At 47.5% G+C, this 71,426-nt stretch overlaps 1 protein-coding gene and 1 long non-coding RNA gene across 2 annotated transcripts; both read right to left on the minus strand.

The window, feature by feature from the left end:
* Positions 1–8,037: 8,037 nt before the first annotated feature.
* Positions 8,038–18,042, minus strand: DUSP5 (dual specificity phosphatase 5). Its single transcript, XM_048311766.1, has 4 exons — positions 17,480–18,042; positions 13,140–13,282; positions 11,529–11,748; positions 8,038–9,699 (listed from the first exon to the last, which is right to left on the minus strand). The coding sequence occupies exons 1-4, from the start codon at positions 17,871–17,873 to the stop codon at positions 9,299–9,301; spliced, it is 1,158 nt and encodes a 385-aa protein (XP_048167723.1). The 5' UTR covers positions 17,874–18,042; the 3' UTR covers positions 8,038–9,298.
* Positions 18,043–20,193: 2,151 nt separating this feature from the next.
* LOC125329596 lies at positions 20,194–24,679 on the minus strand. The gene is made up of 3 exons (XR_007205217.1): positions 24,236–24,679; positions 23,284–23,537; positions 20,194–20,448 (listed from the first exon to the last, which is right to left on the minus strand). It is a non-coding gene; the product is annotated as an uncharacterized LOC125329596 (long non-coding RNA).
* Positions 24,680–71,426: the final 46,747 nt, after the last annotated feature.

Raw genomic sequence — 71,426 nt, forward strand, 5'->3', positions numbered from 1 at the left:
GGGCCGCCCCCGCGGCCGTGCGGGGAGCGCCGCCGGCAGGTGGCGTGGGCCAGCCCGGCTCCGGCCGCGGGCGACCAGGGTCACAACCTGCCCGAGGGGGAAACCAGCGATGCTTTCCTTTGCTGCGATGCAACAAAAAGCTTCGTTGCATTTGGAAATTTTGTGAAAGAAAGCATTGCTCTCTGTTTTTTCTATTTTAAATTCCGGAGAAGGGAAGGGACATGCAGTGGGATGCTTATGGAGTCAGCTGTGTCGGAGGGCACCCATACATGCAGTAACAGACCTGTTTTGGATGAAGGAGAAGCAAATCAGGGACCCTGGATCCTACAGATCTGTTGCACCCAGTAGCTGCCCTAGCAGTGAGGGTGGCAGCCCACAGCATCTCTTGGCTTCAGTAGGGGCTTCCCTGAAGAGAGCCTGGGTTGGCACCAGCTCACGGGCATCAGGGCAAGTGGATGGCTTCTTTCAGGGGCTGGATGACATTCCTGAGGCCAGCACCTGCCCATCCACCAACAGGGCTCAGGGACAGCCCATGGAGGACAGGATCAACTGGTTCTCATCAAAATAAATCATAAACAAAGATAGAAATCTGAAGATCTGTTAAATCCCAAGCTCCAGGTGAAAGATCGCCAGCTGAGACAGCAGTGCAAGACTAGGAAATCAGGAGGTGAATTAAAAGCAATTTTACTTCCAAAGAATCTCCTCATGCTCAAGTGAGCAGTAAATGCAATCCTGTCAGTAAGAGAGCCACAGACATAAATACATATCCCCCATGTGCAGGACTGGCTGCTTGCTCTGAAGGTGTGTCTACAGGAAGACTGATTCTTGCTGTTACACGAGAGGGGGTGAGGGACCAAGGGGAAGCAGTGGTGACTGTCTTGGCCCTGGAGGTGTTGCTGGTTTGATGACATCATTGACTAAAGGGATATTTTGCAACCTGTTCCCAGCAGTGGCAGGACACAGACTGACTGAGGGCTGTGGAGACTCCTTGGAGAAACTGGGGGATGGATGCAGAGAAGTCTCTGAATGTCTGCACTCAGCACATGTGATGAGCCAGACTGTGGGGTAGGGGCAGAAACAGCCTGTGTAGGTCTGTGACCCAGACTGCCTCATTTTGGGGCAGCTTTTTCAGTCTTTATGGCCAGTACAAACAAATTACATTTGACAGAGGTACCAGACTGGATATCTGACTTCCACAGAGCATCCTGAAATTCTGGAAAAAACCCTTTCCCCTTGCCTCTGCTCCTCATTAGCACCCTGGCAGGAGGTGGCTGCAGTAAATTTGTAATTAGATTAGAACAAAAATAGTTATTTAGGCTGACCACATCCATTCAACTAAGTAATACATATCTAAACTGAAGAATCACATCAGAATCACTCTGCCTGGGCTTTATTCCCTCTTTAAGCCATCCATCCGCAGCTTCGGGATCCACAAACAAATGTGATTTTTTAACCAGAGCACCAAAACCAGCCTCAGGAGAAGGCAGACTCCTTTCTCCAAGGCATTTTCACACTAAGGTAGGCGAGTTGCTGACCTTATGGCATCTGACTGACTAACAAGTTGCAGCAACTTCACCTGACACCGGGTGGCCTCCCCTAAATGTGAAATTTCCCCCTATGCTTTGAAGATCAAAGGAAAGCAAAGATAACTTCCAGTTTTGTCATGGAAACTAAAACCACTGCCCCAGGAACTATCTTGGTCCTCACTCCCCATTAGCGCTCAGCATTTCTCAGGCTCTTCCCAGCCGGAGCCCAGGGGCAGAAGGACATTCTCCTATCACACCCAAGCTGGCAGGCTTCACCCGTGCAACTTGTCATGGTTCGGTCCAGGTAACAGGCATCTTTATTATCTTTTCCAGCCCTCCAAGGAAGTGTCTTGCTGTTTATTCTACACTATCTCTCTTAGCCCTGGCCTGCTGCCTCTTCTTGTACCCCCAGCTGCCTCACAGAGGGAGGATGGAGAAGGAAATGAGAAGAGAAACCAAGACGGGAACACTGTCTGAAGCCTCTTGGCAGCCTCCCCTGCTGTCTGCAGACATTCCTTATGTGTCCCAACAACCTTTCCCCAGGATCCCACAAGCCACAGCGCTGAGTATGGCAGTAGCTGGTGATGCAGAAGTCTTCTGCTTCTCCCTTCTTCATGGCTGAAGCCTATCCCCATCAGATGTCACAGACAAGTCCAGAAAACTCTTTTCAGCCGGGTTTAGTAATCAGAAGTGCCAGGAGCCACTTTAACACTTAGTAGCGCAGGAAACAACTTACCCTCCCCTTCTCTCCACTGGTGGCCCCAATCAATTCTCTCGAGCATATCCGCCTGCGTCTGTCATGCTGACTGCCAGAAAACCAGCTGCTCTTCACAGCTGGATTCAGTAAACTGAACCATGTCAATACTTTAGCACTCAGTAGCACACAGATTTCTTGCCACCCACCCAGGGCTCCCATCGCCTGGCAGAGTGGCTGCGCTGGCTGTCTGAAAGTGCTCCACAATTGGTTTTGTTTTTAACTAAGTAATACATTATAGCCTGGGGGAAAAAAGAAAAAAAAAAGCCAACAAACCAAAACCCCACAACAAAGTCTCTCTTCTAATAAGGAACACATGGACTCACAAGCACAGTACAACAAATACATCATGCTAACAAGATTTTGTGCTTAGGATAGTCTTTGTCATGGGTCTAATGTGCATTGCAAACATATGATAAAAGCTTTATGCCTTTCTCAGAGTGAGATTGATATCATTATCCCTGATGCAAGACAGGATGCAGAGACATATAGATAAGCCTGTGAGAAACGTTTAGAGAGAAATTCAGGTTCACTCTAGCACCAAAATGCTTCTTGCGTGAGCAAAGCCACATCAGCAAAGCTCTGTTTTAACAACAGAGCGGAAATATCCTCTGGAGAAGTGAGCTGTCCTGTGGAAAACACAGTTTTGCTGCTGCAGTCCTTTTCTATATACTCAAGGGACCCATCCGGTCAGTTTGGTCAGTCCAGGTCTCGCTCACTTCCTTTATGCTTTTGACAAATGTGCCTGTGCCAGCAGGAGCAGCTGCATCACTCGCCCTGGAAATCCACAGGCAGAGCCCACAATTGATCCCAGACTGCCTGACCCCGGGGCTCTCTGTTAGCCACAGTAATTACTGGGGGCAATGTGGGCATTGCTAGGGAGACCTCAGGCTGAAAGCATATCTAGGAGATGAACACAGTTTCTGCTCCATCCCTGTTAGGAATCTGCTTCACCCTGGCCAGCCGCTCAGGGCCCAGCCGGATGGAAGTTAATGGTCATGCTGGAATTCGTGTCAATTGATTTTCCAGTTAACTTGACTTAATGTGATTGGAGGCATTAGAGCAGAGAGGATATACCCGCTGTTCCAGTTGGGTCCTGTAGACTTCAAATGCCATTTCAATGCAGAAGCAAGTTTTAGTTCCAATTAGAACAAATAGCTCCTTAAAATAAAGATTTAATGGAAAGATGCATCTAGACCCTGATCTGAGTCCCATTGTGTTCGGGGCCCTTCTCCCCACCAAGGCGATACGCCTTGGTTCAGGGCCTGGAGGCAGCTCACAATGTATGGGCAATTTAATAATGAGAGATGACTCACCCACTGTCTGCTTTACAAAGGAATCTCAGAAATGGAGTATCACAGTGACAGAAATAAACTACTATTCACACACAGACAACCCCCCACCCAAAAAAAAAAAGAAAAAAAAAAGCCCATCAAAACTACATTGTCATTTCACTTGGGAGACATAAACCTGGTCCAATTAACACTTACTCAAGTGAGTAACTTTACTAACATGATTAGTTCAGAAAACCAAATCTGGACAAACGGTTATGCCAAGGGGGTTTGAAGTTTGAATTGAGGCCTTTATCAGTTTGCCTTTCATTTCCAAGCCTCTGACAGTCCCAGCAGATCAGAAACCTTTACGTGGTGCCTGTTCTGAAGTCCTAGTCATGACTGCAGCGAGCGTGGGCTGAGGCAGGATTTGTACTAAAGGTCTTTCCCACTTCTCCTCATGCATGCCATGTCTTATGGGTCCCATGGATCCCATGCAAGCTTGTGTCCTAGAAATGCTTTCCAGCCATGATCTCCCCAGCACAGGTCATATTCTGGGATATGAGAACAATCCCTGACAGAAATATGGGAGTCCTCAGGCAATGCTGTCCCTGAGGCTCCTTAAGGTTCTTTCTCTCTTTTTATCTACCATGGTCACTCCTGATCTTGAGTTACTGCCTTTATGGGTTTGTTTGGTGTCCTGCTAGGATTCCCAGAAGCTACAAATAACAGCCAGTGACTTCAATGGGGTAAGCTAGTACATGAAAGGGATATCTAGGGGCCATAAATCCTCTTCAATAGCTAGACGAGGCTGGAAGAAGCGCTGAGCATTTCAGCTGTTACTGCAGAAGCCATTTGTCTCAGTAACCTTTATAGTCCCTGCAAGTGTTCATAGGCAGGACACATAGAAGTGTATCACCACTGCTGATGGAAAACATGAACAGATTTGGTAAGCCTTACTTAGATGTCAGAGTACTTTGAATTTTGAAGCTGAAATAAAAAGATTGAAATGACCCCAAAGTTTCCAATGAAATGGTAAAATAAAGTAGGACTTTACAACTGAAACCCTGGTGCCAGAGCTCCATTTGATTTTCTCTGATGACTCAACCTATTTCACAAGCTATTTTCATATTCCTTATTTAGCAAACTTACTCATGTCTCAGTAAAAGCCTACGATGTGATAAAGCCAAGAAACCGTAATGTGTGGTACTGGTAACACCTCCCACGTAAAAAAAAATCCTACTTCCATATTTATGTGGCTCTGCAAATTGGTTCCTGCCTTTTTCTCCCCAGAGAGTGAGCTGGCAGTGTGTCTACTCTCCAATTAACGTGAAGCTGTGAAAAGTGGAGATGGAGGGTCAAATTCACCATACCTGGGGCCTCACACTTTTTTTTTTTTTCCATGCTGTAGGCACATTTGGACCTTTTACTTCCCTGCAAGGCAGGTGTTGTTTTTAGCATACAAATGACAATGCCTGCAGAATACCTTCTTCATTCATGCTTTGTCACCTAAAAATAGATGCTCCCACCAGAAGGCAAGAAGCTAAGAAGAGCTGCCTATCTTGCGTTGCTCAAGGGACTGGGGATGGGCACCTCAGTACCAAGTCCCCATGGAGCAGGTCAATTTTACCTGGATTTTAGTGGTAAGGATGCAATTTCTACCTTTTGGAAAGCTCTTTAGGCAGGAAGCAGAAGAAGCTGGAGAAAGCCTATGCTTTGTAACCAGAATAGACTGCAAATAACACCAGCAAATGTATGGACTAAGAAGACACTTAGGGACACTTAAGGACAGCACCCACTCATGCAACTCCACCCTAGATTTCTTCATAATCTGATTTGCAATGATTTGCAATGGTGTAGAGATATGTATTTTTTGTGGCAGTGTCTTGAGTGCTTGTTTCTCTTGGAGACACAAAGGAAATGCAGCATGTGTAAAGCAGAGCCAGAGGCTGAGCAACTGCACTCATGCTTGCAACATGACTGCTCCTTGCAAGCCTAAAAACGAGGGACCAAAAGCTGCATGGCACAAGCCCTGTTCAGTTCCACCCCAGGATCTGAAACAGGTCCTGAGTGGCACCAAGCTGTCCAGGATGCAAGGGTGCACCATCAGGAGTGTGAATGGAGAGATGTCACATCCCAGCACAGCTCTGAACTTGCAAAATCCCCTTTTCACTGACATTTCCTCTCATCTTCTTTGGTGGATCATAATGGATAAGTGCTAATCGAAGCTTTGTCTCGAAGTACACCATTCCTGCCATCTTTCCCTCACTTGCCTTTTCTGAAGTCTGAAAGCATCCTGATAACAGCCTTCCCCTTGCTGTTATAGGTACAAGGATCTCTACTTTCCATCAGAATTTTGTTTTTGATGTCCCTATTCCTCTCTGAAGCTTAGCTGGTAGATGGACACAGGCCCATCAAACCAGCTAGTTCAGCTCCCACCACTACCAGCCTCCACCCTTCAGCTTTGACATTCCCCACACACCTACCTGATCTGAACTTCCATCCTTAGCAATGAGCCACTCAAACCCAAGCCCATTTGGGCTATAAAAGCCCCCTAAATATTCCATCCTACCATATCTGGTGAATTTCCTCAATGCACAAAACACTGTTGGAACTGTTTCTTTCCCTAAGGATGGAGGCACCTATTGTGTGCTGCTGTCTGGGAGCAGAGGACCAGGGGCTCTACCCTGCACATGTGTGTTCAAACACGTTGCCTTTTCCCAGGTAGGTGCCATCCCGATTTGACACACTCACCTTCATATATTAGTGCTCAGATCCTCAGCTCCTTCTTTCCCATGGGAGCAGCATGGCCAGGAAGGGAGGAGGGCACATACTCTCAGCCCAAAGCCCTGCAGTCAGATGGCTGTGATGTCCCCTCAAAGAGGTGGGGTCTGCCAAACTGGCCAAGGGACTGAGCTGGGGACAGAGGTCTCACACTAGCACTGATGTAGCAGAGCAGGCACCAGCATGAGAACACAACCCTTTGGGAGTCAGTATTTGCATCCCACTCTGACTTGGATTCTGGGACTCCTTCTGCTGGAAGGGGAGGTGGATTGAGACCAGACAAGAAGAGGGGACCCCTGCCCTGGGCAGGAGCATAAACCTTGGTCTCCTGTGTCCAGGCATGACAACAAGTCCTCTTCAGGCTCCCCCAGGGCTGTGGCCTTCTACCCTTGCTGAATCCCAGCCCAGCATCTCCCCCTACTAGCTCCCATATCCACCAACACACCGTGCTTAAAGCCCAGGATAAGAGCTCCCTTCCAAACACAAAGCAGCTGCCTTCCCTCTCTGCTAAATACCTGGCTCCTCCACCTGACCTGTGATCTTTTCCAGCTGCCTTGGTCAAATCTGTCAAGGTCAGCAGTCCTTCTGTTAATCCCTTCAGCCCACTTGCCTTGTGCTCTACAGGTTCCCATGTTCCATCACTGGCTCTGCAGAGGGTTTCAGTTTTCCCATCCATAAGAAACAAAGCTGGTTGTCCACCCAGAAGGGTTTAGTGCAGTTTTAATGAGAACTGTTGGCTGCTCTGTTTCTGTCCAGGTTGTAGGTGTCAGTATTCAGGACACAGCCACTCTCACTAAGCACAGCAGCCTTTCTGCTTGGGTGCTTGTGTGGGCTGAGAGGCAGAAAGCATTTTCCACATTTTCAAGAGTTCCCCAAGGGGTCTAGTCAGGTCTTTCAGGAAATTAATTGATCTGCTCTTACTAGATCATCTGCCTTACCTCCCTGGCTGCTGGTTCCCATGTTCAGGTTTCCCAGAACCCAGGCAGGGCTGCTGACACATCCCTCTGACACTGGGGGAGAAATCCAATGCACATCCCCAATAAGACCTTCTCATCTATCAGATTTGCTTTCCTGGGGGTAAGAAGTTACAAATGGATGCATATGTGCACACATGCTGTGTAACCCAGATATTTACCATAAATTTTTCAACTCGATAGTTTGGAATTGCACATTATAAATGTGCTGTGGTGATGAGCCAGAAAAAGCCTAGAAACTTCAAGATGAAAAGGGGAATGAAAGGTATCAGACATGCTGGTACTTCTGATCTAATTTTTTTCATTTAAAGAAGTGAAAAGATGAGTGTTACCCACACGATCTGGTTCCTGGCACCCAGAGGTGCCACATGTCACCCACAAGCGTCACTCCAAGGACCAAGGCATGTAACATCCCTTGTCATGGGTTGGAAGGAAGTGGGGGCCATGCCTAGTTCAGATTTTCATCTTCAGCAAGATGGTAAATCTTATATAAAACATGCATGAATCAAAACAGAAGTGCCTGCCTGGCTGCTGGGAAGTGACGCCACCGTGACTCATGTCATTCTGTTTTAAACAATCCTCCCCCTCACCTTCTCCCCTCTGTAGTGATACACCTTGGTGGCTTTTCAGCACAGAGCACAGTGATGCTTTCTCATCTCTTCTACCTTCTTTTTTCTCAGGTGACCTCTCCTGCCACTGAGATCTCCCAAAGTACTTTCGCGGCTCACTCCAAGTACAACAAATAGCTTTATTTTCCTGGCATTTTTTTCCTTTATTATTTTTTACACTCCATAAAAACCATTGCAAGTTTTCTTTCACGTTCACGAGATCTCCTGGAAATTATTGCCATTTCCCATACATATTACATATTTAAAAATAATAAAAAGGCCAACAGACAGAGACACTCATCCTGAACTCTCTGTGGACACAGAAGCCAATGTGAGCAAGACAGAAACCATTTTTTCTGGACCAAGGCTGACTAGAGGTGACCACACACTCTAAGCAAGTCACATAACACTGAAAAAGACCACTTGACCACACATGATACACAATGGGAACAATTGGGAAGGGATGGAGGAAAAGTTGTCTTGGAGCTGAAAGCTTGTCAGGTTTTTTTGGTGTGAAGTCCAGCAGTTACAGTGTTTTACAGCGTTATCTGATGGGAAGTGGATTCGATGAGGATTTTGGAGACATTCAAGTATTCTAGGGCTGTTCTTAAATAACAGATGGGAGGATAATAGCTCAGCAGGGTAGCTGATAGATGTTAAGTCCCTGCTTTACTTAAAAGCCCATCCAGTACAAAGGCAAATACAGAAGTACAGGAAATGCCACACCTGAATGGACCCACTGGTGGGGTTGGTATCCAGTTACACTGTGGACAATACCTGACACTTCAGAGGCTGGAGCAGGAGAGGGGATTTTCACCTGGTTGTGCAACAGTGTCCTGGGAAAGGCATTCCCTCTCCCCACTCCAGCCCTTTGCTCCCTGAAACATGACACAGGAGAGGGGAGGAGGAAAGCCAGAGAAAGATTTGAACAAATATTCACTCCCACCATCTCTGTGGTTGCAAAGGTAGTGCTTTTCGTTATGCTTTCTTCCCTGCTGTTGCTGTTTATTGCTTGAAACTTTAAATAAGGGTCTTTTCAAAAATAAGATGGGAAGGAGATGGGAACTGAGAACACACTAAATGGATTTCTCATGGTTCTCCAGGAATCTGGAAATACAGTAGTGGGTGCACGTTGTGTGGTTAAAACCCTAAAAAAGCACTTTGTATTTTTTTTAAAAAAAGGACAATAAAAGTTCAGAAAACCTGCCATGCTTAGACCACTTGCATCTTACAGTCACAGCGTATGGGAAGTATGATCCATGACAACCACTCCATCTCAGAGTAAGTGGATGAGGTTTCTCTATTGCACATTCATGAAATGTTCTTGTTGGGGATCACAGTTTGGATCAGGACCACACCAGCTCTGGGCCCCCCACGGTGTTCAGCAGGACGAAGATGCTGTCATTGGGCTGAGCTTCAGCTGGTGGACAGGAGAGTGGATGGGCACAGAACTCAACACTGAGGTAGGAAAGGCAAAGCATGAGCCCTCAAAGTTTTTGCCCAAAGTCAGTTCCTCTGCAAAGAAAGATGCAGCTTCTCTTTTGCATGAGGCGACAGGGGGGCTGGGGGTGGAAGACAAGATCTCTGACTCGTATTGTAGCAACTGGCCCATGAAACCAAAGTTTGGTGAGATCAGGCTGCGGCGCTGCTTGATGTAATCGAAGGCTTCATCCAGGCGCAGCTTCTTTGTCTTCATGAGATAGGCCATGCAGATGGTAGGGGAGCGTGAGATGCCCGCCTCACAGTGCACCAGGATCTTGCCGCCTGTTCGCCTGACGTAATCTGAGGGAAAAGCCATTACAGACATCAGTTATTTTTTGGGATGGAGAGGACACTGTGGCACACCCAGAGCTGGGGCAGGACACAGCCAGTCTACCAGCAAGGAGAGGCTTGCTCTTCTGCTGGGTGCTAAGGGTGACATGGAGATCAAAAGACAAAGAGGACAAAACCCAGCCTGTGATGGACCTGAGCTGAAGATGACACTTGGTTTCAGAATCTGTGGATCCTGATTTGGTTCTTTTTGCATTTTTTAAGAAAGTCCTTTCCTTTCTCTTTCTCTGTGCCTACTTCTCTTTTGGAACAACTGACCTTGCAGAACATTGTGATACAGGCAATGCTTGTGTTTGCTGTACCTACATTTCTCTACCTGTGGCTCAAAACGTTGTCTCAAGCTCAGCCTGGCCAGCCCTCCCACTACCTGGTCACTCAAAAACTGCAGGGGCTCTCATCATCTTTGCTAGAAAAAGAGGATTTTCCTTCAAAATCCTAACTCCCTGCTTGGCGAGTTGGCAGCAAACAGCAGTACCAGGAGGTGAGCCCTTGGTGGGTACCCTTGGGTGGAGAGGCTGAGCCCAGTCTGTGGGGCCTCACCACAAAGCACACAAGCACTGGTAGGCAGTTGCTAATTACAGCCTGGTTAAAGGATGCTTGGACTTAAGTCAGGATATAAAAGGCTTATGCAAAGCACCCATTTTACACAACAGGAGCCACTGTGGTTACTCACACAACACAATGATTGTTATTAGATTAAAGAGAATGTGCTTAAAATAAGCCCTTTCCACACAAAAACGCTGTTCAAAAAATAGACCTTTCTCTGCTCTATTGCCTTGAGCAACATGTTCATGCTCCAATTTATGGATAACTGTGAGTGAAACACACAGAGCTGAGGAAGTTATCATTTGCCTGCCTTCAATTGTCTGCCAGGGGACTGGTGCCACCACGACCAGTTATATTTAGCTACTGCACAAAGTTAAGGAAGACATGGGTTTGAGTCATCCCCAGCATCTACACCACATGCCCAATTTTAAAAGAAAGTGAAAATTAAAGTCATCCTCAAAATCTGGGAAATTTCCAAGTGACTCGACATCTATCAGAAAGGGTTGAGGATAGGACAGAAATGTGCCATAAATTATTTCCCTGAAAGGTGTGAGATGTCCCTTACTGGGAAGGAGAAGGACTTAGAGTGCACCCTCAAGTCAGGTTTTTGTAATTCTGCCTGCACTGTTGAAGGACTCAAACTCAGCTGAGCAATGAGTCTAGTGAGTCTGTAACCTTGTTTTATTCTTTCTCTCTTGAATATTCCTGGAGAGCAACAGCACCGATTTCAACATGATCTCCACCCAGGTGCAGGCTTCTCCACCCCACCAAACCATCTTGTGCTTCTCAGGGAGGATCCTCTCTCTTGTGCTCCCTGGCACAGCTCTTGTTCACGCACCCACTCAGCCAAATGCAGGAAGATTTGAAAGGGAATGGGACAAGTTTTCTAAAGGCCTCCTAATTTTTTTGCACTGGAGTGTTTGATAAAGGCTGAGATACCAGTATGATCAAAAGGAGGAATGGAAAGAGCTCTGAGATAAGGGGGGACAGTGGATTTCTAAGACCCCACCTTTGGGATATCTCAGCACAGTAAGGCAATAAGATGACTGCTTCACCTGGTTGTTACTCAGTCTGGCATGCAGGTCCAAGGAACTGGGGTTTTTTCCTTCACAAAATTCAGTAGACTTTGATGTGTATTTTATTTTAAAATTAATTAAATGAATTTTTAATTGATTTTACATTTTAAATTAGTTTAAAATACATGAAGATCTGAAAACTTGTTCATTTGTACCTACCAATGAAGTCTATGGCTTCCTGGAAGTGAGAGCTGATGTCTGCTGTGTGACTGTCCTCCACTGGGATCCACTTGTAGCAATACTGGTCTTTGAAGGACTCTGAGCTTTTCCTGGAGACATTTAGCAGGGCTGTGATGTGTAGGTTGGCGAGAAATTCGCACTTGGAAGCATGATAGGCACTACCAAGGTAGAGAAAAGGCAAGATTTCGACTGGACCACCCTGGAAGAGAAGGAGCAGAAACATGTAATTCTTTTTTCAAAAGTCCTGCGACCTAAGAGCAATCTGTGTGGGTGCCTGCTCCCTCCCTCTCTGGCTTTTTTGGACCCCAGTGCTGCTGGCCAATGAATCAGTGCCATGGCAAAGCCCACACAGGAAAAATGTTTTAATTTTCTTGTCCACATCTGCAAGGTACAAAGTCAGACCCAACCCAGTCATGTGGAGGATGTTTGTGGCTTTCTGTAAAGTGCTGCTCCTTGCAGTGCACCCAAAGTACTTTCATATGTGGTGCCCATTCCCACTGAGGCTTTACCGAAATAGGGGCAAAGCAGGGAGCCATGTCCAGCAGGGAGGAAGATGAGGACAGAGGAAGAGGCTGCTTTAGCTCAGCCAGGGCTTAGCCCCTCTGGTCACATCTCCAGAAGTGAAACAAAACAAAAAAACTGGATCTAGGCTCCCCATCCCCCTTCACCCCACCCCTCTCTGGAGCATAGCACCTGCTGCGTCACCCACCCTGAGACGTCGTCTCAGTTCCTCCTTCCTCAGCACAAGCAAAGGCTGGATGACGAGATGGCAAAAGGAAAGCCACCATCTGATGCGGCTTTCTGAGCTGGCAGGTAACTTTCCATGATGCACAGGAGCTGCTGCCACCCCCCAGCTGCAAGAAACTACCTTTCCACTCCCCCTGAACTGCCCACATGGTGGGTTCCCATGCATCAGGGACAGCTGGCAGCCAGCCAAGGCAGTGGGAGGACACCTGGTGTGGGAGGTACTCCCAGGAGAGCAGAGGCATCACAGGGGACTCCCCTGAGCAACAGGAAAGGAACGCCCTGGCGGAAGCATCCTGACTGCAGGGTGACATCTCGGAGCACACATAATCATGACAACTTCCCCTGTGGAAACCCCACTTCCCCTGCCCAATGGTGGCTCTTGAGCCATTGCCCCTTCTCAGAGGCACTGGCCCCCTTGCCAGCCTCAAATTCCTCCTGGGATGTCAGAGGAGACATGGACAAACTCCTTTGTCTGCTGGAAAAATTACACTCTTGGCAGCCTCTCCCCTGCCCATTTTCAGTCTCCTGTGGAGGTTTGAGCTGCTGATGGCTCATGCTGCCTGCGTGTGTGATAAGAGAGTTCATAAATACAGTTTTGGGGCTAGATATGGTGTTTTGCCTCCTTCTGTTGCCTAATTTTGAAGCCAGGCAGAGATGATGCTGACCAGCAGCACACAAGGGCAACTTATTCAGCACACAGGCTGTCAGCCTGGACTGTGACAACTTATTGACAGCCCACGGCAGCACCAGGGCCACTGACACATTGCCAGCCTCCAACAGAGCCTGGTGGCAGCAGGGAGAAGTCCCAACGGGAGGGTCACCCGCCGCAGCCATGACACACACCTGGTCGTAAGCGGGTTTGTGGTTGGCACTCTGCTTCTCACAGTGGCTGGCAAGGTTTCTCTCTGACTCCGTCCTCTCTGGGGAAATGAGTTTTCCATCCACGCAGCACTCAGGATATTGGGAGTTAAAGGTTTCATATCCCCCTAGGGAAACAACAGCAAAAAGAAAGATATATTTGCCCTCCCAAGGACTTGTTTAATTCAAGTGAAGGACGAATGAAGCTTCAGCACTTGCAATGCAGTGGGATAGCAGTGCACAGCAATGAGCTCCAGGGGAGAGTTAGTGAAGGATAGTGCTCCTCTGGGAAAATGGGTTTGCTTAAAAGGCTTTGGGCACCCAAGGAAAACCTCGGATACCACTGACAATTATTAACTTGCCAAAAGCCAGTGAAACCATACTAAAGCTGTTAGTGAATGTAATTCTGTTGAGTCTAGCAACCATTAACTCTGGTGCGGCGGGGACTAAACTCCCTCCCTCTGGGTTTTATACATGAGCACTAATGCCAATGTTTGAGGAAAGATTTCTGTACTCAAAAGTCATCTTTTCTAAACCTGTCATTATATATACACTGTGAAAACACACAAAATATTTTATTTGCATTTTTAAATGGACATAAACACAAGAGCGGGATGCTTGCATCTGTCTCATTAATCACCACCATGCACGGGACAGGGAAGTAATGAAGATGGTCCCACTGAAACCAATCTATTAAATAACAGCTATAAAACTTAATGAAATCCTGTGACAGCATTTGACAACTGAATAGCCCCACATGAGCTATTCTGCACAGTTAAGTACTGCATTCGTTTCATTCAGTGCGCTGCTAATGAAAAGGAATTAATCCTTTTATTACATTGTTACTCAAAGTTTGTCGTCAGCTAAATTGTTGCCTGTTTCCAGGCTGGGAATAATTCTGCATGGAAGCACATAATCTCCAAAATGAACCTGAATCAGTCAGGTAGCAGAAGCAGCCTGAAAACGTCAGTGGTGTGCCACTTGTCTGCCACCTGTGCTTTTTCAGAGCAGAAAGGAATGGCTCATGAACAGCTACATTCAATAATCCTTCAGAGTGTGGCCCTCAAGTAAACAAGTCTTGGAAAGCAAAGCCTCCCATTGTGATTTGTTCACCTGCAACTGTTTCACCCTGATAAGCTGTTTCGGTGTGGGTGCCCGGGTGCAAGGAAGGATTTTGAAATAAGGGAAGTACTGAAGACCAGAGCAGCTGCAGGACCCCCACCAGCCTCGCTGCCAGGGCTGCCTGGTACAGCCACCTCTGACATTTCAGCCCCTCAATGCTGGTGTCTCATCTGTTTGCAATGTTTGAGCAGATGTGTGCTCAAATTCATGACGTGCTACTGGCGCCTACTCATTCCTGCCATGAAGTCCTCATGTTGCAAGTGGCCAGCATGATCCAAAGCCCACTGAATGTGATGAAAGTCTGTTTTCCATGACAGAAGGCAGGAGAGTGACTTTACAGGCAACGGGCACTCAGCACCTGCACCTTTCCTCCTGCCCCCAGCCACATTCTGCCAGCTCATTCCAGAGCTCACAGCATGAGGCAGTGGTCAAAGCAGTCAAGTGACCATGGAGACCATGGTGGTGGTGGGAGGTGCTTGATAAAATGATATCCACAACAACTGGGTTGAAAAAATGATATCCCTAACAACTCACAGTGTGAGAAAACAACAAACACAAGAAGCTCTACAGAGTTCCCTGATCTCCAACTGCCCTTCATGGGGTGAACTTTTAAATCCTCTTGTTTTGCATAGCTGACCTTACTTTCCCTCAACACCCCAGCCATTGCCATCGCATAGGAAAAATATGTCCAGTTTATATAAACAGCCATTATCCCCATTTACACCCCCTGTTGTTGTTTTTACTCTTGAATGAACACAGAAATCTGCCTGAGACAAATCTGCGTGTGTGTTTGAACAGACACGCATGTCTCGCGTCTCCTGGGGCAGCTAACACATGCAGCTGGTGAATGGTTAATTACAAGCCTTGGGGATCAGGATATTTGCAGACCATTCTTACAGTGAGTCATCTGCTCATCCCGTCCTCCAGCAATCTCCCCTCTTCCCCCTCCCCACTCAACCTACCTTCCCTGAGGTCATTTCTGCAAATACTCGGTTGCTCATCACAGAGAGCTGAGCTGCACTTCCGTTTTAATCAATAAGTAATAGAATCGTTATCAGCACCAAGGGAGGATCTGTTATTTTATCTTTCTTTTTCCCTGAGACACAACCACTCTCACCGTGCTGGTGCTGAGCTCACCCAGAGTGAAACTGCACCTACACAGACAAAAGATGTGACCCTGCAAGCCAGAAAGCAAGGGAGGGAACAGGGCCTGGCACGCAAGACTCTGTGCCAGCTGCCGCCCCTGGGACCAGATACCCAGGATCTTGATGACCTAGTGGGGTGGGGGTGACCTCCTCATATTTTATTGCAACGAGACCCCCTTAGCACTTAAGTAGCCAACACCTCCTCCCATCTCCATGCCTAGGTAGAACAGGAATATAAGGGGAAACCTCAATGTCGTTTTTTCCTCGTGGTTTTACAGCCTAGTATTTGCAAATTTGGTAGTGGAGGCTTCCAAAGGACCCTTTCTCCTGATCAGAATCCAGTGTTCCAGGGTGATTTATATCCCCACTGTTCCAAGGATCTTCCCCCAGGCCACCATAGCTTCGTGGGGGTCCATGACTCCAGTGAATCATCAGTGCTGCCCACTGAGTCATGGGCCTGAACCTGCAGCCCGGAGCACTTCCAGCAAAGCAAAAGGAAACTGCAGCAGGAAAAGGAGGAAACTTTCTCATAAACAGAGAGGAAATGTCTTTAGCCCCAAATCGACAGGCTTTTATGATAAGACACTTCACAACTCATAAGAGGTACAAAGCAGAGCCTACACTAATCCCTCACCCCGGATAAACTACCCACAGCCACAGTCACCACTTCAAAGTGTGGGACTGGCACATGAGGAGGAATGGATGATCGTGTGGCCAAACGAGCAGTCTGAGAGTCAGCAGAGCTTAATTCAGCCCCTGGTTTGCCACAGACTTCCCACTGTGACCTGGAGATATTTCTTCGTCTCTAGTTTAGCATGGTCCCTAAGGATTTGACTGGCACAGTGCCAGCATCTCTGCCCTCCAGTAGCAGAATTTGTGCTTATAGGATGACTGTCAGACCCCAGCAAAGGCTGATAGAGCCAGGGAGGTGGCAAACAACCTGGGGAACATCCCCCTACCTCGGTACTGGGCAATACCCCGGCTGAAGATGCCTCTGCCCCAGCGGGTAGGTCATCACAGGAGGCACAAACTGGGTACATCAGGACAAAAAACTAGTGATAAAAGGCTTATTAAACGGGAATCAACCCTGGCCCAGGAGAGCACAGAGGCAGGCTTTATTCAAGAAACATCGCTTGGTTTTCCCCTCCGTTTATGGCCTCATAGTATGGCAAGGGGGGTGTTTAGAAACTCCTGCCTCGGCGTGGTGCCACTGCGGGAGCCCCGCGGCAGCCGCGTGTGCGGGGCTTCGGGCGGGAGCGGCCCCGCCCGGGCACGGCCCCGCTCCCAGAGCAGGTGGGGGCTGCGCTGAGAACACCGAGAGCAGAAGGACAAAGGCGCTGCCAGGAGAAGCGGGGGGGGGGACACAGGGGCAGGAGGACAGGGAAAGGGCGGGCTGCTATGCTCGCTATGCTATTTATCGTTTTATTACCCCGGGTTACACGGAACGAAAACAAAGAACCGCAATCGAAGGGCTGTAATACACGTGAGGGGAGGAGGTATTTTTGTCCCCCGACGAACCCCGGAGTTTCGGCTCTAGGTTTCCCCTGCCAGCGTCGATGTGCCCGATGGAGAGAAACCTCTCCGCCCTCGGTGGAGGGGAGGGCATCGGTCCCAGAGTTTTGGGTGCCCAAGGCAGGCCTCCCCGTGTCACCGGGTGGAAAGCGAGTAGAAGTGGCCTCATCTCTCCTCATACCCGCGGGGCTGATTTTGTTTCCCACGCAGCGCCAATGTCTCTCCCCCTTTGATAATCTGCAACTTTTACTCTTCTTTACTGCTATTCTCTGCTTTTCCCTCAGCCTCTCAAACGCGTGGCAGGGGTGAGCGGAAAGGCATTTCGGCTCAGCCGGCAGAGTCTATCCGGGATTTATTTCCAGTAGGTGGAAAAGAAACAAAATCCCGGTGTTACCTCCCTGCCCTCCACCAATAATCAGGTTCACTGCAGGGCGAAGGAGAGGGAACGGGAGCACCTCGGGCCGCTGCCAAACAGGGGAGCTTTGAGGGTCGATCGCGCCGCTCCCCCCCAGCTCCCGTCCCTCGTGTTCCCTAGACCCTTCTCACCTTTCAGGAAGCAGACCCTGGCCCCAGCCTCCGGCAGGCTGGAGAGCAGGGCGTTGAGGACGATCTGGGCTGTGCTGTCCTTCTTCAGCTTCTGCCAGTGGCCCGTGCTCTGGTCCAGCACCACCACGGCCGCCAGGCGGGCGGCCCCCGCCGTCCCCTCGCCGCCCAGCAGCAGCCGGGCTCGGGCCGCGGCGTCGGGCACCACGAAGTGGAGCGGCACGGCCCCGCCGCGGGCCCGCCGCATCACCACCGAGTTGAGGTTGACATTGAGCGAGCCGCGAAGGCAGGAAGCCGAGTAGGACAGGTAGGGCCGGCAGTCCAGCACCAGGCAGCGGGAGGGCTCCTTCCGCAGCAGCTTCCGCAGCTGGCGGCAGTCGAGGGACGTGACTTTCATGCCGGCCGAGGGTCGCGCCCCGCGGCAGCCGGGGCAGGAGCGGCGAAAGCGGCAGGAGGGTGCCCGGTGCTAGCGCGGAGCCGGCGGCGATGGGACGGGACGGGACGGGACAGGACGGGACGGGACGGAGGCACCGCGGGGCCGCACCGAGCCCGGGTAGGGAATCCCGGCCGGCGCCGCCGGGTATTTATATGAATGGAAGGCCGGGCCGTGACGACACTGCCCATATAAGGGGAGTGACGCGCCCGCCTCCCAAACATGGACATCCCCCGCCCCGCGCACCGCCCCCTGGCGGGGATCCCCTCCCTCCCTGGCGGCTGTAGGTCAGGCTCAGAGGCAGAGGAAGCTGAAAAATGCTGCAAAAATTCTCCACTCATCGGCTGAGGCTCATCCCGACATCACCCCCGCCCCCTCCTCAGACTGTCAGGAGAGTAGGGAAGCGTGCCGGGGGGGGGGGGGGGGGGGGGGGCAGAGGAGAAGGAGGAAAGGAAGGAAGGAAGAAAGGAACGGCAGCGTTGGGGCAGGCTTCTTGCACCAGGTTGCGAATGGAGTTTCAGTTCCCCTTATTCCCCCCTCACTGTGTAATCTCACCCCCAGCAAAGCCTGAGCCCAGGCAGGCCTGCCCGCGAGAGCTCTGCTGCTCGTAGGATGGGAGCTGTTCGCTCCTAGATCCCCTTGGAAAGAGTTGGGTCCCCTGCTCAGGCCATGGTTTGCATCAAGGCAGCTTTGGTAAGCGAGTGATCAGTTCCTGGGGAACAACCTCGAGGATCCAGTTACTTGGCCCAAGGTTTACAGCCTGGCAGCTAAGGAGCAAACAAGGAGTAACAGACTGGGACAAAGCAAGATGTGTCATTTCTGCAAAATTAATGAATGCTCTGAAGCAATGGGGACAAGGATGAGAGGGCCACCTGCAACATGAAAATTGCTGGTATGGCTTTTTGAGGGGAGAGTCTAATGTCCCTTTCCTTGTGGCTGCAAGATTGTGTCTCAAGGACTTGCAAAACTTACACCACAGACCACTGACTGTGCCTGTGTCCAGAAGTCATGACACTAAGACGCACAGGAATTAGGAAATTTGGCACTTGCCCTTTCCTTGTAGATAGTTTTGTAAAGAGACCAAAAAGAAGAGTGGAAATTCCTAGAAGTTAAACAAAAGGATGAGCTTCAGCCAAGCTCATTACAGCCTGGGCAGATGACAGTGGAGCTATCTAAGAGCAGGGTGTCATTTATTCTGATGGTGCCCTGAAAGAATGCTCACCTCAACAGCAGGCAGGAAGTGCCATCCCTGCCTCAAATTGCCTGCAGCTGAAACAGAGAAGCATGAAAGAGACTGTGCAAAGAAAATGTTCAAGCTGATTGAAAGAATGGCAACTACTGGTTTAGAAGCAACTCCTCCTCCTCTTCCTCTTTCAATCCCCCTACAGCCCTCCCATCTGGCTCCTTCTAACCTGACCCCCCCCACTCCCCTCCTCTGAGTCAGCCAGGGTATGAGGTGGAACAAAAATAGAAGTAGCTTGTGGGTAGGGGCAGATGTTCACAGCGCATCTTAGCGTGGGTGTTGTCTTCACCTGGCCACTGCCATCACGGCAGCCTGGCTCCTTCCCTTTCCCTGCATCCACCCTGGGACGCAGCTGGGCATTGTCAGAGCCTCATGGCTGGGGGAGACCCACGTGCCAGCACGGTTCCCGTCAGAACTGGGTCACCACAGCTGTGCCAAAAACCTTCACATGGACTAGATGGAAAATCTGGCATGGGCAGGGGTGGTGTGACCTAGTCCTGCTCACACAGGAAACCTCCACACCACCTGAACACAACCCGCCTTTCCTGCCTCTCAGCCCCCAGCTTCAGGAGCTGCTGCTTCCTCTCTGAGAAGCAGCCTGCTTCCCTTGGGACTCAGACCCCAGTAACAGCTCAGCTGGCAAACTGGTCCCAGTGGGGCATAGAGAGGGGAAGAGGTGCTGTGGGCAGATGCTAGCGTGCTCCTCCCTCCGGGGAGGAAGGAGGGGGCCAGCGCAGTCACAGTATCATTTCCTCTCAGGAAACCCAACTGAAACGTGGAGGGGTGAGAAAGAGAGCTTTTTTCCCCTCCACACTCCTGCTTGAAGTGATAGTTCTGAAGCCGGGGCAAAATACCCCAGCCCAGAAAACAAGTTCTCTGGAGAGTACCTGAAGTTTGGCCTGTGCTGGTGGCAGGGTTTATATCATCAGACCTGACCTGCAGCTGACCTTCCTCCTTTTACACACCTAATGCTGAGCATCCAAACAACTGCCTTTCAGTAGATTACAGCTCTGCCTTTGTTTCTTAATGGAGTGAGTCATGACCACCTTTTTATTAGGAGAAAATAACAAGGCTAACAACAGCAGTACTAATGTTTCCTCTGCTGCAGGGTGCTGGATGCAGTGTCCCTGACTTCTTTGCCCACCAGCAAAATGTCTCAGTTGTACTTGGAAACAGATGAGCAATCGGGGTTGAAGCTGTCAGGGCTGTGGGATGGACATGGATACTCTTTCCTGCTGGAGCAGCTCCTTCATTTGTCAGATGCTCCCAGTCAGAAGAGAGAAAGGGCCTCGATTCCTGTAAATGGAAGTTGTTGAGTAAATTAAACCACTCTTTTCTCTAGGTAGGAAACTCCCCTCCTCCCTGCAGCATTTTACATCATTCCCACTTAGGTTCTGCTGCATCTCTCTGCTCCTCCTCCCGCTTCCCCCTGATAATCTCCCAGGCTCTTTCAGCCTTTGTCTTGGGCTTTTATCGGGGCTTTCAGATCAGCTGGTCCTTTCCTTTTCTTCCAGGCTGTATTTCCCCTAACCTAGCTCATTCTTCCCTTCTCCCCTCCCCACCTCCTCCAGGCTCTTTGTTTCTGCCTGTTCTCAGTGCTGCAAAGGGAAACTTTCTCGCTGCAGCTGGGGAGAGGTGGCCCCAGTTCCTGGGGGGTGCGGCTGGACCTCCACCCCAGGGAACAGCATCCTGAAGGATCTGTTATATATCTGAATAAAACATCCTGATGTTTTATTCTCTCCAAACTGCCTTTTGGAGAGAATAAAACTCAAAAGAAGCTTTAAAAGGGGGCTTACATGAATAAATGAACACCATTTCTTGGGACGCAAAAGAGACAGGCTCAGCCAAGTTTCTAGAGCTTGACTTGCCTCAGCTGAGACACGGGACGGCCTGTGCTGCGTGTTACAAATGTGCTTGCAACTCCAAAGAGTTAAGACCAAACCTCAGCGAGACCAAAGGTGAGAGAAAGCCAGTGAGCTCCTGGAAAGGAGACCGAGGAGAAGGCAGACCAAGGATCACACATGAGATAGGTCAGGGAGGTGTTACAGAGAGTAAATAAGTGTCATGAAGTCCTAGTCTGGGGCTTGAGCTTCATCATATCCCTGCTGGGGCACAATCCTGAACCAAAATCCTCCTGCTGGTTGTGAAATGCAAGAAATTCCTCAGATGAACAAAGCATAGCACAAGGCAGCAGAGAAGATGGGTTGGCATTCCTTTAATGTTATTAAGTTTTCCATATCATCAGTTTCTAATTTTGGAGTGGCTGATGTCAAAACACTTACAGGACAAGCAGTGAGATAAGTTTGTACCAGTAAATGGAGAGCTGCAAGACACTTAAATTTATACCCAGGGCTAAGGTCAGCTGAGCAGTGGCAATAGGAGTTTGTCAAGCTGAGACCTCATTGGTGTCATGACTTGGGCATTCATGAGATAAAGTCTAGGATCTAAGATCAGATCATGATCATTCATCTCGTTATGAATTTCTCTCAGTCTCAACAGAACACCTGTTGCCAAAAGCTGATTCTACAGGGTGAAAAGCACTGTCAGACGGAGAGGAGTTGCCTGCACTCAGCATTTCTGAAAATTCAGCTGAAAGGGAATCTCAGTCTTAGTTTGATTTTTACCTGACTCATGCCTACGTGACTGTGACTGCACTGACTGCTGTAAGCTGCTGTCAACAGCTACAGTCAGGAGTGAAAGAGGAATGAACTAAACCTCCTGCCACTTTTTAGAAGCCTCTGTTCCTTCTGTTCCACTAGCTGGTGGCTTAACCCTGCATACAGATGGAAGATAATTTTTAAAACAGGGAATCCATCTATCTGCACAATCAAGTTTTAATTTCTCTGCTTGCCTGATATGGCCCAGAGCATCGTGAGCCATATTGATGGAGCACTTGCCAGACCCAGTTATGAATGTAAAGAACCCATCTTCCCATTTTCAACCACGTACTATCCCTGGGGTAGCTGCAGTAATTGCTTACATGGGAAAATGATTTGTGTAGTTAGCTGCCTTTAATGTAAGACAAAGCCCTTTTGTTCTTTTATCAACTTGCCAGTTCTCATTTGTTCTTTTCTCTTCCTGCCACGGCTTCCCTGCATGTATTTCTTGCCTTCTCATCCTGTCTCTTCCCTTTTCCTGGATGTATTTCCCAGGAACCTGCTCCTATTCTGCATTGGCAGATCTCCCTGCACTAACACAGCCATCACCAGCCTGGCTGGGCCTTCACTCACGTCTCCCAGCTATTCCTGCCTTTCTATACCCAACTAACCTGTCATACTGCAAGTCCTTGTGTGTGGTTACTGCTTCTTTAGACTGTTGTGAGACACCAAGTAACATAAAATATTCCTACTTATGGTGTTTAATTGGATATTAGGACAAGCATATCTTGAATAAATGCTGTATAGTTCAGTCCAGATCTTTTGGAAGCAAATCTTATCATCACTGAATCTGATTCCCTCTGCCTTGGTCTTTCTGACTGACTCATTTCTTAAGCACCAGGTTGCCTAGAGGCTATAATCACATAAGTATAATCCACTGCACAGTGTGTGTTACTATGCCCACTCCATTGAGAATGAGTACAGCTCCTGGGTACAGAAATGACTTTTTAAGCCTAAAATGGAACAGCTCATGCTTTTAGCTGAGAATGTTTTGGAGCCATTTCAGTAGGCTACACAGATATAAGCAAACAAACACATTCAGTAAAACCCCCCACACCCCTGTTATCTATAGCACTGCCAGTAACAAGAAAAATTCCCACCTCACAGCCCCTGCTTGTTTTCAGGGGTCCCCAGGCATGGTGCAGTCAGGGCAGGGCAACCAGTGGGTCATGGTGCAGACTATAAACGACCTCACTTACTCCAGCACAAGCATGGCACTGCACATCCCATGCCCAAAAAGCTCTTTATCCCACCTTTGTGAACAGAAAACAAGCAGAAAGTAGATCTTGGCTTTGGTCTGCCCTCTGGATATCATCTTAGATGGTGTTTCTGGGTGTCTAGAAGGCAGCTGTGGGGAAAGGGGAAGCGGCTGGAGCCGGTGGGCTGGGGGAGGCTGCAGCCACCGGAGCTGTGGAGGGGAAGCAGATAAAGCAGAGCTCCCCTTTCCCAGCAGTAACACGGGTAATGGGCTTACAGGGAAGCCAGGACAGCTGCTGGAGTGCTGGCGCTACGGTCGCTCCCTGTGGCTGCAGGGTGCAGTTCTCCATGGCTGAGGGCTCCAGGAACAGGCTCAACAAATCTCTGTCCACAAAAACTTACACACAATCGATCCTGCCTTGGGCTACGGGTGGGCTGGATGACCTTTCAAGGAGTCTTCCTACAAATCCTTGTTTTAGAGGATTATGTGGGTCACGTTCAGGCACACATGCCTGTGACTTGGTAACCGTCCTAAAATTAAATGGCAAAATAACCCGAATTAATAACTTGATAAATTTATTTCTTTTTACTGAGTGTCCTCTCTGCTCAAGTTGCTCTGTGGTTACTTCAAGTACTGTCTCCCTCCCTCCCTTGACACTGAATCATCCAGAGAACAAAAAAATAAATAATTTGAATGAAATATATTTTTCCCAAAATAAACCCAGTGAAATAAACTTGTAAAAGAGAGGAAATAGTTTACATCTTTTATGTTCCTTTCTTCTAGGTTCCTACTTACTTAACCCCATTTAAACTTTGCATCAGCTTATTACATCCGGTGAAAGTACACTACAGCTTATTAAAATTTAAAGCTGTTACTCCAAGGGAAAACACTGAAAGCTCTTTTATGGATTAGCCAAGCCAGCAGGATGTGGCTTCGACTTTGTATCCTTTTGGTGGCAGAGCCCACTTGAGCATCTTTATAAAATAAACCTCCCCCATCACTTTGGGCTCATTTTAGTTTTCTTTGCACCAAAGTGTTTCGTGCAGTAGGACTACATTCCACCCCTGTATTTCACAAGCAGAGTAAGAGGGTACCATACGCTAACCCCTGAAATACAGAGCTATATTTAAGGTAAGGTAAAATGGAAGTAAATACCAACAACAATGACATTCATTTAAAAATAGGAGAGTTAAAAATAATGGATGATAACTGCCATGCTTTTGCTCACCTCTGTCCTGTAGGAAGAACATGATCTGACACCAGCAGGATATGAGTGATGATTTGTACTGGTATTATTAAACACACAGTTGTACCACTGCAGCACCTTGGTTTCTTTTAAGTCAACTTTGTATTGGAAACCCTTGTCAATACAATGCTGCTGCGTATAATATGAGCCTTCACCACAGTTTCCTACTGACAGAAAAGAGCCTGTGGGGTGACACAGCTGATTTCCTCTGCAGCTATAGCAAATAGCCTCTTGCACAGGAACTCTCATGCCAGAAACTGCCTTGCCCATCGGTGTGCAAACTGCACCCCAGCAAGCAGGGCTGAGGTCCTTAGTCCTCTGGTCCCTCAGCTTCAAGCCCATTTAATCCCACTTGCTATTACTTCCTCCCTGAAGGCTTGGGAGTCTGGAAGAGGCCAATGTATCAAATTTAAAAGGGGGATTTCCAAGTTTATTAAGAGTCTCTTGTTTATTAAAGAGAATAAAAGTCTTCAAAGCCAAGCCCTTCCCGAGTTTCTCCTGGGAAATGACCCTTCTGACAGAGACTGCTCAGAGTGAAGGATCTCTAGGGCTACCTTATAGCCTACAGCTAGCAGAGGGTCCCATCTTACAATCCTGATAAAGAAAGTAACAGCCAGTCCTTCAGAGCATGAGAAAAATGCTCCCCCTGTAAACTGCTGCTTGCTCCATCCCTTCTGCACCCAGCAGATTCAGCTTTGCTTTCCTTTGCCAAGATATCAGCAGAAAGGTCCCAGCAGAGCCAGTAAAGGGGCTCCATACTGGAGGGGCTGCACCATCTATCACTATCCTTTCCTCCAGCTCTGGGGTGTGGAGTGCAACCTCTGGCTGAAGATCAGCACAAAACCATCACATTTCATACCAATGCAGCTGTTTGCTGCCTGACTGTGTGCTGGGGGTCCCACAAAAACGTGGCTTTGGGGCTGCAAGCTTTGGCAGTCTTTATTATTCATGAACTGTGAGCAGGGACTTCAGTCATTCAGCATCATGCTGCTCTCTGCCCACATGCAAGAAAATCTAGAAATCCAGGGGAAGAAAATGTGCCTCAGTGCAAACTCACCATCCCATCAGAGCACAACGAAGAGGGCATTCAGGCTGCTCTGGAAGCATCTGTGTAGGCAGAAGTTGACTCACAGGGAAAAAAAGGTGGGAAGAGAATGGGGCTGAGCTGGGAAACAATTTGTCACTTGCCAGAACATTTGTCCAGCATTGCTTTCAATGATACTGGAAGTCCAGTTTAGGAGTGGGTGGCAAAGTGAGCCTCCACGCCAGTTGCTCATCTCTCTTCCCACCAGCCTCCTCCTCCAGAAGCATGGCACAGACATGAATGTTTCCTTTCCTGCATCCCTGGGATCTCTCAGAAGTCCCTTAAGAGACAGTGCTCTGGGAAGCAGTGCTGTATCAGGAGTGTGGCTTGAGGGGCAGTTTCCCAGTTGGGAAGGCTGGTCACTGGGACATGCCTCCACCTCAGCAGTGCTGCTTTGGGAATAGGGACATCTGTCACATCTTCCTGGCTGAACCACTGACAGTTTCAGTTGTTTACAACACATCTTTTATCTACCAGGGAGGGGAAAAATATATATTTGGACTGATTTAGAAAGATCTTGGGCACCTGAACCCAAGGAGCTTAAAGATACACAAACCCAGGTTTTCTTTTAGAATCCATTCCACCAAGGGAGGTCAGTCCTAGAGAAACTGTTCACTGTGCAGAGGTGGCGTTCCTGGCATACCACTCGAGCCTACAGACAACAGGCTGCTCAAGTTGCCACTCCTTTTTTTATCCTAACAACCCCAGGAACTGCCTACTCGTAAGGAACAACTAAAGCTTTTCCAGGAATAAAACACATTTATGATATTGCAAGTCTGCTCCTGGGGCCATGCCTGTCACTGCATTGAGCTATGAATTTATGGTGACAGGAACTCTCTTTTCCACGCCTATTCCCCATGGATCAGAGCAACACCCTCTGTACATTCTAGCTAGCCAGAAAGACCATCAGCCCACATATGTGTCCCACCAAGAAGCACACACACAGTGTGACACCTCTGAGCACAAACCTCCAGAAGCAGAGAGGGAAAGCAGAGAGAGATGTTCAAACAATGGAGCTTCTTAGGGCTTACCTCTGCCTGCTCCCTTCTGGTGGTGTGACAACAAAGGGTCCACAGAAGGGAGTAACAGGCTGAGACAGGCCTGGAGAATCTCAGCTCAGCCTGGTTTTCCCATATGGTGACTCTACTTTGTCACAAGGTTAGTGAGACAAGATGGCCTGTGCATTTTCTCCTGATGTGAGAGTTTCTCCTATTAAAGAGGGGGCAATCACCCTCACTGCAGCAGGGAGAGCACACAAGAGCTATTTGCATATTGGCTATACCCCAGTGTCATTCTTAAAGGCAGGTTTAAGTATCTGCTCCCCTCTCCCGCTGTGGGCCCGAGCCCGCTCCTCAGGCTGTCCTGGAGCAGTACAGAGCTCCTTGCAGGGGCCATGAGCAGAGGTGTGATGAGTCCTCCCTGCTGAGTGCAGACCTACTGTAGGTTTGGGACAAGACTGTAGAATTTCTCTCTGACACAGGTTATGCTGACATTTCCAGAGGCCTCAACCTGACCAGCTCACACTTTGGCCCTTCTTTGCCCTTTGCCTGCTGCAGCTTTAAGCCCAGAGAGACGAATCTGCCTGTCTGCTTCATGCTGGCCATTCACCTCAGTGTGGTGTAGGTGGCTCTATTTTAAGATAATTCCCAGGTTTAAAAAAAAAAACACACCAGGTAAGGGGTAGATGTGTCTGCTTCTGCTACTCTTGCTGTGGGGACAGAAACCTGCAAGAAGGAGATGGGGCAGATGGATACTAGGGTCAATCAGTGCCCAGAAGGAGCAGCAGGTAGGCATCCCTGCCTCCATTAACACCCACCTTGGCACCATTTAGATCAGAGGCTGGTGCTGGAAGGTGCTGCATGGCTCAGCCCCCTTCCTACAGGCTTATTCCTTAACAAGAGGGCATTGTCCCTGCTGGCAGGAGCTTGGCCTCATGATGCTGAGCAGGACAAAGGCTCAATTTACCCTGTGAAAGAGCTGGAAACCAGGAAAGGGCCAGAGGCAGCCAAAGCCCACTCTCCCTGTCTGAGACACTTTGGATTTTGGTGCAGTGGGTTGGTCAGCTGCAGGCACAAGTGATCAGGGCTTAGAGATGCCTGCCTTCAGCAGGAAGTGCTCTGGGACAGTGTGGAAGTGGGAGGTGTTGGGGCTTTATTCAACAAGAGAAGCACTTCAGATGCTTCAGACATGAATATACTCATATTGGCATTTAAGTTAAAGTCTCCTGCGTTGCATATCCACCCTAGTGCACAAGAGAAAAAGTGGGGCCTGATATTTGGAAAAGCCACCTATGATTCTCCAGCTTTTTGCTGCTGGCAGTGCTCTGCCTGTTTCAAAGGACAATGCACAGTGTGTTGCTCTCTACAAATGGTTTCTGCCCTCCAATAATACTGAAACTCCTGCCTCCTGTCATGCACCAAGATAACCAAGACAGGAATTATGGGGAAGATTCAAACATCCCTCTGAATGCAGACCTGCAGAGAGGAGGAGGAAACCCTTGTCCAAAGCCAAACACAGGACCATCTCTTCCAGGTCAAGTCACACATGTCAGTCAGTGACAGAGAAAGACTCTTTGACTGCCTTTCTGGAGGGTGGAAAAGACCCTTTGTTTCACCATCTCTGGTTAAAAAAGACAAAAAGGGTTGAAATTAAGAAGATAAGGGAAAAATTGTGGCACTGTCTAAAGTAAGGCAAGAACACGCAACCACAGATGACTTAATTCATCGTGGAGAGGGAGGAGCTCAGGGAGCTACACAGGCATCTCATCTGGAGAGAGTCTTGACACTATTGTGAGAAATGCCTTCCTCCAGCCAGAAATGAAGCAGTTTTGTATCACACCAAATGATGGCTTGGACAGGTTGATCCAAACATTCTCCAGGGGGCTGTACCTGGACACAAGCACACAAATGTGCAAAAAAACCTTCCACAACCAAAAAGAAGAAGAAAAAAAAAAACCAACCCCAAAGAACTTAATTGGAGGCAGGCTTTAGGACAACTTAGCACCTATCATTTTTCTCAGCAGGCAATTTCATCCATTTGTTCAGCTTCAATTCTTTGTCTGCAAATTCAGCACTTAGGCAGAAGACATTTCTCCAGTCCAGTCACAACTGACAGGATCGTCACAATACATATTTATTCTTGTGCGTTGTAGCTGTCAGCCTAAGTTGGATCATTTTGGACACCCCAGGAGAAGGCACAGTGAAGCCTGTCACATTGGCTGCCATGCAGATGTTGTCTGGGGAGGCAGGAGGTGATGTGACAGGCTGAGCTCAGTGCAGGAGGTGGCCACACAGCCACAAATAAACCCTTTCTGGTGGTGGACACTCATTAAACACTTGGCTGAAAATGATTCCCAGTCCTCCCAGGCACCCATATCAGCTGGATATATTAGAGAAAAACCAGAGGAGTTATTGACAGGAGTTTTGACTCTGACGTTTGGGATTAGGAGACACTGTGAGAGCAGTGCTGTCAAGTATCATCCCATCAATTCTCCAGTGAGCACAGGTCAGTGGGAGATGAAGCTCATCAAGAGGCAACGATTGTGGTCGTATTTCCTTGCTGTTGAATGCTAATAGCTCTGGCTTGTAGGACTGCACTGCAAGAAACATCCAGATACAGAAAGGCTCTCTTTCAGCTCCGTTTTTCCTTCTCTTTTTAGATTAGAGTTCAAGAAAAGATATGGAAGTAGAGATAGATTTTATATCAGATTTTGTTTACATCAGGCTCTGTCTACAAGATTAATTGCAAGGTTGTTTTAGCTGAAATGTGCATTGCAAAGGATTTATAAAAACAACTGTAATTAAACTCATATTGAAGCATATTTCTTTTTGCTCCCAAACACAAGAATTGGATTGCATCTCTACATAAAGCTGCCAGCCTGCTTATTCTGCAGAACTAAAAAAGATGCTCTTGCTGTGCATTGCTGTGGGCCTGTTTTATGAAAGGTTCCTCCTAACAATGCAATCCCAGCTTGATTAGCCATAGAGTGCCTATTCCTGAAAAGGGATTTTTCTATTTCAGTTTCTTCTTCCAGCAGGGGATTCCCTCTTAATCAGCTGCAGTAAAAGATTGCAGAACAGATTTGGAGGCAGAGAGAGAAGAGAGTGTGGAGGTCAATTCTTTAAAGTCAGAAGGGTTATTCCTCACCAGCTGCTGCAGAATATTTTGTCCATAACTTCTCTGAAGAAAATAAATTGCAGTCCTCTAGAAAATTTTGCAGGATTACTAGAATTTGAACTTGAGTTGCTCTCAGCCATCTGGCTTATTTCCACTGCTCACGCTGGATGAGACCCGCACAAAAGGCAGCAATGGAAAGCAAAAGTCAACCAAGTTCATGTGAGAAATGAGGCTCACATTTTTAGCAGCAAGAATTACTAACCACTGGAACAAACTTCCAAAGGAAGTGGAGGAGTTTCCCTATCCCAATGTCTTCAAAGCAAAAAATGCTCTTGTCAAGTAGGAGTTACAGGGTTTGGACCAGGAATTGCTGGATCAATTCGTCACACCTCAAAAACCATGAACTGCTTGTGCTGTGCAGACCCAGGGATCACATGGCTGTCCTGTGCTCAGACACACTGGTTGGAACCTATTAGCAGCTGGCTGTAGTGTAGCTACGGATGAGGTGTTGGCAACAGTTCAGCCTGGCCCCTGTATCACTGCGCAGGGAGGAGGCAGGAGAGCATATCCTGGGGTGGGTGAGCGGGTGTGCTCTCCTGGGAAAGCTGCTGGTATACAGCTATAAGTGCTTAAAAGCTGACCAGGACATCTTCCTGCCTGCTTGCAACACCAGCCCTCAACTAAATCAATATTTTTAAGGCAAACTCGCAGCATGTCATCAAAGTAACTGATACTTGCAACATCAAGAGAAAAAAAGCCTATCTGGGAACACCTGGCTTTGGCACTGAATGCACCCAGAGACCAAAGCACTTACAGAAAGGAAATAGATAAGGAAAAGGACACCATCCTGTAGATAGAGGAGGGATCAGAGCTGCCAAGTGTGATCATGTGTGCGGCTGGAGTCCGGGATCCCAGAGCTCCTGATGCTGGTCTTTGCACCAAGCAGAGCTCTGGGATAGTGCCACTAGCAAACTTCTAGGAAGGAGCTGACCTCCCCAGCCCTCACAGTGGGAATGGGGGTCCCTAAAGACATCACAAAGCCAGGATTCCACCTCACTATGGCCACTGTCACCTAAAAGGATGAGGCTCACATACAGCTGACAGAATATACTTGGAAAATTCTTCCAGCCTCAACACGTCTGGATGACAAGGATTGGTCCTTGGCAGATTTCCACCAGCACAATTCCCCATGGCCCCTATCTGCCCCTCTGCAGCCCTGGGGCCCAAACATGAGGTGTGCAGTTCAGATCCTCAGGCAACACAGAAAAATGGGGAAAAAGTTGAATATTTATATCTGTTGTGGCTACAGCCCACTTGAGACCAACAGCCGTCAAAACAGTCTCTGAAGTACAGTTCTGCTTCCACCCAAACCGAGGACTACATTGTCCTTACAGGGAGGTCATGTTCTTAACTTCATTTCTCTTGCATCTGGTGTGAAGAGCACTCAAATGTGAGAGCACACAAGTCTCTTCCCTGTCCATGGGCAGAAAGATCACCAGTGCACACTATTAACTGAATCTATATTAATTTCCCATTTTTAAGAATTTGAGTGGGTGCAATGTAAAATCCTTCAGCAAGTTCTCCTCTATCGAGTAGGAGAAATCTCCTACTGCCATACTAGAAACAAACACAAACCCCAACTGGGTTATGTTTGCACTTCCAGCCAAGCCTTAGCCAGCAGACAGGCTAAAGGGGAACTTTGCTTTGACTACTACTCACCCAAAGGTCTGGCTGCCACATTTGTGCTCCTGCACTTGCACCAAGACACCTCTTCAGCTCAGTCCTCCTCCCTGGCCAACCTCCACACAGGGGAAGAGATCCCCAAGGGGAGCAGCCTGTGGGTTCTCCAGTGCCTACAGCTGTGAGAACACATATTCCAGTTCAGGCAGGCCACGACTGATACCTCAGTTACCTTTGATTTCACTCGAGCAAATTTAGAAGGGCTTCATTGTTCATCTAGTGCTCAGTGTTACTTACAGAGCTGTGTCAGCCTCCCAGGCCTTGTCTGGGGTTATTAGCCAATACCAACCCTTCCCACTTTAATTCAGGGTGCCTGTCAGCAGGGCTGACATGCCCACCTGGACAGGGGACAAATTTCGCTTTACCCAAGGCTTCAGCCTGCAGGAATGCTGGAGTTTGAACAGTGTATACAACTCATGCTTCCCATGGTTCTTTCAGATTCTCAAAAGACACAAATTCACTTTGCCTTCCTCACTCTGGGAAAGAGCCAGAGAAGCTCAACCTGCAGAGATCCAGGACACCATGGAAAGTCCTACCAGGTCAAGGGAGCAGAGACAGCAGCAATCATACAAACATTTGAATCCATTTATCATGCCTGATAAGATTTTTTCGGCCACGTAATCTGTCAAGAGTGAGATCTCAAAGGTGTTGATGAAGGGGGTCTGAAAACAAAGGTGATCTCCAGGACATCTTACTGCATCCCCTCCCTACGTGCTGCTGCCCAGCCACCTCCTCAGCTGCTCCTCACTATAGTTCACCCAACAATTACTTGCCCAGGGCAACGGCAGCAAGACATTACACGGCTTTGTGCATCTTCTGATGCAATTTAATTGCTGGAAACAAAGCAGAAGAATGTTTTCCCTAAAAGTTCATGGAGTTTCCAGGGATCATATGCATATTGGAGCTCTCCAGTGGGCTCTCCTTACACAAAGGTGAGCACAAAATGAAAACATTGCCAGTGGAAAGAGACATGGAGAGAGAGGCAGTGCCAGAGATAAAGCAATAAGAAAAGCAGGGTGTCATCCACCTGATCCTGCAATCATTACCTTGGATAGCAATTCCCACTGCTTTCATCAGGTACTCAGGCAAAAGGAGGAATTCAGGATCTGGCCCAGCATGTGTGATGATATCAGTGGCTCATTGTCACGGAGCTGGGAATTACTGCCAGCATGCTAACAGCCCCTGCCACCCACACTTTTATTCTGTAACATCACACTCTCTAGAGAGTCGCTTGCTGCTGTTGCACCCTGCTCAAAACACCATGGGCAAAAAGGTTTAGTGGAGAGTCCTCAGGCTGGGGGTTCCTCCTGCCAGTCAAACCCCTTTGAGCTCCTAGCAAACCAAGCCATAGGGCTCCTGTGTGCCAAAAGCCCACGGCAGGGCTCAGCCAGAGGCGTGGGGAGGGGAGATTAGTCAGAGTCAGCAGGCAGAGTGGCTGGACTCCCCAGCCCCTTGATTTGTTTGTCTGACTGTAAATATGATGCAACCTGACAGCAGCACAAGGGTGCAGGGGTTTCATTATATACCCACACACCACCTACATTTTCTGCCCCTGACCCACTGAGGTGCAGCACACCTGCAGCACAGACAAACATCAGCAGGTTTGAGAGCATTCAGCCCACAGCTGTATCTCTGGGCACTACACAGATCATAGTCAGACAGCCTGATTGCCTTCTTTAAAAAAAAGTCTGTAAGAAAGAGGAAAGAGCTTTCATCTTCTTTCACCATTCTTACCTGGGGTTTCTGTCTCTCAAGGCAGAGGACAAATGGTTCTTGCTCCTCCTTGCCTAGGGGACCACAGCTCTTGCTGGGAATCAGCCTGTGGGGTTGGGCTCTAGTTGTGGGCATATGTGGGATACACTCACACAGAGGACAAACTCGTGCATCACCAGTTTTGCTGTTGCAGATCAGGCCTAGAAGCATTCCTCATACCTATTTATTAATAGGCACTGACAACCCCTCAGCTCCCAGGACTTCAGTCCTCTTTCCAGTGAGAAGAGATGCAGTCACATCTCTTCTCACTGCAGATGCAGCATTTCCAGTGAATGCCACCAGCAGGGGAAGGAGCTGCGCACGCTGCTTCCCTCCCCACCTTTCAGCAATGCTCCCAAAGACTCTGCAGGGAGCAAAAAGCTCTCAACATGAAAGCAAAGAGGACAGGACACAGCCTGACTGAATTTGCTCGTGGTCAACAGCAATCTTTACCTCTCATTACCACTCTTTATATGTTAATCCATCCTCCATTTTCTCCCCCACTCTTCCCAGGTGGACTCCCTCCCTCGTGGGTCTGACAAGAGCCTCACTCTCATTAGGGCAATTAATTAGATGGAGAAACACACCACTGAAGAAGCCAAAATCCAAATACGCTTTATATTCTCTTTCAGTATTTCCTGTATCAGGCTTTGCTGAGATTTGTGTTTTTCTGTTGTGTGTGCAACTCTCTCCTGCCCACTGATCCTCCATGGATGTACCCAAACACAAGGGTGAGGAGTGACAGTGCTTTAGGCCAGGCTGTATGTCAGGGCTTTCTGAGTGCTCTTTCAGTCAAGGCCCTGTGAAGCCCCAGATGGCGACAGGCTGCTCCTCAGGCACTGGGGCATTGGCTGAGGCAGAGCCCTGGTGTCTGGCATGACATATCTACCATGGGACCCCACCTTCTGCTGGCCCATGACCAGACTGCCCAGAGTGTTTGAGCTCAAACAAGTGCCTTTTCCTAACTCACCAAAACGATGCTGTCACCTGACAAGCATGCAGGCACTGCACAGTTCAGAGCACATCTGATGTCTCTTTGGTACCTCAGTACCTTCCCGGATCTGTAGGATCTCTCTTTGGTCCCCCCTTCTCAGTGAAACACCATGGAGAGAGCAGAGTAACACACCATTAAAGCCATGTCCCTCCCTCCAAGGAGCTCTTCTTCACAAAACTGCCCGAACAAATTAAATGTTTTGGGCCCCTTTGCATTGCACTGACAGCTCTCCAGGGCAGCACTTGGACCAGTAAAGGCAGCATGTGCATCTCCTGGGTGGTCTAGCCTTCTGCATGCCCCAATTGTGTAAAGAATTATCACAGGCAAGAAAAGAAAATCAGGGCAGTGAAACCACAGATGAGACAACACTTACTAGGCAAAAAAGATGCAGGGGAGGTGAACTGGAGACTGGACTCTGAAAGCATATGTGACAGGGCAAGTGAGTGGCTGCAGAGAAAGGGCTACCTTGGCAGAGAGAGGAGCAGTCTGGAAGGGGACAAGTCTGTCACTTGGAGACTTGCAGATCAAGGTGAATGGAACACAGGCTCTCAGAGCTGAAAGAATGTGGTAGGTAAACAGAAGCTGGAAATGAGCACTAAGCCACAAGCTGCCTTTTAAACCTGGTATTCAAAATTAACAACACAGCAAAGTCAACAAGCTCCTGAGAGTACCTGGTTTCCAGGCAGTTGTGTCTACAAACTCATAACGCACTCAGAGGCACTGTGGGAGAGCTGAACCCAGACTGAGGTCAGTGCTGTGCAAACACTGCAGGGCTCAGGTAGTGAAAAGCTCCAGAAACCAAGCCCCACCATTTGCTTTGCACTGGAAGAATGCAAATCCACAGCTGCAGCTCTGCTCTGCCATGTGTGGGGCTTGTAGGAGCACCCCATGCTGCTCCCTCCATGCACATGTGATAGCAGAATGCCTGGACAGGGTGTGTGGGGGACAGGGAGCAGTAGTTCTCCACCAAACCCTGCCCAACACCTGAAGATAACCAGCTTTCCACAGAGCTCTGGCTCTGAGAGACATCCTGCAGTCCTTGTCTAGGTGTGCAGCAGACAGCTATCTGGCTCCCTCCTCACCCTCAGCGGGAGCACAGCCAGCAATGTGCTGAGCAATAACCCAGAGCAGGGCTACAACCCCTTTGGAGGAGGTTTTCCCTGGAGACTCACAGCAGGCTGAATTTGTTCCAAGGCTCCTGTTCAGTGAGCCCTTGTTGCTCTTTCATGCACAGAGGTTATCCTGCCCTCTCACCACAGCACTGCCAGCAGCCCAGACAGGAGCTGGTCTCATTTAAGCCCAAACCATCTCAAGGGTCCCATCTGTTGGAGTGCTGACGGAGAGAGCACATGGGGGCAGACACCCCTAGATAGGGCACCACAGGAGGGACATAGTCTACTTCCTCCTGCTGCCGAGCTGAATTCCTGTTTCCCAGTTCAAGGTTGTTTTAATAACTCTGAGGCAAATGTCTAAAAGGTGGGATGATGTTTCAACCCTCATCCATGCATGCAAGGGAAGCCCTAATTCATGCCATTGCTCACTGATGCCTGTCCCGATCGCTCCGTGGCTGCTGGTGGGCTTTGGCAGCTTCTCCTTGCGGCAGGGCTTCCCTCCTTCCTGTGCCCCTGCATCACCCCCACACAGCCCTGAAAGTGGGCGTTGGGAGCTGAAAACACTCTCCCCAGGCCTCCACACAGCCCCATGAAATGAAACAGATGAATCCAGACTGTTTCCTGAGAGACAAGAGTTTCAACAATCCCTAAAGCCTCTTAGGCAGCAGCAATATCCTAAATGGGAGCTTTATTCTCCTACACTGCTCAACAGAGCCTGTATTCAGGCATGAAATGCCGGAACATGCACTCAGGAGCCCCCTCAGGACAGGAAACCTTCCCTGTAGGCGTGGGTGTCCTGGATCATCCCTGAGGAGCTGCAGAAAACTCCCACTGATGAGCTGTAAAGGCCAGGGGGAATAGGATGCCCCAAACCAGAGAGCTCCTTGTTGGGTTCAGAGGTCCCCCCTGAGCTCTGCACTTTCAAGCCTTGCTGATTCTCCCTGTTGATAGTGGCAAATTTTGTGTTCTGACCTGTCCCCTGCACAGGGGGCAGTGGCACATGGACATGTCCAGAGCTGGTGGTGAAACCCAAGAGTGTGACCTTTGGTGCTTTTGAGGAAGCCAGAGGCTTCTCTACACCTGCAAACAGGGAAGAGGGAGGGCAAAGCACCCCACTGTCCCCTGTCTCACACAGAGGGCTTACCGCTGATGGCGGGGCAGAAATGAATCTGGGTTCGCTGCAGCCACCTCCACCTCCTCTGAGTTTCACACACCTCACATCCCTGTTCTCAGCCTCCTCCTGGCCAGGGATGCACAGTCCCTGCTGGGAATGGTGAAGGGTGAGGGAGCCAGCAGCTGCCAAGGGTTCACGTGAGCTCACAGCATTCCTCCAGAAGCTTCTCTAATCTCCGTGACCTCAGTGGGTGGATGGCAGCCAATTGCCATCACTGCATCCTTAGCAGACCTTGGCTGCAAAGCCAAGGTAGTGTTACCACTGGGGGAGTTAAAAGGCGGGGGGGGGGGAAGAAAAAGGAAAGAGAAGAAAAAAACAACTGGCCTGGCCGGTCTAACTGCATTTGGTTGATCTGATTTCAGGCATCTGCTAAGACACAGCAGGCCTATTTATCATAATCAGCTTAGGGCACAAGGACAGTGTTAACTAGGCTTTACTGGATTAAAACCTGCCAACTAATTCATAGCACCTACCCAAGCAGTAAAAGTGGGCTGAGTCTCTGTGCTTTGTCTAAAACATTTGAACTGGGCATTAAATAAAGCACCTGCAGAAGGTGGAAGGGTACAATGGCCCTATTGATCCATCAGCATTATGAGCAAGAAAAGGGCTCGGGAAGTAAAGTCTCATGGCCCAAGTGCAGGCAGGTCAATACAGAGCAGAGCTGTAAAAGCACTGAGCACAAAGACTGTGCCTTGATATGCTCCTGCCCATTCAAACTGCTCAAGGCTCACTCTGAAATTGCCAGCAATATGCCTTAGAATCAGCTGCAGGATTCAACCTAACTAGAATTTTCAGATAAAACATGGTTAAATCAGCCTGGAAGTTCTAATGTAAATGGATATTTTGAGGGTCTTGGTATAAAGAATGCAATATATATTTGAAGTCCCAAAGAGCAAATGTTAACCGCAGCAGAGCCCCCTCAGATAATACTAGTGTGAGCAAAAAGGGAATTTCACTGTTCCTGCAAAAGAAGATGTAAAAATAGAAATAATGCTTACAAAAAACCCATAAAAGAAATCCCCACAGTAGAGCATGGATGGAAACCCTCAGCATCCATGACAACACCCCTGAGCAAGCCCAAGTCTCCCTGCCTTCTGGGCTGTGGAGCCTTGCACATATAACCTGCCACCTAAGACTGTTTGGAGTGCCTGTAAAGCAGGAGACAATTTAAATATTTAAATATTTAAGGTGCTTCCTGTGAAGGTGATTACACTATAGAGAGTTGCTTCATATTACAGTAAACTTCTGCTGGTCATTTACAAAGGAGTCCCTGGATCAACTGAGATGAGTTTCTGACAAGAACCAGCCATTCCTAAGTGCTAGGAATCCTGGCTAAGAAAAAACCCCAACACCCCCAAATCCAGATGCCTTCCTGCCATGGGTATAATCTCATCCATCCTCCTCAGGGAAGTGGTGTCCAGACCATGAACTGGAAAGGGCTGCAGCTTTACCAGTGAGTTACTTAGCTGTGTTGGACCCTCTACCCAACCCTCTCATCACACCTCCGCTTGTACACAGTGCTTTTACTCCCAGTCTTCTTATTGCTGCAGGGTTCTGTGTATTGAACCATCCCAATGACCCACAACACATCCCAATGATCCACATGGCAGGACCTGACAAGTTTTTGACTGGCTTGTCAGATGCTCTGCAAGCCCAGCTCCTGTGGTCCTACAGGTTACCTCAAGGCAGCTGCTTTGCTTAAAGAAAAATGCAAACCATGTCCCCTGAAGGCTTCAACATAAAAAGGAAGCAAGAACCCCAGTGTACTTTCTTTGCATGGAAAACCCACACTGGGGGACAACGGGAAGTGGGTTGACTTGGGATTTTTACATGTTTGAGGTCAGCAGAGCTGGTGTTTGTGCATTGACACATTAGATAATTAAATGCAGGCAGAGTCAGGTGTTGGCTGTAAGCTTCTCCTTCCTCCATTTAAGCCTCCACCTCCTAAAACAGGAGATGACCTCTGATTTCAGCAACACCCATATCCTTATTCAAAGGTAGGAACTGCTCCTCACTGGGGTGGTCAGGGAGTTACTGCAGCTCCTACCCACATCCTGTAACACAATGACTGGTGATTTCCCTCCAGTGGGCCCTGCTCCTTGTGCTGCAGAAATCCCTGGATCCTGGAGCAGATGAGCAAATGTAGAAGAACCAAAGTAAAATGGTGGGGGGGAAAAAAAAGCCCAGGAATGTATTAAGCCATTCTAAAGATCTACAGGATGACCAAAGACTTCATGTATCAACATCCCTCTTTAGCCAGCTGAGTCCTTAGAGTTGTCAGTGCTGTTTGTCTTCATCCAGGTACATCCCAGCAGGAAGTGTAGGAAATGGTAAAGGGGAGGATCATAACCATGCACTAAGCCTGGTATTACTGACTCCATGAATCCAATCTGCGTGTTGCAGACTGAGTCCCTTGGCAAGAGTTGCCAGAAGCCAACTCAAGGACTGAGCCCTACCACTTGGCTCCCTTTCTTTTCAGTGGGACTCTGTCATGGCAGATAAATCCTATTTACTGCCAACTCCCTGTTTGTGCTGCTGCTTAATTTGCACATACGCAATGTACTGAGGTAAAGTGTCCAGCTGCTGCCTCTCAGCAGCAGCCAAGCAGCCTTTGCTGAAGCTGGGAGGAACTGGGGGAGAGGATGGGGCTGGGCCAGAGCAGGAGTGGATGGCACCACCCCAAATACTTTTTCCCTCCCACACACTCATGCTGCTACTGGCACATTTATTCCTGCAAGCACTGATCCTTGTGACTCAAGCAAAGCAAAGCAGACCTGGCTCCTCTGCAGCACCCACATCCAGCAAGAAAGTTGGTCCCTGTGTTAGGCACCTTTCCAAGAAGCCTTCTCCCCCGTTTCTTGACTCCTCACATTTGCCATTGACACCTCTGCTGCCAGTGTGGCTAGTAGGGTATCATCAGCTGGGGCAGAGCAGCTGCAGAGAGTCAGGGACGCCGACATGTCCAGGAGGACAGATCCTGCTCTCCAGCCTGCTCGCAGCAGCAGGTCAGAGCACACAGCTCAAGGCAGCTTGCTAAACCTTACCTGGGAGGCTCTCAGGACTGAGAACACCATGATCTGAATGGAGCATAAAGGTCTGAACAGTGGATTTGTTCCCTCTCTTGATTTCTGGTTATAGTCTTCTCCCCACCCTGCATCTCAGTTTCCTCAGCTGTACTAAGGGGTCAGTGGTGCTCAGAGCACAAGCCACTCTGAGTTGGCAAAGTGCTTTTTATGGAAAGCCTGAGCGCAGCACAAGAGATATTTACTGCACCTCAAAAGCAGCACTTGATACCTGATGTTTAATATGCATGAAAAAGGTCTGGACTTTCTGAACCAGGGCACTGTGAAGTCACACCCTACCAATGGATCTCATGTATGTGCAGGTACTGCAGAGATCTGGGAAGGACTCATCACCCAGCCATGCAAGAGGCTGAGGATTGTTATGATTAATCTTTCTCTGTGATGTGGAGGTACTAAAGGACTCCAGCATTTGATCAGACTGGCAGGAAGCCAGATCCTGGATAAACACAGACCCAATAGATCATTTTTGTCTCAAGGCATTTATAACCTAAGATGCTCAACCGGAATCATATATGCAACAGTGGAGAATCCAAAGGAAAGGTGTAGTAATTACACACTGAATGTGGAAAATACTCTGGGCTACTGCAAGTCAACTTTGCATACTATGGTGAAGAATTTTGGGGTGATAAAGCTAATGGTAATTTGTAATGCCTAAGTAAAATGGATCCAAGCTCCTTCCCAGGCTCAGGCTACGGACTCCAGCATTCCCAGGGGTTCAGAATACAAAGCACTAGTTAGCCCTTCCATAAACCCTGGCTAACACCTACCTCTGGCAGAACATGCTCAGCAAGGCAATCTGCCCTCCCACCACCTCCTCCAGCCTTGAGCTGAGCACAGAGCTGTCCTTCTCACCCAAGAGGCTGCAGATGGACAACCTGGACACCTCAGGGGGACGTTTTGCAGCTGCACTTATTTAGTAGCCAGTGGCTTCCCTGCAGCCCCAGCACAGCACGAACTTGGAGCCAACCCCTGTGCAGCAGAGCAGAGTGAACAAGCTCCTCTCAGCTCACACACTGAAGCAGATGGACAAAGGTGTGCCCCACATGCCTTTGACAACTCCTGTTCACACCAGCAGCACGTGAGCCCCACTGGCAAACCAAGCAGCTACTTACCAGCAATAAATATGTACAGCAGTGAAACTGTACAGATGGAAAATTCCTGTTTAATCTGTGGCACTATCTGGGGTTGTTCCAACATTAGACAGAGATCACTTGCTGTTGGGTTCTTTTTGATGTACTCTATTAAAAAAAAAAATCCCTTAATAACATCCTAAATTAGACTACAGAGAGGAAGGCTTCAAAATAGGAAAATCCACACCACTTCTGCTTCTTAGTTGCAGAGGAACTCTTGAAAAAAATTTCTTAGACTTCAAAAAAAACCCAACCCAGAAAAGAAAGGTACTGTCCACCTTTCACACTCTGTTTGCACGGCATTTCAGGTGCTCAGGTACCAATTTCCTCTCCTGAATGTGGCTTTCACAGGACTGAGTGGGCAAGCTCAAAATCCAGTCAATCACTCCATCACTGCTGTGAGCTTTCTAAAATCTCTTACAAGGCAGTGATTCATGAGAATAATTCTTTCACCTGATGAATATTTGCAGAGAAGGTAGACAGGCTGTCAGATGACCAGTGCTTTCTTCCTGAATCTGTTCGTGACTTTGTACAATTTTTATCTACCTGTCAGTAACTCACTTTTTACCTCTCCATTTCTGTCACCTTTCCCTAGTTTTCCTTTTGAGATGGGTTAAATTGTCTCATGCCATCTTCTCCATAATGGGGCTGAGCTGTGGTTCCTGGAAGCTGCTGTACTGCTTTCCCTTTTCAAATGGAAGGTGGAACACAATTTAATGTCCCTCCATTTAAAATGTCTTAAAGCCTCTTAATTTTTGTCCTTTGAGAGCTGGGTGCTATTTTCATGTCATAAAGTAGGTACAGTGAGAGGATAAGTCTTTAAAAGTTGTTACTAAAATCAGAGGGATGTGGGCTTGTAATAGATCAGAAAGGCTGTACAAGATCACTTGCCTCCAGATCAAGGGTCTGAACCTCTCCTGAGTGGAGATTTTAGCAATTCTCCAAACATCCTCTGTTCAGAGGAAACCCCTTTCATCAGTACCTTATACAACACAAAAGCCTTTTGCTTTTCTTTTGGTGGTGGGCAGAACAAAAGTTATTACAGTTATATAAGCAGGATACCAAAATAACTATTTTTTTCCCATAAGGAAATATGAGAATAGGAGGCTTTTATTTTTAATAAGGAAAGAACCTCAGACTATCTAACAGAATACAGCATGAAAACAACCACCCTGAGAGAAACCAAACACCATTCTATCCCAGTATCCTATCTCCAGCAGCTGCCCATAGCAGCTGCCTAAGGGAAAAGTGTGAGGTTGAACAGGCAGCAAAGCTGCCCCAGCATGCTCTCCCCTTCCATGCCCAAGGGTTTCTTGAGCCAGAGACACTGTGCTGATGTCTAACTACCTGTGAGGGACTTGTTTTGCTCTGACCTATACCCCTGCAGACCCTGGGCTGGTGAAATGTGAGATGCAAACCCTTTGTGCCAGTGCAGGAACGCTCCTCTTGTCTTTGAGATGCTGCTCGTTCTCTGCTGTGATATAGGCCCTCTCATACCTGTTCCCCACCTTCTGACATGAGCCAAATCTCCATAAATCATTGGAGATTTCCTTTTCTGAGGGTCTCCCTCCTCAACCACTACCTTCAGTAGGAACAGAAACAGGTCAATACAGAGAAACTACTGAAAATTCCACCCTTCATTAACAGTTGCTTATAATACTGGCTCATCCTGAGTCATGACATAACTCTACCCAGTAACCCACATATTGTACACAGGATATGTTTGCACTGCAATCAAAGAAATAATTATTGAGATGTTTGCTACAACCAGACGTTATATAATAGTTGTGGCTAGTCTTACTGGCTACATTGGTCACATAATCCAGTATTTCCATGCTGATAACATAAGAATAACAGGAAACAAACAAGCAAAACCCCCACAAAAATCCAGTCAACCTCTCCAAACACATTTGTACTAATGCTGCTGTTCTGCCTCCCAACTTCCTCCTGTATATCTCACTAGAGCATCTGGAGCACTTGCCGGGACCATCTCTGACCAGATTTTGAAAACATTTAGGTGTAGAGAGCCAGAGCAGGGTATCTAGTCAGGGCTTCTAAAGCACTGGACTTTTTAAGATTAAGAGATTAATACAGTAATTTTAAGCTTGGGTTGAGTTCCCAGAGGAGCTGTGCCATTAGGGTGGCATTCCTCTTCTGCCCATGGCTGGCACTTAGGAGTTTCATCTTTCCTGGTTGCCTAAGCTCCTAAACAAAGGTATCTCCAGAGAATGACTTATTCCATTAAGATGGCAGCTAAGAGGATAATGGAACAGACTTTTTACAGGTGCTTCTCTTCTTTAACTACAGGAGGATTTACACAACTAGTTTACACCTTGTGTTTGGGTGATTAACAGTAGCTAAGAAGAATTCATTACTAGGTGCCCACAGCTGTGTTTTAGATGTGACTTAAGTACTGAGGACTTCAGGTCTGCTTTTAAATAACAGGACTTTGGTTTTGAGATGTTTTTGGAAACAGTCCTCTAAATTTGTATTAACTATGACTGCAGTGAGGGATGGGATGCAGTCTTCTCGCTCCATCTTTTGCCCATCAAAGCATCCTGTGAGAGCACCTACCTGTTAATTATGGGTATGCATACAGGCCCAGGGCATTTGTTTTTGCCGTGTTATTACAACGTTGTACCTGACAGGGTGAGCTGGGAGGTCAGGGCTGCAGATCAGTAAACAGGAACAAAACTGGGAAATCAGAAGACAACTATAAAGCAGAGTTTTTCCACTCAAAGTTTGATCTATTATTGTAATGAATGTTGCATCCTGCAACAGGAAGATAGAAAAATAACAGGAAGGATTCCAAGGAGAAGAGGACAAACCTACAGTCAGAGAGAGTTGGGCAAGGAAAGTCGTTGCAAGCTCATCAGCTTTGGCTGAAAAATGGCTTTCAGCTTACCATGCATAATGTGATTTGTATTCTGTCCAGAGCAATCATTAGACGAGGTAGTTATCTGGCTCTGTTATGTATTATGCTACAGGTGCAAGGTCTGGAACCCCATATAATTGCTGCATAGATCTAGATTCAGCTTATCATCATTTTTTCCGTTAGGTTTCAAAAGAACAGAAAGAGCTTTGCAGCTGCCCTGGGCTGGGCTGTGCAGCCAGAGTCACTCTCTCAGCAATCCCCCTGCAAGGATAAGGGAGCACTGTGGGCTAGCAAGTCCTGAGAAAGGGATGCCCAGCTCACACTGATGGGCAGTGCTGCACCCAGCTGCAAAGACTACAGCCAGATCCAGTATTTTGAAGAAGAAAAAACAAGAAACAGACAAGGACCACTCACTAGCTACCCCTCTGAGTATTCATGGGGCACCTTGTCCTTGGGCAACCCCAAAGCCTCCCTAGCTTCCAGACCCCCTCATAGCCAGACCCGTGTGGAGACTGATGCATGGAGAGGATATGGGGTTTGCCCAAGGTCTCACAGAAAGCAGTGGCAGGGCTGCACCTACACGACATGAACCCCTGTCCCAGACTTTAGCCACAAAAACATCACTGTTGTGTACTTAGGCTGACTTGGCAAGGGGAGATCCATTTTGTTTAAAATCTACTATGAAAGCCATGCCCTTGAGGCTTATTTTGGCAAGCATATCCCAGGGAGTTGTTTGCTGCAGCCCGTGCAAGGGGCACACGCCGTGCCCCTGGCACAGCTCACTATCCACAACCGTGCCAATCCTGCCGGATACTGCTTGGGGCAGTGTGTCACGGCGTCCTACTAACCACGGCTCACCTGCCCTGGCAGAGTGACCCACACTGCTCTAATCTGTAAATCGTTCAGCCTAACGCAATCCCCACTGGGATGGCCAGTAATTAACACCGTGCTAACCATGGGTGGAGTGCCGGGTGGAAACACTGGGCGAGCAAATAAAACCAGGACACTGAAACCAGGCTAGCACCCTTCTAGCAATGTCACCTCTGCAGCCAGCAGCCTGATTTCCCCATCAGAATCCATGGAGACTCTGAGCTTGCAGCTGTGACAGGGGTGACTCACGTGAGCTGGACATGCTGACGTGCTTGATGTACAGGAGGGCTGGCACAGTGCAATTCAAAGAGCATGTAAATCACAGAATCATAGAATGGTTTGGGTTGGAAGGGACCCTAAAGTTCATCTAGTTCCAATTCCCTATTGTCCTATACTTTACTACAGGCCCCTTGTGAAAAGTCCTTCCCCAGCCTCCTTGTAGCCCCTTTAGATCCTGGAAGGTGATAAAAGACCTCCCCTGAAGTCTTCTCTTCTTCAAGCTGAACCACTCGAGCTCTCTCAGCCTGTCTTCAGAGGAGAGGTGCTCCAGCCCTCTGAGCATTTTTATGGCCTCCTCTGGACCTGCTTTAAAACGTCCATGTCCTTATTATGTTGTGGTCTGCACCCTTGGTCAGGAGCAGCCTGGCCAGCCAAAAATGAGGAGCAGGAGAAAGGAACAGTTCATACTCAACAGAGTTTCTCTGGCTTGGCTGCTGTTCGCTAGGAAATCATGCAGACATCCACAGGCATTCAGAAACAGCTCAGGTACCCAGGAATGTTGAATGCCAATAAATTGACGCTGGTCAGCTTGATGACCAGGTGTACTGGAAAAAGAGGATCACATTTTGTCTTTTAGGTGTTTGTGCTTGTAGATGCTTTGACATTTCGAGCAGGTTTTTCCACTGGTTGACTTTATTTAGTCTTAATAAATTAAATAATAATAATAATAATAATAATTTTTAAAGCCCTTTTCACTTTTGAAATTACTTCAGATGAAGCTTAGCTTCCAGTTTAGGCTGTCAACAGATGTCCTGTGCAGCAGAATTTTGCCTTGGTTCATGGGGTATCATGTCACCTGTCCGACATATCCAGTGCTCTACTGACACCACTGTGGTTTTGTGAGTGGCAGGATCTTGTGCACTTGCTGGTCCAAAAGCAGTGGTGGTTCATCCGTCCTGGCTCTTCCCCTACTGCTGCTCCTTGGGCAATACCAGAAGATTCTGTTGTCAGTGGAGCAGCTTGTTTTCTCTTCAGAAGCCCATATTTTAGGAGTCCCAAAATGCAGGGAATTGGTGAGGGAGGCTGGGAGTGTCAATTCGATCTTGAGAGCCTATGAAAAACAGAGATGTCAGAGAAGTCCAGGAGAAATGATCACTTTAGAAGGGTTGTGGTACTGATGCCAAGTTTATGTTTGTGTGCACCAAATTGTCCCCTCTGAATCCAAACCCGTGATGGTGTAGGAAAGTTTGGGTTTATACCATAGGGCAGAGTTTCCAAAGTGACCAGAGTTTCCAAAGTGAGTCTTTCCTGGTTGCACTTTCTTTTGTTGTAAAAGAAGAAAATCTAGCAAATCTCCAAACACTGCTCTGGAGACTCTTACACAGCCCTTGAAAAAACAGGCAGGGCCTTTCTCTTACATTGCCTGAAGACTCCAGGGCTATGTGAACATATGAAAACTGACACATTTGCAAAATATAGCTCCATTCACACATGGGAGGTCAGGCTATTTGGCTACCACCTACTCAGGACCAGGTCATGCAGAAATAGCCCACATTGTAATCCAGCAAGATTTTCCCAACCCCCAAACATCCCTCTCCAATGGCATGCAGATTTCAGTGAGGGATGAGCTTCCTTACCACCACTGAGCAAAATTCTGCACTGAAAGCTTCCCCCAAGCAGGGAACTGAGCAAATGAGCTATGGGAAGATGGTGATTTTTACAGTGGGGTGTTGTAGCCATGCCAGGGACAGGCTGCTCCTAGGGCAGCCAACCTGTCTGGTCATTGAAGGCAGGCATCCTGTCTCTGGCAGCAGCCCGTGACAGATGCCCAGGGAAGATGTAAATGACAGGAAAGCCTGTAGTGACACTTCTCCAGAAATACCAGAGACTTCCTGAACCAAAGATACTATCTCCACATTTAAAGTGGAGTTTTCATTCACCACAGTGTGCGAGACAAATTGTGTGGAAAAGCATCTATTGTTCTACAAACTGCTTCGATATTTTAATCTGATTCTCCCTCATGTAATGACTGCTCCCTCATCACCACTCTTGTGCCACCCCAGATGTCACAGGGCCTGGAGACCCATCCCAGCTGTTTGGAGCTTGTCTACTTGGTGCTTTGTACAGAAGCTGCTCTGGTTCTTTGTCCTTTTGTGTCTCAAATCTGGTACCCTGTGGAAGAGATCCCCCAAGGAAGTCAAGGGAGGACCATGGCTGATAATGTCTTGGACCAGGTCACAAAGTAGGAGAGGATATGGCATAGATCAATGCTTCTCAAACCTTTTTTTGCTATGGCTGTGCACAGTAAACTCTGTGTTAGCACCTGAGAATGTTTTTCTGTGGTGACTGCAAATGAGGTCTTTGATAGTGACGCTCATGAAGGTCAGGCTCCAAAAAGACCTACCAATTTTCTACCATTATGACTGAAAGTTGGATCAAGTCACAAATTATCTGTCTGAAATGATGAAGCATCCCCCACAAGAGAAGAGCCCTGCCTGCTGTAACCACATCACTACATGATTCAGATGCAGGTAACCATCTTTAGTTTCTTCTGACTTTGCTCAGGCCTTAAAAACATTGAGTCAGCATAACCTCTTACCATTTTTTTTAAGTGCATGAAGATAGAATCTCTCAGCACCAGAACGATGACACAGAAATCTGCAGCAGAGGATCAAATGTGCAATAATAAATTGATACTGGAACCACCTCCTACAACTGATAATTGCTTAGTCATTTCTCTCTCCTCCTCCTGTGTTCAGTCCCAACACTGCTACCCCTTCCACAACTCCTGGGACATCCCTAACATGGTCTAAAAACATCTGGCTGTGCTCTCAGGAAACTGGAGAAACAGGGAAAATGTTGTCTTGCTGCTGAGCCTGCTCTATGTGTGTTATTTTTAAACCATCATGCAGAAGGATGAGGTTCCCATCAGCCAGGGCATTTCTGAGCTTCTGTGAGACAGGGCTTTACATTTCAGAAGGTAGAAAAGTGGCGTGTGCTACTGCTGTTGCTGTGGCAAAACCCATGTGCAGTGAATGCTGTAGCCTAAAGTCACATGTTAAATAAACACACAGCTCCAACACAAATTTAACTAGCCCAGAGCAGCTGTTATTTAGATTGTGGACATTTTCTTAAATTAAATGTTTTCTTTTCAATATCCCTATGAGAAGGTGGAGTATGCAAAGTCAATCTCAGCTCACCAGAGACTGATTTATCTGCTCTCTCTCCTGCTGTGCACGACTGGGGGACACGTCACCAGCTGAATCACTGAGACCCAGAGGAGCGGGGCTAGTGCTGGCACTGGCACTAGGGACCTCACTTGCTGTCCATGCTTGTACTGTTGTGGCAGCAGATAAAGTTGGGCCACACACAGGTACATGGCTGAGTTTTATGGCTGGGGACAAAAAGGATGAGAGCAGGTGCGAGGGGCACAGAAGACAGAATGCAGAGAACGATCCTGGATCCACTGCCTGTGCTGCTCTCCATTCCCAGGTAGTCCCACACTGTGAATCCCCAGCAAGTGGTGATGTCCATCTCATAGCACAGGCTCCCAGAGCAGGACACTGGTGCTTCCTCTCCCTCCTCTCTGGCAGCAGCCCATCTGTGAGCTCCCATTTAATTTCACCATGAAGCATTTGGGTTCACAGGAGATGTGAAACCCCAACATGGCCAGCCAGCTCCTGGCTTTAGGACATGTCTCACTCTTGCTTTGCATATAAAAGATGAAGCCATCTATAATTCTCCCTGCAAAGATCACTCAGTTGCACAGGCACTGTTTGAAGTCTGTGGGCTGGGTGGATAAGAGCGAAGTATTGTACCACTAAGGAAGGGAAATTCTCTTTCGTAAGGAAAAAGCGTTGGGCTCAAGACCTTACACCCCTTACACTTCCTTCTCCAAGCTCACAGACAGCACTGGCTTCCTGTCACAGCATTACTTGTCTGTCACTAGCCCTGCTCTCCCTCTCCTGGCATACTCCCATGAGGCCCCTATCCAGCCATCTTATCTTGAATGGCATCCAAAAGCTCTTCCCTTCCCCTTCCCTTTCCTCTTCCCCTTCCCTTTCCTCTTTCTCTTCCCCTGTACCTTCCCTTCCCATTGGCCTGTTCATTTTCAACACTACCTACTCTCTAGCTTTGCATTTCCTCTGCTTAGCACAGGGATTTTTGAGGAGCCCACACAATACAAGACATGTCTTTGCAGTTTGTGAAATCCCAAAGGCACCCCAGGTGTCACAGCTTTGCAAGCAGGTGCCCAGGACAAGGCACTAAGAGCCAAACAAGTCAATCACCCACATGTGTATGTGTGTCTGCTGGTTTGCATCTTTACTTTGTATTTTATAGGGAAAGGCAAATAGTGCTAATAGTTCCTAAAAAGAGGCCTAAATAAAACCTCAGCTTCTCCTTTTCATGCCAGCACAGGCATTAGGTCATCACCCTGTCCTGGCAATAACTGCTGACTGCCCACGAACTCCTGCTGAAACAGGTTGGGGAACTTGAGGAGCTAAATCCTCCTTCAGGGTTTCAAAGAAGTTTCACAAGATGGTTCAAAGCCTCAGCAGCTGGAACAGTGATACATTGCCATGTGCTGCAGATGAAGTGCTAATACTTGTCCATAAAGGATTTGCCAGAATGTGTTCCACATTTCCTCCATCTGTTGCCCCTCTCTCTTGGCATCCTCCCTTCCCTGGGGTTTTGTCTTCATAACTTAAGATGCCTGTTTGTGAGGAAGTGGAGCTAGGTTGATCTTACTCTTTTTCACCTTACCTTCTTGTTTCATGGTGACACAAGAGTTCATCACTTCCCAGGAGCGGGGTGCATGGTGTGGGAGAAGGAGAGCAGGCACAGCCTTCTCTGAGGCTGTTAAGGTAACCAACTAATTAAAAGCTTGCTGATTGCTCTCTTAAAAGAAGTACAGTTAACAGAGGACTCACAATGTATATCTTTTTTTGCCATAAGAGATGCTTGTAAATGAATTTACATATTACACAAAGCGGGATTACTTGATTTGATATGTCATGTAATTGTCTGGAGCAGCTAGTGGGGAGAAATCATGACCAAAATCAAGCTCCTGCTCTGCTGCAGAAATGGGATTTCTCTCCCCAGATTCACACATTCAGTCCTGGTCCTGACATTTTTTCTATATACACAGAGTTGGTATATTAAATGAGATGTCTTTCCTGCCAAGCATATATGAACTCCAGGAAGTTTACACTTGTGGGAAGAGAAGAATAAAGTCTGCACTGTACCTAATCAGCCATTCTTTCAAGCATATGCTCTCATATAGGCTTGGGGTGGGAAGGAAAGGTTAGATGGTTGGAGCTCAGGTCCTCTCTCCTGCTTGGGCCACAAATTCCCCGAGAAACTTTGCTTTCTGACCTCAATTTTTCCTCCCAAAACACAAAAAGGTACCTGATGCTTTGTCCAAAGTGCCCATAAACCACTCAAAACTGTCTGGGATCCTAGGTACTTAGATTAACTCGATGAGAGTCTGGTACCTTAAACCGTAGGTAGTGACTTAAAACCAGATTAAAAACCAAAGGCACACATGTGAGGCGACAAAGACTGTCCATGGCCAAGAAAGGATCTAAACCCAGGGCTCTAGTTAATCACAGAATCTTAGAATGGTTTGGATTGAAAGGGACCTTAAAGATTTGCCTGTTCCAGTCTCCTGCCATGGTCAGGGATACCTTTCACTAGACCAGGCTGCTCAAAGCCCCCCCCATCCAACCTGGCCTTAACCAGTTCCAGGGATGGTGCATGCCCAACTCACTTTGAAAGAAGCTGGTCTGTGCCTCCATTTCCCAAGCTATGGGGTGAAAGGGACTCCCCTCTCTTACAGGCACAAGGCAAAGCTGTGTTTAGATATTGCAGTGATATATAAAGGACCGTGGGCTGGAAGCAGTAACAGGAATCATCAATAAGAAATTAAAACTACTTTTAATAGTGAAATAAGCCACAGTACAAGCAGGGCCAAATTTCTTCAAAGTTCAGTTGCGTCAAAGCCTGAATTTCAATAAGGGTTGTGACAGAAACATTTTGGGGATATTTCATTATGGCAACTAGCAGAGAAATGGAAACTGAACTTGCTCCCATGTCACAGTTGAAGGCCAGTGGACTAAGTCTGACCTTCTTACTACATCAGTCACTGTTTCCTCTCAAACCTTGCAGCTTAAAACTGACTAAAGCGCAGCCTCCGGAAAGTCTCAGCTTAACCGGCTGCAGGAGATGCTACCAATGGTCCCAAAGGTCAGGCCCCTTCTGTGCGAGCGAGGAGGCCTGGCTCAGGTCACTGGCAGTTGTCACTGGAGGTGGAGAAGAAGGCGACCACCCCTATTTCCAGAGGAAGTCACACGCTGGGTTTGCAGCCCGTCTCACACCCGCGCCTCCGCCGGCTCTGCCAGGGCAGAGGCAGGGCAGAGGCAGAGCAGAGGCAGAGCAGAGGCAGAGGCAGAGGCAGGGCAGAGGCAGAGGCAGAGGCAGAGGCAGGGCAGAGGCAGAGCAGAGGCAGAGCAGAGGCAGAGGCAGGGCAGAGGCAGAGGCAGAGGCAGAGGCAGGGCAGAGGCAGAGGCAGAGGCAGGGCAGAGGCAGAGGCAGGGCAGAGGCAGGGCAGAGGCAGAGGCAGAGGCAGGGCAGAGGCAGAGGCAGAGGCAGAGCAGAGGCAGAGGCAGAGGCAGACGCAGAGCAGAGGCAGAGCAGAGGCAGAGGCAGAGGCAGGGCAGAGGCAGAGGCAGAGCAGAGGCAGGGCAGAGGCAGAGGCAGGGCAGAGGCAGAGCAGAGGCAGAGGCAGAGGCAGGGCAGAGGCAGAGGCAGAGCAGAGGCAGAGGCAGAGGCAGGGCAGAGGCAGAGCAGAGGCAGAGGCAGGGCAGAGGCAGGGCAGAGGCAGAGGCAGGGCAGAGGCAGAGGCAGAGGCAGAGGCAGGGCAGAGCAGAGGCAGAGGCAGAGGCAGAGGCAGGGCAGAGGCAGGGCAGAGGCAGAGGCAGGGCAGAGGCAGGGCAGAGGCAGAGGCAGAGGCAGGGCAGAGGCAGGGCAGAGGCAGAGGCAGAGCAGAGGCAGAGGCAGGGCAGAGGCAGAGGCAGAGCAGAGGCAGGGCAGAGGCAGAGGCAGAGGCAGAGGCAGGGCAGAGGCAGAGGCAGAGGCAGGGCAGAGGCAGAGGCAGGGCAGAGGCAGAGGCAGGGCAGAGGCAGAGGCAGAGGCAGAGGCAGGGCAGAGGCAGAGGCAGGGCAGAGGCAGGGCAGAGGCAGGGCAGAGGCAGAGGCAGGGCAGAGGCAGAGGCAGGGCAGAGGCAGAGGCAGAGGCAGGGCAGAGGCAGAGGCAGAGGCAGGGCAGAGGCAGGGCAGAGGCAGAGCAGAGGCAGAGGCAGGGCAGAGGCAGAGGCAGGGCAGAGGCAGGGCAGAGGCAGAGCAGAGGCAGGGCAGAGGCAGAGGCAGGGCAGAGGCAGAGGCAGGGCAGAGGCAGGGCAGAGGCAGAGGCAGAGGCAGAGGCAGGGCAGAGGCAGGGCAGAGGCAGAGGCAGGGCAGAGGCAGAGCAGAAGCAGGGCAGAGCCGGCAGCCAGGGCTGTGCAGGGGCTCCAGGGCAGCGCCCGGCGGGGCCAGAGCAGCGCGGCTCCTGCGGGAGAGGCACCGACGGGCCAGACCCTGCGGCTTCCCAGGGGAACCGCGTACGGCCCCGGCTACACCGGGGCGAGGCTGAGTGCCCGCTGCTGCGGCAGGAAAGGCGTCTGTACAGCGCGGCTGAAGTCACACTGACTGAACGGGGCTGAGAAATCCCACTCCCTTTCCCTTCAGCTCAGTACCCCCCTTGCCCTCTCACTCTCTCCTCTTTGCTTCCCCCATCCCAAAATCACTTCCTCTGCTGCGACCAGTGCAAGCCACGGTGGAACCGTGCTCTGGAGCTGATCCAGGTTCGTGCGCACGGAAATCCACCCAAGCCCAAACCACAGCCTGTTTTATTTTAGCAGGGCTATTTTCAACCCCAACGGCACAGGGTGAAATGACACGTCACGGCGGAGTTGCTGCGGCCAAAAGCGGGAAATGCTCTTCCTCCTCCCATCCCTGCTTGTCCCTGTTCCTATTCTCGCTCCTGGGAGAAGTTCCCATTGCCTCCTTTGTGTTGGCTTTAGGGTACGTAAGACGTGCTTCAGCTCATTAATCCAGCAGAAAACGATCTGTTTTAGCTTGCTGGGTTATTTCTCTCACTGGGGCGCCATGTGAACCCAGGTTAAGCCACTCTTTGTAACTTGCCAAAAACCCCTCTGGTGATTTCAGCAGTTGGGGTCACAGCACAGGCTGCCCACGTCTGCCCTGCGTGGGGGGAACAGCACACAGCAGTGGGTGGGCACGGCTAGGCTAGGGATGGGGAGGGGAAACCTCTCAAACCAGCCTGAAAATCCTAATGGCTGGGAGCAGGCTTAAACAATTTGACAAGATGATCCACAGGGAGACTTGCAATGCTGTGAGAAAAGGGGACCTATATTTTTTGTGATTCCCAAAGCAACAAAAAGTTTTTCGGAAAGGTCAAGGTTCATGACTGACAGTAAAATAACTGACCAGGTCCTGAAGAATGTTGAGTGCCTCTTTCTCCTTCCTAATTATACAACTCACTGATAAGATCATTAGGGGCCATTTAACTTCTGATTGTCATGTTTGTTGTTGCTGTTGCTGTAATATTTTTGCCTTTTAAAATTCCAGAACTTGGCTTTTCATGAATGACTGAGGTGTATGCGAGAGAAGTCTGCATCCTTGCCAGGGGAACAAGGATATGCTTTATATCTGGACTGCTTAAAATATCCCTGAGCATCAAGGCTCCTGTTGCACCTACTGTAATTTCTGTCTTAGTCTAGAAAGGTCACTCCAAGACAAAGTGGTACTGCTTGCTTTCTTTTCCTGCTGGATATCATTGTTTAGTAACTTTAATTCAAAGGTCTCTTTGGCACTTGAGATGGATGAAGTGGGACCAAATTTCCTACATAACTCAGAACAGACAATTTAATCAAGTGGCTAATAGCAAAAAAGAAAAGAAGATATAGGATACAAATTACTGTGGCTTTGAGGAATTCCACTTTGCTCTTTCTTCTAAACACTAGGAAACAGATTTCCAAGTGTCTGGACAGTGCAGTGGCAGCACACTCTCCTACTGAAGAGCAGTGCTGCACATGATTTGCTGGTCTGAAAGTGCTTTGATGCAAAACAAGAATATGTTGAGGAGCAACATCTCTAAGTGCCAGACATCAACAGCAAACACAACTGTCCAGGCAGGACGCTGTTTGAGTTCCTTACTGGGGTGCCCATTTGTCAGAGTGATACTTTGATCTGTTGTCTCAGTAATGTCTTCTTCATACACCAATACCAATGGTCTTTAAGCTCTGCAATGGCCTTTGCTGACCCAACTACTGCCCAGATGTCTTGGAGACAGACTGCATCACATAAAATTCCATGAAGCCTCCTCAAAAATCTAATTTTAAATAATCTAAAAGCCTGGTACAAGCATGAAGCCTTCCCAGGAATCCCTTCAGGACAGCAATCCTCAGGAGGATGACACTAACCCACTTACTCAGCTATGCTAGACCATGGTACAGTGCTGTGCTAATCCTCACCCAGAGATAAACAACTCACGCCATGGGAATGATGTGATGCAAGTGCTCTGTCAAAATGCAGTAAAAAAATGCTGCCAATGTATTATGGAGCCCAGTTATGGATCAGTCCTACAGATGCCTCTCAGGCAGACCTGCTAACTACAGTGATTGACTTACAGTTGAACAAGCTGCAGTCAGGCACCCACAGAAGACCAGCTCAGGAGCTCTCTGATTTCTATATGTTCATGGCTAGCATTCACAGCACAAGTCTGCTGCTGCTGCCCCTTCTCAGCCTGTGACAGACTGAGAAGTCCCAGTTGTGATGTCCCAAGCAAAGCTGTCCAGGCACTGGAGCAATACAGTCTCTTCTCATCATAGCAGGAACAAGTCATTCTGCTCCTCCAGACAGACTTGAAAAATCTCGCCCTCATTTTAATATTCAAAACATTTTCAGTTTTGTGGAGGAGGGTTTCCTGATATTTCAGAAATGTGAAGTGAACTGCTTCATGATCTTGTAACTAGGGAGCAGACAAGAGCTCATTAGAAAATGGGAAAGGATTGCAAGGGAGTTGCACAATTCCCACCTAACTCCTGTGGTCTTTTGCATTACAATTCAGAAGCTTAAAGGAGGCTTCTACCACAGATCTTGTGATACAAGGCATCTTCCAGGAAACCCATCTTTTTGGGAGCTGGAGCAAGAGCTGAGACCATCAGGAGTTAATACCAAAAGTAAAAGCACAGGTTTCTACTTCACAGACTGAAAAATGTGGGCAGTAGTAAGCCTCAAGATTCAGAAACAGGCCACCTATCAAAAAAACCCACTCTGAAATCTCAGTTTTTATTGTTGGTTTTGGAGGGTGTAGCTAAGGGCTTTTTCTCGCTTAAACTTTAACCCCCAAGCACAGTGAGTACTAATCAACTTCCCTGCATGCTGCCTTGGGAAAAAAAAGAAATTATTTTCTCATGTGGGATAAATTTAGCATGTACATCTAAAGATAATGCTTCCTGGTCCATATATTGGAAGGCCCGGAACAACCATAGAATTAATGCAGCCTTTCTGGTCAAGCTGTGGTTGAGATATACAGCCTATAGCAGACCAGAGAGCCTGTCTCCTTCTTCTCATACTAACATCAGCATTTTGCCTGAGCAGGAGCAACATGGCTCTTTCTCAGGCGGTGCCATCTCCTCTGGGGAAATCCCACTCATCTGTTCCTTGTGGCATGTCGGGTTTTGCTTTACAGTTTCCCCATCAGCTGATGGGCCAGCACTTTTGTTGGACCCAGCTGGTCTCTTTCAGGTGGGCATAAGGCAGATTAACAAATAAATAAATATGCAGTTGATGTTTTGTGGTCAAAACATCAGGGTCTCCTTTCTTCCTTTTGTCTCAGCATTTTGTATGGGGGAAAAAAAGCTGTCAGAGATCTGGTCACTCTATTCAGCATGTACAGATCTTTTCTGTTGCAATATTGCTACATTTCTTCTACTCAGAGGCTTTGGAAGAATGTTGCAGTGGGGATCCTGCAGAAGAACATGATGCCTAAAATAATTATAGTTGGAGCAACAGAAATAAAGTAAAACCCTCAGTTGTAGACAGTTCTTTATCAAGTTCACTATCGGTGTTGGATGTGCTTTTTCCTAGGGATTTTTTTTTTTTTTCTTAAGGGAACTATAAGGGAAGGAGCAAAAGGCCTGTTAAATAAACCTTTTCTATCCAACTGTTAAATTGTCTGTGATTTCTCCTGGTGACAAAACCACAGTGGGCTGGTTACAAGCTCCATTATAAAGACACAATTGTGAAGAGTCACCTTGGAAGTAATTAATCTTATCTAGGTCTTTAATTGTAAATTCATGAAATGATAATATGCTAAGCTTAAGGGTGTTTCATTTGCTGTTGAATACTGGTAATAGGATAGGATTTGCGACACCTTATTGATCTGTGTTTACAGAACACCACCGAGCAGACAAGCTTAAGGGAAGGACCACATTTCCTTTGATGAGGGATATGCCAACTACCTTCTGATGGCCTGACAACAGGGAGGAAGGGAAAGAGCTTGCTCCCTCTGATTCAGAGATACGGGCTGTGCACAAGTCTCCATTTCATTAAAGACAGAAGATTTGCGGTCAATATCCTCCTCTTTGATATTCTTCCTCAAGAATTTCTGGAGGGAGCAGAGCAGACTAAGGTGCCAGCCCCTCCTTAGTCCTTCCTCCAGAAGGGAAGTGGACAGGGAATTAACTACTTTTTTCCTCACAGCATTACTTCTCTCCCAGCTCACTTTCCCGGAATGACTAATTTTCCAGCCACAACAATGCTAGTGCTGGCTCGAAGGAGGGAACGAGACCACAGCAGCTCTGGTTTACAACTGCACGAAGATGCTGTGAAGCTGCATGTGCCACTGCTGTGTCTGTGAAGGCTGTGCCTATTTCAGACGTCCCACGACAGAGGTGAGGAGCTCTTCAGGAGGAAGAGTAATTGCCTTGCACGCACGGGTGAGCCAAGCACACTGCGAGCAGCCCCAAAATACAAATCAGAAGCCATCGTTTCTCTGATTACAATGTGCAGAGAGGCTGGCAGTCATTTCCAGCTGAAGAGTGGGGGGACTTGCAGTGTAAGTCCATTCATATACACACACATTCTCTCTCTCTCTCTCCCCCTCCCTCTCCCAAGAAAGTAAATGCCACATCTTTTGTATTTCTTAAAATATCCTTTGTTAACATAATGAGGCCATTGACAGTAATCTCAAGTCAGCATCCTACCATGATTCTGACAATTCAGCAGCATCCTCAGTGCTCCAAGGAATTGGAAAATACAAGCAGAGCGGAAAACACAAACATCAATGCGCAAAACAAGCACATTTGCTGTATAAGAACAGCAACAAAAAGCCTCCAGAGACTGCAGGGAAAGCACCTATTTGCTGGGGAGAGCAAACCCGGGGGACATAATGAGCTGGTGAAGCGTGGTTCAGCTTCTTGGGATTCAGAAGGTAATTAAACAAGGCAAAAGTCAGCAGAACAGCATATTACAACATGAGTTTGTTAAAGTCATCAGCACTCACCCCCACTGAGGAATCCTCTTTTTCCCTCTACCCACAATCCCAGCACATTTTATTACCAAAACCCAGGGTCACCTCACATAAATGGAGAAGTTAATCTTAAACTTGTTCAAAATGCAACTTGGAATCTTTGACTTTCTGTGCGGGAAGCATATAGAGGAAATAAAAGAAAATCAAATAAGAAGAAGGTTAGTCAGACAGTGAAACAAAATTAAACTGCAGCTGCAAAACTTCATGGATTTTTATGTGTGGGGGAACCCAAAGAACATTCTGGTCTCCTGCCAGCACAGGCAGCACAAAACCCCCCACCATATGGTTCAATCAGTACATATCTGCCTCGAGCTCTACTGAGACTGGGCCTGATACCTGGTGCCAACACAGCTCTGTCCTGAGCTCAAAACAAGTGTTTATTTTAACAACCAATAAAAAAAAAACAAAAAACATTTGGTTGCCATAATACACTGATTAGAATGGGATATATCTGACACTGAAGACTGTGCTGGGCTAAAGGGTTGCTTTCAAGTCCGTATGGTCATATACTTCCACATATTAAGGTCCTTGGAGAGGGAGTTTTGGTAGGAGACTTTATTCCCTCTCATTTGCTTTTTCATTTTCATTCATAGCTAAATATCATCAGTGTGATTGAAAGTGGACAAAACCCACTGTTATGAGAAGTGATGTCGTGGCATTTCCAGGCAGGCAGGGTACCTGGGCGTTGCAGCAGCACGTTGCCTGTGCTGCAGGAACCAGAGTGTTTGGAGATCTTTCCAGAATGACGCAGTACAGGGAACAGCAGGCATGCCCACGCTGCTCTGCAAGGCCAGCACCACATGGCCCAATACATCATCCCAGATGAGGCCAGACCCTCTTTGCAAGCTTACATTTCCAGAAAATGGAAAAGATCAAAGCTGTGGGAGTACTTTTAAATATAGAGAGGACTACCTCACTCTGTTCTGCTGCATGAGAGAGGGACTTTGTTGGAGAATTAATTGCTTTTATATTAGAGAGTAACTTCCACTGCCTCCACCCCATTCCCAGCTATGATGACCTTCATTACACCTTGACTCCTTCAGCCCATCGGGCTATAAATTAGGAGAGACGTGTTACACCCTTTCCTTCTCCTGTAATGCACATGAACATCTCAGCAGTGCTATTGACACATAAAAGCTTTTGCCCTCTCTGTTTCCCTCCCTAGATAATGAGCCATCCATTAAGCAGGCAGATGCAGTTCTAGATGGTGATACATTATGTAATTTTGTGGGTGAATAACAGACAGATAGAATAGAAGATGGTGGAAAAGAAAAGCCAAACAGGCAGAATTTCCAGAGCCCCAAGAGCTGTAATGTCACCAGTGCTCTTCCCTTTGGTACATCCTCACTGCTGGAGCGCGCAAGAAAAGGTTTGCTCCCCACAACTCCCAAGCACCTGGACTGGACTGGGCTAACATTAAATAAGCCTTGAAGTCCAGTCTATCCCACCAGTGTCAAGTTCCTACATCAACCAGTCCAGTCATGGGGCTCTCCTCTGGAAGTTCACCCAGAAGAACAGGGTTTTGTCTGAGGTCTGTGTGTCTCTTCAATCCCCCGCTCTTAACTGCCAGCCAATTAATATCTTTCCACTTACTTGATTTCTTTGGTATAATGTCCACTGTGTTTTTGCATGCTGTTCCTTAGATTGTGCCTATATCCACTTACAGATACTCCCCATGCAAAACTCATGCAACTAAGGCTGAAAACAATTCTTATTCAGGCAGTAAATATTGCAGAGGCAGTCTCCTGAACAGGAAAACAGGAATCTTGCTGTCGAACAGGGAACAAGAGTATGAAAAAAGGCAAGAAGTTAAAGCATTTTTCAGACCTCAGAAGGTATGGATAGAACAAACATTCACAAGTTTGTGATCCCAAACATTGCCTTGCCTCAGTGCAGATCTGTGATTTGTTCTAGATGTGGGTGCAAATACCCCCTGAGTCTTCCCAGCCTTCTGATCTGAATGGCAAGTTTGGCCTTGAGATGTAAAGAAAAGGTTTTGGGTTAAGTTTTGGGCAGATTGCTCCTGATCTTCTAGTTCTGTTATTTTTACTCCAGTTACTCACCCCTCCCTACCCTAAAGCTGACTTAAGCTTGGCTCACAGACCTCTCCTGTGGGATCCACTGATAGCTGCCAGCCATGCACACACACATTAAATCTTACCTAATGAATAATTACCAGGGGACTGGGACACTTCATTCTCTTGATAACAGCACTCACCTCAGGGAAGGAAATAACGTTTCGAGGCTGGACACAAATGCACGTAACATAAAGATGCCATGGTTTACCCTACGTGACAGTCATTGCAAAGCCCAGACACAACATGAGGAAACAGGTAGGAGAAAAAGTGCCCTGTGGGACTAGACTCTGCATATTAACCTGAGAATGTGCAGGAGAACTTGGTGGCAGAGATACAGACACTTTTCTCCTTTGTACCTATTTCTTCATGCTTTGACTACAACATCTTCCTTTTTACTAGTGGTGTGTGAACCAAAGCTCATGGTGGGGAGCTCTGTTTGCACAGGCATAGCTGGAGCAGCAAAGGCCACCCAGACTTCCAAACAGAAACTGGAAATCCAGCATGGATGTCCTGTCTCCAGCCAGGGGCTACACGTCAGCCCCCAGCCCCAAGAAAATAGATGTTTTCCTAGGATACTCATTCCAGAGAGCTGTTACTCTGCTTCCTCTTCTGCAGCAAAAGTAGATATGAGCATCTGCCCATTACAAAGCCACAGACAGCTTTTACATCAAATGTGGCTGCTTCTCCCTGGTCTCGTTCTTATTTCATGCTGGTGAAAAAGCACTTGGCTGATTGCACCGGGCTCTACTTACCCACATGCCAGAGCTATGAAATCTCTCTTTGCTCCCACCCAGCCAATCAGCCAATGCATGTGCACTGGGATGTACTGGGCCCAGCGTGAGGCTGGAGGGGCAGTTTGGTTCTCATTGTTCACTCCCACATCAGCCTCTCAGACAAAAATGCAGAGAAAAGACTGCCAAGTGGAAGAGGTCAGGGAGGCAGGCGCGCACTTGTCTAACCAGATTTGCAGTGACACTTCTAACCCACAGGCCAGCATGCTGCTGCTGCTGGTGCAGGGTTGGTTTCCCTCCTGCCCAACAAACCCAGATTTGCATTCAGTAACATACTGCAGTCTTTGCTTCTAATTTCTTGCATGGCTGACTCCTTTACGCTCTGTTACAAGGGAATTTGAGTCCAAAATGTGAAAGAGCTCTCATGCAGGAGGCAGAATGATACTGGGGAAAACAAAACAGGATCTTGTAAATAAAGACTACATGAGAGGAAGCATTCAGAAAAGGTGCTAAATTAAACTTATGGACAACTTTAGATTTGGATGTAATTTAAATAGCTACATAGAATACAGAAGTGAATACATTTTCCAACCTCTAAAAGGGATAGTCTATAAATAGACTTTTAAATCTATTAAAGGATCTTTTATGACCCACTAAAACATTCAGCAAGTACATTAAATTATATTTATCCCTCAAACTCACCACCAAATGGCTACAGCCTTACCCCAATTTTTTCCCCTTTGAAAAACAATAGGAAACAAACTGGTTTATCTTACTGTACCTGCTGCAAATACCTTTATGGCAAGGTAATTGCTAAGAGCACTGTGTTGAACAATTCATTACTTTGTTACAGGAACATTTGTCATGCCCTTTGGAGATAGCAGAAGAGAATTCTCCCGTGACCTTTGAAAAATGAAATCAGTGGCATTACTCAGAAGCCAAATTCAAAGTTTAAAAACAGATTTAAGAAGGTTTCCCATGCCTCCTGAAAAAGACACAATCTGCACTTTCACCGGAGCCGAGCTAGATTATTCCAGTCCTTTTAGACCATTAATGATTTGTGCCTAATGAGCATTTGGAGCAGTGATTCACTGATGAAAGCGCTGCAGGGCTCCCTGTCCTGTGCACAGCCCTGTTCTCCTCATCACAGCAGTACAGGACATAACACCGTGGGCTGCCTGCACTGGAGAGAAGATCATGAGGTTGATTGTGTGCTACACACAAAGGGAGAGCCATTATCAGACACTGCCTTGCCAGGCTGCATGAAAAACCGCCTCTGCAAATTGCATAATGCCCCTGGATATTCCCAGCAGTGCTATGGCAGGCCCACGGGGCTGGCGCTTGGACAGGGAGGAAGCCGGATCTCCTCCCTCCCACCTTCCCTCCCAGCATGGGAAAGCTCAGGAGAGCTGTTGTGTAGGCAAAAAACCCCCTCACTTATCTCCTGGGAAAGAGCTGTGCTGCTCTGGGGTGACGTCTGACGCACAGCGTTGTGGTCATGGATCAGAGGGAAGTCGGCATGGTGTGAGCCTTGGGAAGCACCTAGAGAGGGAAACAGGAGAGGCATCACACTTGTTCTCCTTGAGTGCATATCACATCCCTGTCCCTCATCCTGTGTTTGTCCTGCTCACTGAGACAGTGCATCCCAGTTTTGATCAGTCCCGTGCATTACAACAGGAAACCATCTAAAGGACGGGAGAATGCTGTAAGCACAAAGCCTGTCTGTGCTGCAGAGCCCACCTCACACGGTGTGGAAGAGCTGCAGTTTAACAACACAGAGAGGCTGGGGTGATACCTTGTTCCTTGCTGTTCATGGGCCAGGGAGTACCTGTGCCTGCACCAAGGAGGGACATGAAGAGCAGCACAGCTGGGGCAGAGGGAAGGGGCTGCTCGATTGCCTGAGGTACTGTGAAAATGCAGCATGAGGGTGAAATCTCCAAGGAGCACAAAATTCCCACTGGAACAGCAAATGGTGATATTCCCAGCCGTTGCTGAGTGGGAAAGATTTCACCATGAGCGAATGTGACCACGATAAGCAGCGTGACGTACTCAGCTTCATTTCCCTTGCCTGAGAATCCATATGTTTGGAATGCCTCCTCCTCCACCTCCTCCTCCTCTGCCTCCTCCTCCACTCTTGCTGGTGGCACCAGGGATTTACAAAGGCAGCAGGGAGCATTTTCTCATATTGGTTGGGTGTAATTTTCCAGCATGACTGTGCTATTAACTGTGGCAAGGGGAAGAGCACAAGTGAGCAGCATGGGAGAGCACTTCAAAACCTGGAGATGAATGATAAGTGATATTAAATAGTTGAATGTATACAAAATAAACCTTTGAAGCTTGCAAGGCTACTGTTATAGACATTGCTGGGTTTATTAGAAAAGGGGAAGGTTATATAGAAAAGTGAAACATATGTAGAAAAAAATGAGACCTATGTAAGCAAGACAGGAAGGAGCTGGGACTCAATGGAGTCAGAGTTAAAAAGGAGTTTTAAATTAAGGACAGGGTAAGGGAGAGGTGTGGAAGAATGCACAGTTTGGTTGAAGCTCTCAAACCTCTCTGTTAAGAAAAGGAATAGGACAGAAGGTGATGGAGATAAGTGGAAACAGAAAAAACAGGTCTCTGTAAATGAAGCCCTAATAAAGTAAGATGCATGTGCACACACAAAGCACACAAAAATAGGAGCTAGTCCACAACCACCTTTAAAATAATTTTGGTATAAATAGCAGTGATCTGAAAATAAGGAAAGATGAACTAGAATGCCAGAATTCAAATAAGGATATTGGCAATCTACGCATCTGGGAAACTTTCTAGAAAAAACTGATTAGTAAAATACTATTATACCAGGTTTAAACAGTATAAATGTCAGAACAGTTCATGCCAGAGAGAGAAAGATAAAAGTGACTCAAGTCCTCAGAAGAAGTACACAGATTGAATAGCAAGCTAAATGTTTGGCTTTAAAAGGGAAAATCACATAGAAGTAATGAAATTCATTGAAATCAGTAGCTAAAACCAGTAAAGTGCTTTTAGATGACATCAGATTGTTTAAAGACACTATACAGCAGACTCCTCATCAAATAAAAAATATTCAAAGCGAAAAGAAAAAGTAAGCCAACATGACTAAACCATTTAACACTTCTGAGATATCAAAATAATTTCTTTAAAAGATTAAGGGAGTTAAGGAAGACGCAAAACGGCACAGTCTGACAAAGTCGATGTGAAAGAAACATAAAGTACAAGAAAATGAAAAGCAGCTTGCTAAAGGCATAAAATGGAATGATAGGACATTTTCAAGTACAGCAGAAGCAGGAGGCTGACAGAGAGTTCATGGGGTCCATGGATGAATAGGAGCACATAAGAGAGAGGACATTATAGAAAATCAAATTAAATTTGTCGTGTAGTTGCTCCCTCTGGAACTCCCATGCTGAATTACTCTTTAAGGAGGACCAGTCTTGAAGGGCAGTTTCATGACACCTTCAGCAGGACCAGGCTGATGCCACTGTGACTTGGTCAGGATCTCTTGCCCCATTCCTTGTGTTAGTGCTGGTCCTTCCCTGATCCCATGGCTCAGGCACTGAAGGCAGATCCAATGAAGTCACTGAGGGTAAGGGCCATACTGCACACAGCCTGGGATTCCAGAGACTCCCCACATCAGTGTTATGAACTACCAACTTTCCCAGAGAGGAGTCTGATGAGGGTCTTCCAAGATCAAGGGGTGTGGAGAGCAAAACCACCAGCTGGGATCTTAGCCCAGCACACAACATCAATGGACCTTGGACTGAGTCTCCTTGCCAGAAAATGGTCAGGCATTGGAGGCACCAGGACTGTTCCCCAGCCATAGATGGGTGCACTGCTGCACACAACAGGCAGCAGATCTCACCATGCTGAGCACAGAGCCAGCACAACCCGTCAAGTGTCCTCACCACGCTGTGTCTGGGGGGCACTCAGCAGGCAAGGAGGATGTGGATGTGACATTTCTGAGCCGTGTGGTTCAGAGACAAAGCAGATGGATCTCAGTCAGGTGATTCCTGGAGGCTACTAAGGGCTGGTATCCTTTACAGAGCTGACACAAAGTCATGTTGTGCTATCCACAGGAAAAAGAGATTTCATACTTTATCCAGACACAAGAATATCCAGACCTCTGAAATCAATCACAGCCAGATATACAAATAGATGACTGTCACAATATCTGACATGTCAACACTAAATAAAAAATAAATTAAATTAAGATAATGGCCTTTGATAATTGCCTCTTTCCCTGAAATTTGGTTATTTGGAATTTCCTAGCCACATGGATCTCCCAAACATAGAAGTCAAGTGGTTGATTTCTTTTCCAAGTGTCAACATGCTCTGTCTCAGGGCACTGCAGACTTTTCAGGGAGGTGTGGTTAGAAACACTGTCTCCTTTCCATCCTACCAAGCTCCTGAGCCACGCTGCTATGGAGGACAGGCAAGATCACTGTTCACATTCTTCTGAGTAAAGGTAGAAATCTTGGCAAATGCTTTGGATGCACTGGGTGCTTTATTCCTAGCATGTCTTTCTGAAACACCACATGGTCCAGTCATGCCATATGGTCTAACAAACAAGCTTAGGGTTTAGGGTGTTGTTGCCTTTTCAATCAGACCTTAGGTCACCATCCATTAAGCAAGCCTTAGGCACTTTGAAGCTCACATATGCAATTAAATCCAGTTAAATGAAGGCTAAAATCCATCTTGTCTTTATACCATCTTGAGTGCTGACCTGAAATAAGCTAATGTTGTATTTGCATTTTTCAATGATCTCCACAGTGGAGATCAAACACATCCCATTTCTCACTCTGGGATTAATAAGTGACTCCTGGCTCATAGAACCTTTCAGCTTCCATGATGCCAATATATCCAACACTCTGATTTCCAAATATTTTAGCCACTTGAGTGGTTGCCATTACTGCAGTGTCTGATCAGTCTTGAATGTGTCTATACCCATCACATCTCTGTGATGACAGCTGCTCTTTTGCCAAGAATACAGACAGACAACTCTGGGCCAGAGAAGGGAATACATATCCTGCACTCTGGCAGACACCTTCCAACTCCCTGGAGTCCTTGGATGCTGGCACAATCACTGCACCAACTTTTTTCCCATTTCCCCTCTAGCAAAAGACATGGGCCAAATCCCACTGGCATCTATGAGCACCTTACCATAGACATCACAAACCTTCTACTGACTTCAGCAAACTTGACTCAAACCTAATTGCTTCTGCCAGCCTTCCTGTGTTCCTGGACTTTGCAGGGTAACTGCTAAGGACAGAAATAAACCCTTTGTTTACTCTGGTAACTGGAGAGCTGCTTTAACCTCTGGCTAAAAACAGGTGCATTTTCCTATCAGGTTCATGAGTCACTTGTCCCAGGAAAGACTGGTGAACTTGAAAAGCCCAGTGCTCATGGAACAGGAAAGGATGACTTTTTAATTGAATGGTGGCAAATCTCATAATCTGGTTTTCCTGGGTGGCTTTTTTCTTTCTAAGTCATGTTAAGTCATTGGTTTAACACAGCTCAGGCCTGTTCCTTGCAAATTCCTGGTATTTTAGCATCATATCCAGTTTGGGATGGAAAACACTACTGGTATTTGACTCCTACAGGAAACAACAGGTGTAATGTGTGACTACATAAACAGCACAGGCAATTAATACGTCCGTAATAGATTTTGTGCTTGGTCCAGCGTAATCAGGTCTTTCAGCACAGGTACTTGTATTTATTCTTCTCTCCTCTTCTCTTCTCTTCTCTTCTCTTCTCTTCTCTTCTCTTCTCTTCTCTTCTCTTCTCTTCTCTCTCCCTTTTCTACTGAGCTGTTTTCACAGAAAACAGTATTGCTTCTCACATACCATCTGGTCAGGAACAGCCAAGGAATTCTTAAAAGGTGACCTTCAAGGTGACTTCTTTTTGACGAATTAAAAAAACCCAAACAAAACCAAACCTGCAATATTATTCCTCTCCAATTTTAACACCAGAAATTCAAGTCTTACCACCCTGTTTCCCACAACTGTAGACTTATGATGATATCCTGAGAAATATCAGGGGATATTTCTCCACTGCACAGTTAACTCATGTTCTGACTCAAATTAAAATCAGTGGCTCTTGGCATACACAGAAGAGAAACTTCTGACAGGCCAGAGTGTGCTCCCAGTCCAGACCAGATCATGTAGCTGGCTGTAGGGTACAGAACCTTGAACTGGACCTTACCTGTTTTGCCCTGTGAATGCACACAGGAAAATGAAATAAGTAAGATTTAAATTCTGGTGATTCTCCAATGCACCTCCTGTAGCTCCTCTGTGGCAGCCAAGTGGCTGCAAAATAATCACACAGCCTCTGAGCACCAGAGAAGTCTGGCTCTGTGGCCAGACACACAGAGATCAGCACAGCATCATCAAGGTCACAGAAATATGGGCAGGTGTCTGCTTGAGATGGGGGCAGGTTAACTGTGCAGTAAAATCGAAGCTTGGTGGGGGAGCTGATTTTTGTGTTACATCTCTGGGTTTTGCTAAAAATGCCTCACTATGTTAAGCATTTTTGAAATAAGAAGTCACCTGGCCCCTTCATGGCAGGGATGTTCAAAAGAGTCCCCTCTTCATGTCTGTGTCCTTTGAGGAAGTTCAGTGCATGAATGATAAAGAGAAGACTCAACATTCTTGGCACTGTAAATTAAGTGGGCAAGTATATCTTTGGTGTAATGGAGGAAAATGTACATAAAACCCTCTCAAGAGAGATATGAAGAGGAGCATGACCAAAGCATCTCTCCCCTTACAAAAATGAAAGGCTTTCTTTGTTTGATATAGTAAGCACCAATATTTCCAGTTTCTGCCCATCCCCACCCCATTCCTCCTTCTCCCCCTGCCCTTTCCCACTTCAGGTGGCTTGAAATGACAACAGCACTACTTACAAAACCAGCAGAAAGTCAATTACTCACACATATTATTGCAGGGCTAATTTTTAACCTCTTCCAGCTGCACAGTCAGCTGGCTCGGTAAGACCTGTTCCTCCAGGCAGTTATCAACTGACAGCTTTCCATTCCTGTCATGCATGATTTGGAGGATGCTGCACCAGCAGAGTATCACACAGCTGCACAGTGTGCTCACCTCCCCATCCTGAGGCTACACTGAGACAAAAGAAAGAGGCCAGAGGACTGCAGAAGCCACATGTGCCCAGAGAGTTGCCAAAATGGACGTCAGAGGGATGTGAGATGAGTGGAACACGTGCATCTGAGAACAGTGGCATTAATTTGGTGTCATTGTGAGTCTTGGAGGTCTACAGGAAAGGTGCCAATGTCACAGCCAGTGCTTATTCATGACCATGGCCAAAGGCGGTGTCAACAGGTTCTTGGAGAGCAGAGTACTGGCCAGCATGAGCTCTCCAAGGAGCAGAGCGCTGGCCAATGTATGTCCATGAGCTCTCTGGGGACCACAGACCCCACACTTGGAGAAGCAGACACCAGCACACACTATGCTTACTCCTTTCTGTCAGAGAGGATCTGCAAAGCAGAACTAAGCCCTGGTGGGACACTTACCTGAGTCAGTTGTTGCTTGATTCATGCAGGGACCCACACCCTTGCAGTAGCATCACCTGCCACCCAAGACATGGGGACAAGTGTCATGTGGGGCCCCACAGTGTGGGGTGAGCCCAAATGAAACAGATTCTGCTCCTTTCTCAGTGCCCAGCCATATGCTCTAGCTGATCCAGCTTGCTAGCCCTGTAAGCTCAGAAAAATGTGAAATAAAATAAAATTTATGAAAAGGGATGAGAAGATATTTTCTAGCATAATAATTTAACCAGCTCATTCAAAGCATTCCAGGAGCACCATTTGAGGAGCTGTTGTAAATGGTGGGAGAAGGTGGCAAAGACCAGGATTGTGGGGGGAAAAAAGATTTTCTGTCTGGTGATGGGTAGCTGCTAAAATGCCTTGCACTATGACAAGAGCCACACACCTCTAGGCTGTGTGGAGGGAACAGTCACTTGAAATTGCAGATATCTGAACAAGACAGGCAGTCCCTGCCCTCTCCCTGGCACTCTCCTTCAGCCTTCCCTGAAGTGGTACCCTGTGTCCCCACAGCCACAGGACTAATGCTGGCACAGGGGAAAACAGATTAACACTGGATCCAAGTGTCTGTGTGCCATCTGGCTATGGCAGGAGTCTAACAGCAACAAGGAAGAAAGATTTATATCTTGCTGAGAAACACTTTTTAAAGTGTGTGAAGCTTGACAAGCCTCTTTCTGGAACTACATCCTGTGGACTTTTCATTTGAAAAGCAATTTTCTCCTTTTCAGTTGAAGAAGAGGTATTACCAGAGATATGACCAGCTCTGAAAAACACCCTTAACTGAGAAAAGCCCCACGTGTAAATATTTTTCCCATAGGTGTAGTTTAGAAGAGAATAGGATTAGAAAAGCATAAGAAAAAAAAATCAAAACAACAGGGTTGGTAATGCCTGTACAGGCAGTGAAATCTCAGCCTCCAGCCCTGCTCCCAGCAGCCAAGCTCATGCATGAGAGTAACATTTCCAGCTAGATAAATCTGGAAGGGCAGATTTTAACAATTAACCTGCCTAAACAACAGCCCCAGCACTGCTAGCCCAAACTGTGTGAGAAGTCAAGAGTAAAATTCAGAAGCAGCAATGGAACCATGGTTAGACATAAAAAGCGACCATATGTTCTACTTAAAAATAATTATTCTGATCTCAGCTGTCCTCAATACCACTAGTAAGAAAGCTGGTTACGTTATTATATGTGTCTTTTATGAGAAAAGAAATACAACTACTACTGAAAATACCTACGTCTGCAACAAAGTAATAAAGGTTTCTCAGTTCTTCTTCACATTCCTGAGCCCAGTGGGATTAGCCCACCATTAGGGCAGTTAGCATAAGAAGCTCTGCAAGAACACACACAATTATTTCTAGTTGTCAGCTTTGGGGCCGGTGCACTCCGTGGCCAGCTCAGCCTGATTCAAGTCCATCTACCCCAGACACCACATCCCAGGTGTGAGAACCCACTTCTGCTTCCATCACACTCCTTGTTAAGCCATCACCATCTCTCCTAATGGTAGGGAAAGGGAACTGGTCAAAAACAGGTGAAAGATGTTTCTGCCTTGCTAACATTACAGACTGAAAGTGCCAGAGAATAGGAAGGTGATATTTTCACAGCAGAGAGGAGAAGGACGTCAATAAAACAGAAAAATGCACCCTGCAGCTCTCTTGGTACCAGTGCTATAACATGCTTTTCTGGGCCAGCTAATAATAGCAGAATATTGATAAACAGAGGGCTGGGACTAGGCTGGACAGTGAGTGGGGAATGTGATGATGACAAAGGAAAAGCTGCTGTGGGAGGAGGCAGGAATTGATTAATATGAGAAAATTAGGAGCATGTAGTTAACACCACTATCATCTGTCCACTTGCAGGTGAAGGCCATAAGTAGGCAGACTGGCCAAGAAGACATCCTGACTGCAGGAGACCTGGGCAGTTCATCACCACAGAGGTCAAGTGTCAGGTGAGAGACCACAGTTTGATGGGAGGAAATGGCTTCTGTTTCTACAGGGCTCGGTTAAACCCAAAGCAGCTTGAAACAGCACAGCCCCCACACCCATCAGTCCACTGTTGGACCAGGTGCTCTGCTGTCCAGTCCCCAAAGTGGAGAGGGAAAACAGCTTTATCACTGCCATGTACCCCCAACCCTGCATGATGCCCAGGCCAGGCTTTTACACAAGTGCTGATTTAACAGGATTCTCCACCTTTTGCAGAATCTGGGCCTTCAGAGGTTCCCCAGGGTGAGGCCATGGCAAAAAGAAGAGATAAAATCCAGCAATGGGGAATCTCACCCCCAACTAGAAGTGCCACAGTCTTTCTGCATGCCTGTTAAGTGCTCTTCCTGGGAAGTAAATTGCTAGTAAATAAATCAACACATATGTCAAGGCTTGATTTGTTTTTTTCCAATCTTTTCAAGCACTTGGTAGCTATGAAGAGGGATGGGCTGATCTAGTTCTTGTAAGGAATTAGTGAAATCTTGTAGTTCTTGTTTACGTGTCAGGCTCTGAGGAGCCAGTGCTGAGCCCAGACTATGCACAGCTACCAGTGGGCTTCAAGCAGGTTGTGACAACCACTGGAGGGGAGAGAGAGTCAGAAAAAAATCCCTTGTGGATTCCCGAAATGGCCACTGGCTGATCTGATCCTGAGGTGACTAATAATGATTTGGACTTATTTGACTTTCTGTGGCTTTACTGGAAAGTTAACTCCCCTGCTGCCAGCATAAAGAGGCTCCTTCCCCTTGCTGGGTTCCAGGGAAATACAGAAGCAGCTCAAAATAACAATTTACTTCAATGCTGTAAATGTCACAGCAAGGGTCATGGGAGGGGGAAGTAGGGAATTTAATTGGATCTGTGCTGAAGTGTCCTAACCAGATTGTGTTCAGATCTGGCAGCTCAAACAGGCCCCACAATACATAGGACCAAGACCAGAGAACAAAAACCCAGTGAAGTGGGGAAATTTAAGCCAGTCTCTATCAAAGCACAGTGCAAGCTGGGCCTTAGTGCACCTTGTTCTTGCTCAGCTTTGCTAATTATCCTTCCTGGGTCAGTCAGTTGTTTGCTTGGCTTTAAAATACTATTTCCCTAATCTCTGGTTGAAACCTATTACTCTTGTTCTCCAGGCTTAATGGAAGGCATTATCAGCCTTCAAAACCTCCTGCATTCCTCCTTCATACCCCTGTTCCTGCACCACATCATCTTCCTCCAGCCCAGAGGCAGCAATTAGAGGATAATCCCAGGGCACTCATACAGTGCCATCAAGAAGCTGCCGTGTCACCTCCTCACACCACTTCCTTGGCACTCATTCCTGTGATCCCCATTTTGTTGGAAGGGAAAAGTAGGAAAACAAATGTGACCTGTGCTTCTCCAGGACCCTCTGCAGCTATGTGCAGCATCCTTCTGTCAAATCAGTAAAAGAAACTGGCAGAAGGCAGCCTGTTGTGCAAGCCACCTGATGACAGGAGCAATTGATCTCAAATGCAAATACAAATGTTACAAAATAAGCAAGAGTCAGTTGTCCTTAAAAGAAGTTTGCAACCAGAAAATTGAATTTTTTCCTGTCATAGTAACAAGTTTGAAAACGGAAATAAATTTGTCAGCTGAATCATCTGAAGGTGCTTAGTCTGCAGATTTCTCAAAACAATACTGGGATATTTTTAAAAGTTGGAGAAGAGAAATACAACCAAGCTGTCCCCTTCTACCCCCTTTCTAAGCATCCTTACTTGCATTATCAGCAGAGGTATGGAAAACATAACAGAGGAATTCAGTAAGCTCAGAAATGTTACACTTTTTCTATCAAGTTCTTAATTTCCCAACATTAATCTTTTCAACTGGGATAAAGAAAAAATTCTTTTTTTTCCCCTTAAGAAACAAATAAACAAAGAAGCCACCGACAAAGCATAACATGACGAGTCATCCAAATCATGGTTCACAGTGAGCATTTCATGTAAACCTAGTGTCTAGTTTTGTGAAATTGCTCCTGAGAAAAGCTCTAAGCAGCTAAAAACTCAATCATAAC

Source organism: Corvus hawaiiensis, chromosome 8 (assembly GCF_020740725.1).
Source record: "Corvus hawaiiensis isolate bCorHaw1 chromosome 8, bCorHaw1.pri.cur, whole genome shotgun sequence".
NCBI classification, from domain to species: Eukaryota; Metazoa; Chordata; class Aves; order Passeriformes; family Corvidae; genus Corvus; species Corvus hawaiiensis.

Bases quoted from the DNA above. Each gene is read 5' to 3' on its own strand.
- DUSP5 (XM_048311766.1), bottom strand. From the start codon at position 17,873: ATGAAAGTCACGTCCCTCGACTGCCGCCAGCTGCGGAAGCTGCTGCGG. The intron at 13,283-17,479 runs GTGAGAAGGGTC...TTGTTTCCCTAG, and splicing joins CAGGGTCTGCTTCCTGAAAG to GGGGATATGAAACCTTTAAC. The intron at 11,749-13,139 runs GTGTGTGTCATG...CTTCTCTTCCAG, and splicing joins ACAAACCCGCTTACGACCAG to GGTGGTCCAGTCGAAATCTT.